This window comes from Musa acuminata, chromosome BXJ1-2, assembly GCF_036884655.1.
Source record: "Musa acuminata AAA Group cultivar baxijiao chromosome BXJ1-2, Cavendish_Baxijiao_AAA, whole genome shotgun sequence".
NCBI classification, from domain to species: Eukaryota; Viridiplantae; Streptophyta; class Magnoliopsida; order Zingiberales; family Musaceae; genus Musa; species Musa acuminata.
Genome location: NC_088328.1, coordinates 30,588,612 through 30,657,656, shown reverse-complemented (window position 1 = coordinate 30,657,656; position 69,045 = coordinate 30,588,612). Strand labels below are relative to the sequence as shown.

At 38.1% G+C, this 69,045-nt stretch overlaps 10 protein-coding genes and 1 non-coding gene across 16 annotated transcripts in view; 8 read left to right on the top strand and 3 right to left on the bottom strand.

Moving 5' to 3' along the window:
• Window positions 1-4,336, top strand: part of LOC135609470 (uncharacterized) — a 5,252-nt gene extending 916 nt beyond the window's left edge. The window contains exons 3-6 of the mRNA XM_065102780.1: window positions 622-909; window positions 1,114-1,438; window positions 1,537-1,618; window positions 2,370-4,336. Coding sequence (XP_064958852.1) covers window positions 622-909; window positions 1,114-1,438; window positions 1,537-1,618; window positions 2,370-2,561 — 887 coding nt within the window. The 3' untranslated portion in view covers window positions 2,562-4,336. The remainder of the gene's footprint in view (window positions 1-621; window positions 910-1,113; window positions 1,439-1,536; window positions 1,619-2,369) is intronic.
• A 156-nt stretch (window positions 4,337-4,492) lies between these two features.
• LOC135609462 (pentatricopeptide repeat-containing protein At2g13600-like) lies at window positions 4,493-7,450 on the bottom strand. The gene has a single exon (XM_065102770.1). It carries the CDS (start codon window positions 7,406-7,408, stop codon window positions 5,036-5,038), a length of 2,373 nt encoding a protein of 790 aa, XP_064958842.1. The 5' UTR covers window positions 7,409-7,450; the 3' UTR covers window positions 4,493-5,035.
• Window positions 7,451-8,565: 1,115 nt separating this feature from the next.
• On the top strand, window positions 8,566-18,443 carry LOC135584351 (casein kinase 1-like protein 3). Of its 5 annotated transcripts, XR_010485791.1 has the most exons (18): window positions 8,566-8,759; window positions 8,884-8,924; window positions 9,345-9,414; window positions 9,497-9,645; window positions 10,773-10,868; window positions 10,964-11,034; window positions 11,414-11,475; window positions 11,554-11,617; window positions 12,087-12,171; window positions 12,257-12,383; window positions 12,743-12,825; window positions 13,241-13,301; window positions 13,897-14,042; window positions 14,209-14,385; window positions 14,480-14,603; window positions 14,954-15,015; window positions 15,093-15,229; window positions 17,662-18,443. XR_010485791.1 is itself a non-coding variant. In XM_065102749.1 (15 exons), exons 1-14 carry the CDS (start codon window positions 8,684-8,686, stop codon window positions 14,380-14,382), a joined length of 1,305 nt encoding a protein of 434 aa, XP_064958821.1. In that variant the 5' UTR covers window positions 8,566-8,683; the 3' UTR covers window positions 14,383-14,385; window positions 14,480-14,739. The 5 variants fall into 5 exon arrangements, 1 of the variants encoding a protein (XP_064958821.1); XR_010485790.1 differs by lacking the exon at window positions 14,954-15,015; XR_010485792.1 differs by lacking the exons at window positions 14,954-15,015; window positions 17,662-18,443 and adding an exon at window positions 16,607-16,799.
• LOC135609438 (serine/threonine-protein kinase RHS3-like) lies at window positions 17,406-20,771 on the bottom strand. The gene is made up of 3 exons (XM_065102730.1): window positions 20,455-20,771; window positions 18,874-19,681; window positions 17,406-18,389 (listed from the first exon to the last, which is right to left on the bottom strand). Exons 1-3 carry the CDS (start codon window positions 20,465-20,467, stop codon window positions 17,534-17,536), a joined length of 1,677 nt encoding a protein of 558 aa, XP_064958802.1. The 5' UTR covers window positions 20,468-20,771; the 3' UTR covers window positions 17,406-17,533.
• A 1,381-nt stretch (window positions 20,772-22,152) lies between these two features.
• Window positions 22,153-27,972, top strand: LOC135609447 (cyclin-A1-4-like). Its single transcript, XM_065102740.1, has 11 exons — window positions 22,153-22,549; window positions 23,457-23,832; window positions 23,985-24,118; window positions 26,287-26,379; window positions 26,456-26,589; window positions 26,670-26,745; window positions 26,821-26,897; window positions 26,983-27,016; window positions 27,095-27,244; window positions 27,402-27,536; window positions 27,622-27,972. The coding sequence occupies exons 1-11, from the start codon at window positions 22,349-22,351 to the stop codon at window positions 27,691-27,693; spliced, it is 1,482 nt and encodes a 493-aa protein (XP_064958812.1). The 5' UTR covers window positions 22,153-22,348; the 3' UTR covers window positions 27,694-27,972.
• A 1,445-nt stretch (window positions 27,973-29,417) lies between these two features.
• On the top strand, window positions 29,418-34,760 carry LOC135609436 (jasmonate-induced oxygenase 4-like). Its single transcript, XM_065102721.1, has 3 exons — window positions 29,418-29,933; window positions 31,512-31,833; window positions 34,223-34,760. The coding sequence occupies exons 1-3, from the start codon at window positions 29,455-29,457 to the stop codon at window positions 34,469-34,471; spliced, it is 1,050 nt and encodes a 349-aa protein (XP_064958793.1). The 5' UTR covers window positions 29,418-29,454; the 3' UTR covers window positions 34,472-34,760.
• Window positions 34,761-39,636: 4,876 nt separating this feature from the next.
• Window positions 39,637-42,265, top strand: LOC135613263 (18.1 kDa class I heat shock protein-like). 2 transcript variants are annotated; one of them, XM_065110369.1, is made up of 2 exons: window positions 39,637-40,147; window positions 42,156-42,265. In XM_065110369.1, the coding sequence occupies exons 1-2, from the start codon at window positions 39,649-39,651 to the stop codon at window positions 42,248-42,250; spliced, it is 594 nt and encodes a 197-aa protein (XP_064966441.1). In that variant the 5' UTR covers window positions 39,637-39,648; the 3' UTR covers window positions 42,251-42,265. The 2 variants fall into 2 exon arrangements, with proteins under 2 accessions (XP_064966441.1, XP_064966445.1); XM_065110373.1 differs by having other exon boundaries at window positions 39,637-40,162; window positions 42,152-42,261.
• A 2,965-nt stretch (window positions 42,266-45,230) lies between these two features.
• LOC103974227 (uncharacterized) lies at window positions 45,231-49,746 on the top strand. Its single transcript, XM_009388998.3, has 2 exons — window positions 45,231-46,451; window positions 49,156-49,746. Exons 1-2 carry the CDS (start codon window positions 46,003-46,005, stop codon window positions 49,379-49,381), a joined length of 675 nt encoding a protein of 224 aa, XP_009387273.1. The 5' UTR covers window positions 45,231-46,002; the 3' UTR covers window positions 49,382-49,746.
• A 908-nt stretch (window positions 49,747-50,654) lies between these two features.
• LOC135609425 (pentatricopeptide repeat-containing protein CRR2, chloroplastic-like) lies at window positions 50,655-54,441 on the top strand. The gene is made up of 2 exons (XM_065102697.1): window positions 50,655-53,075; window positions 54,190-54,441. Exon 1 carries the CDS (start codon window positions 50,752-50,754, stop codon window positions 52,756-52,758), a length of 2,007 nt encoding a protein of 668 aa, XP_064958769.1. The 5' UTR covers window positions 50,655-50,751; the 3' UTR covers window positions 52,759-53,075; window positions 54,190-54,441.
• Window positions 54,442-54,470: 29 nt separating this feature from the next.
• On the bottom strand, window positions 54,471-58,938 carry LOC135609428 (probable mannose-1-phosphate guanylyltransferase 1). The gene is made up of 5 exons (XM_065102705.1): window positions 58,779-58,938; window positions 56,951-57,109; window positions 55,703-55,765; window positions 55,374-55,613; window positions 54,471-55,306 (listed from the first exon to the last, which is right to left on the bottom strand). Exons 2-5 carry the CDS (start codon window positions 57,059-57,061, stop codon window positions 54,635-54,637), a joined length of 1,086 nt encoding a protein of 361 aa, XP_064958777.1. The 5' UTR covers window positions 57,062-57,109; window positions 58,779-58,938; the 3' UTR covers window positions 54,471-54,634.
• A 5,552-nt stretch (window positions 58,939-64,490) lies between these two features.
• Window positions 64,491-64,563, top strand: TRNAA-CGC (transfer RNA alanine (anticodon CGC)). The gene has a single exon. It is a non-coding gene; the product is annotated as a tRNA-Ala (tRNA).
• The last annotated feature ends 4,482 nt before the right edge of the window (window positions 64,564-69,045 follow it).

Below are 69,045 nucleotides of genomic sequence, written 5' to 3'. Positions count from 1 at the left end.
TCCATGTCAATTCTTTGGGTAAAATAAGCATAGGAGTTGTTTTAAGTCGAGCAAAAAATTCTTCTATACCCACACTAGCAGTTCATCAACTATTATGGACCAATTTCTCAAAAATGGTTGGCCGAATTTTTATCAGACAAGAGTTCATCATAATCAAACACTTTCCTATATATTGTTGCATGCCCATCCACTAGAAAATTAAGATTGTACAGAAGGATTCTCTGCACCAGTCATGTTAACTACGGCAACAGGTTAACAGCTTAGCACACTCTGCCAATGTTATGATGCAATCTGATCAATTTATTGGCCTAACAACTTGGACAGAATGGATGCTTAAGCCCAAGCTACTACTAGTCATAGGTCCATCCAGTTTTATATATCAAATCAAGCCATCATTGTACTCTGATTTATGACTAACCAGAGTATCATAGCCCCATAGGACATAGCATGGCAAAGTTTTGCTTTCGGATGTAGAAATTATTTGTTTGTTCTTCAGCTTCACAGCAAAGAAGCAAAGAAGCATTTTCTAAGTCAGTCCTGGACTTAGCTTGTAGAATACTGAAAACTGTCTTTAATTTGAAATAATGTACTTAAGTAGACAAGAAAAAACTTCTTTTGTAGAAAGGAAGAAGACAAACTACTGGCCCCAGAGGCAGTTTTCCAGCCCAATTAGTGATGTCAATGATGTGAGCGACATGGAGTTCGCAATTGCAGTTGCAGCAGCTGCATATGCTATTACTTCAATGGAAGAAGAATCGATAAACCAGAACAAGACAATTGAACAATTGATGCATCCTACAGCCAAGACAAAAAGCAAAAGAGAAGATAGCATAGACAAGACACCTGATTATATCAGACTAATCAGATGGTTTACTGGTAAAGAGGCAAGAGAAGATGAAAGAGAATCAGGTACTTCTCTGTTATATGTCCTGCAGTTAAATATCAAAATAATGCTAAACTATTGTAATCTCATCAACCAAATAGACCTGCATCATTAGGTATGTTTTTGCATCAGTCCTCACATAATTAGTTCATTCAAGGATAAAGGAAAATTTTAAGCATGAGATCCAATGCTCATAAAGATTAAAAAGGTTATTACACATTTAATTTCAGGTAATTCTTCAGTCAAAAAGCCAGTAACACTGCCAGGAAAGTTGCTGGAAGAACCTGGTGCTGATCACACGATATCAGGAAAAGCAAAGGAAACCAATCTAACCATCAAAAGGACACCAACTTTTTCTGATGAGTATCTAAATGAAACAGGAAGTAGTAGCTCAGTACATGGACAAAACCAGAAGGGCCAACAAGCATCATCCGTGATCAAACCGACATCGTTTTCTAGCAAAGAAAATGAAGCCAAGAGAATAACTAACACCACTAATGTGGAAACAGAAGTAGATGTATGGGAGAGAGAAAAGATGGACAAAATAAGAGAAAGGTAATTATAGCTTGCTTAGCCATATGATGTATCAAAATGTTTCAACAGAAACAATGATTTTTGGTAAGTCTATTTCTCCCAACAAAATTATTTTTCAGGTATGAAAAGGAGATATCTAAGACTTTGGAATGGGAGAATGCCAAGAAGCTGAAAGCCAAACGCCAACTGGAGCACAAAGAGGTTTATGATTATTCACTTATAAATTTGATTGTGCACTGACTGCAACTTTGTCATTTTCATCTTCTTACCATTCCAAGCCATAGCCACCTTAAGATTACAAAGATCTTTAGGATTCAATTGTCCTACTTCCATGATGCAGATGCAATCTTGCTAAAGCCTCTAAATTGCAAGAAGCAACAGCAGCACCTGAAACCAAACCGAGCAGCTCTTACAAACCAATCAGAACCATGGATAAAAAGGCCCTAGATTACTTCAGTAGTTCAGACCTTGACCTTAAACTACACCAACTAGACAAAGCTCCAGCTGCATAGATAATATTTCTCTTATGTAAGAGCAAACTACATGGTTAGAAAGCAGCATCATAAGTATGATATTTATTAACTAGATCACACATTCAAACGAGCAAATCTCTCCTGACAACTCCTAAAAATAAATTCCAATTGTATTTATGTTATAAAGGAATAGATAACAACACTAAGAACTACTTTTCCAATAAAGGATATCAATATATTGGAATTACCCTGTCATAGTTGACATCTAGAGGACTACTACAAACAGATTACCTTGGTAATTTAGAAGATCATCCTAGTTTTTGACTTTCCGAGAAAATCCTTCAGACATCTCTACATGATCAACCTTCAGATGCCAGTCAAACATGCCGAACCACAAAATGATTGTTGGTCACTTAAAAGAAATATAAAGGATTTATGATGACTTAACTGAAGATGACTGTTTGATGTGGAAACTGCAGATGGATCTCAAACTGAAACATTCAAGAGCATTACGAGAATATCATAATGAGGTATCAAGGATTAACAAAACTGCCGGTGGAAAAAGAGCCCTTGCAGAAGAAAGGAAAAAAAACAATGAATTGAAGACAAAGGAGAAGGCACATAAGAGACACTATAACAGGGAAAGTTCTTTATGCATGTTCTGCTTCTGAAACATCACCAGAAGAGTAGAAAGAGCACTTGAATATAACACTCCGTCCATATAATATAAAGACAATTTGCTTGTGGGTCTTGTTTCACTCCTTGTATGAAAATTCACTTGTGCAAAGCAATGAATGACTCATCTATCATGGTGTAATTTCTTTTTTCTAAACTAAAAAAGATCAATTAACCAGAGTGAAAAGCTTACAAAATTGCCTCTCAAGATCAGAGGAGGACAGAATGCAAAACTCAGGATAAGATCTTGCAAAATTTGCCACTCAATTGGCAAGACCATCGACTTCTCCATACACATGTTGGAATCTAATAGACTCAACAGATGGAATGTCTTTGAAAATGTTCAAAATTCTCCAAGGAGGGTTGTTATGCATCAGAACATGAACATATTGAGAGCATCGCAATCCAATTGCAAATATTTGAAACCCTCCTTCACAGCAAACTGCATCATGGTGTAAATTTGTATACAGTCTATACTACACCCATAAAGAATCACAATCAACAAATGTAACCAAGAAGAACTTCAAACATCCAAGAAAAATAGAGATTGTCTATGCCAAGGATTCATCAGTATCATTCTGGTATCAGTTTAGGAGACATATTGCGCCTTGCAGAACAAGTATAGAACCTACATATACTGCCTGGTATTGTTAAATATAAAAAACTCAAACAAAGTATAATCTAAATCAAACTTTAGATATATGTTTCGATACCAATAATTGGTCTGATTGGTAGATACCAGTCTAACCAGTTTTTATATCCTTGGTTTATGCAACCTAACAGACTAAACCAGTATTTAACCTCAAATGCATTCAATGATGTTCAGGTTGAATGTAGAACCAATGCACATGGAGAACAGTTCAATGTGGCTGCCACAGTGATTAAATGGCTAGAACCATTAGCTCTAAATATAAGTTAAACATTAACGAAACTTTTACCATTGTATTGATCATGCTTGCACAGCCCAAGACAACTCCCTATACATGCTCTGTCAGTTAAGAAGACAAACGAATGTGACACCTTATGTACCATCTGAGATCCCATTGCACTAATATTTAAACAAATCATTTGACTCTTAGATAGCTTTTTCGTTTCTTTTGAAGGAATTCTATTACTTAAAACCTCAGGAACAGTGTAACTATATGGTTAATTTGATGATTGTTGGCAGAACAGCTTCCTTCTTATATTACTCATGCATGCTAGTCCCTCTCCCCTCCCTCTAGTCTCTTCCTAGTAAACTCTCCTTTCCCTCTTCATGCCATCAAGGCATGATCCATGCAAGACTGCATGAAACTCAATGCATGTCATGCCAGCATAGATATGGCAAAAACCATACCACTGAAGTTTGGATCCTGCAACTTATGAACCAAAGTTCCATAAAAATATTAAAAAAGTTCTCCCATTGTATAACATTATACAATTGCAATCCTGAATTAACATTGAATGCAACGATCTCATTTAAAAAAAGAAAATTTGGTGCACAAATAAGTATATAAAGCACGAATATTTTGCAATCTACACGAAGATCTAAGTACCTAACTTGACTATAAGAGAAAAGAATATATTGTATACTGCCAACTTTGATGCTAACAAGATCTTTTGACCTCATTAAGGTGATCAAAAGGCAAAAGCATGAACTCCAACATAAAAACTCAGGCTTTACCAAATAAAAATTATCAACATTCAAAATATAAGTGTATTTTGGGTATAGATTATTATCATTAAGTAGTTGAAATCACTACAAAGAAAAATTAACAATCTAAATAGAAATGATTTTCATGTGCACCTATTGAGACCATGCTGCAACTTAGTCTGATACACATATTGCATCAGCATTTCAGAAGTCATTTTCAAATTGCACCAGTTGTAATGCTTTATGTACCATTTGTTCCAAAACCATTAACTTGGGAACAGGAGAAAATCCTCATACAACAATAGCTCATAGGCAGTAAATTTTTCCGTTCGTAGTCGTTCACAATTGACATTTAACTTCAGATATCACAAGAAATAAATTGAGATATCTCAATATCGTTCACCTTTGACCAAGTGAACACATGACTTTCAAATAGGATGTTATGGACGATCAGCAAAATTCATTTCAAAATGCATGGACGCTTATTGAAAACCATGCATCGGATGGTTGTGGGCATTGAGAACAAAGGACACTTGAAGAGGCGAAAGGCCATCAAGAGAGAGCATCTGTAGTCCGTGGATCTTTGATTGGTATGGAGGACATAGCTTACGATCATCAGCTTTGATTATGGCACTGGGCATTAATCTCAAAATGCCATCATCTGCTGAGCCATCCCTGCCTCATTCTTCCCTCTGTCTCTGTTTTTGCTTGCTTTATTGCTCGACTGGCTTGGCTCTTAACACATGATTCTCAAATAGAATGTTATGGACAACCAGCAGTTCAAAATGCATGGCATAACACCTAAGGAGATGAACAATTGATAAAGAACCGGACTAATTAATCAGCTCCGTGTTGAAAATTTGTCCTGCCAAAGTGGCTGAAGTAGACAGATGCTAAAAGTTCAATGTTCTCTGTAACAACATCTGGTTCTGCTCTATCTGCAGCAGCCACAACCACCAAATCAGAAGAGCCAGAAGGAAGTTCTTTGGTATGCCAAAGCTCACCAAATTTCTGGTACATACAAGTCAGATAAAAATTAATTTGTGGATTCACATGATAGCCGTTCTTTATTATTTGTGCATGAACTTGCTTTCCACTTTCTTTTAGAAAAAAGTTTCTGCAAGCTGTTAAAATAGTGGTAAAACTTATCAGATCTGGCAGTAGACCTGATTTACCCATTTGAGAGTATATTTGCAATGCTTCTGATGCGAAGCCATGTTTTGTGTATCCAGAAATCATTACATTCCAAGAAACAATGTTGCGCTCAGGCATGATATTGAAAAGCTTGTTTGCTGTATCACACAATCCCAATCTCATATAACCACCTACCAATGCAGTCCAGCTAACAACAGTGTGCCTATATATATCAGCAAATGCAGATGATGCACAATCAATGCTTCCACATTTTGCATACATGTCTATGAGAGCACTTCCAACCACGACATCCGATTCAAAACACAACTTATATGCAAAGGCATGAACCTGTGTTCCACCACGCAGGGTCAATAATCTTGAGCATAAATCAATAATAAGTGACAATGAGACATTATCTGGTTTCATACCTAAAGCTACCATGAGAGAAAATGTAAGCATGGCATCCTTAGCCAGATTATTTAATGCATACCCAGAGATCATGGAATTCCATACAATGGGGTTTGGATCCTTGACCAATTTGAATATTCTGACAGCTGCTTCACAATTTGAATTGGTGCTGTACATGTTAATGAGAGCACTAGCTAAAAAAACAGAAGAGTCAAACCCCAATTTTATTATGTGTGAATGGAGTTGTGAACCAAATCGCCTTCCCAAATGAATAGCACTGAGGAGGAGGCTCCCAAAGGTGTAGCTATCACCATATTTTCCATCCATCTGCATTCTTTTAAAGGATTCAGAAGCCTCTTCACTTAATCCAACTGCAGCACAACCTCCAATTAAAGCATTCCATAGTGGGACAGTCTTGATAGCCATGCTATCAAACAATTCACAAGCACGATCCAAGCATCCATGCTTCACATATTCAGCTATCAAAACACTCCATGAGAAGTCATCGACAGCAGCCAAACTGTGGGTTACGCTTCTCGCATCAGTTAAACACCCACATTTTGCATATAATGAGACCAATGCACTTCCAACAATCCTGTCAGCTCCGAAACCACTTTTAACCATCTTTGCATGAATCTTGGAGCCTTCTTCAAGATCCAGCAACCCCTCACATGCATCTAAAACACTAAGAAAAGACACCCAATCTAGCCTCAACCCATCTTGCTGCATTTTCTGAAAGAAGTAAATTGCATTTTCATTCCTGTCATGTTGAGAGCAACCAGCCATAATCGTTGTCCATGAGACCACATCCTTATGTGGCATGTTCTCAAAGAATTTAACAGCATCACCAATCTTTGAGCACCGAATAAAACCATGAAGCATGGAATTCCAAGTAAATATTTCTTTGACATTCATTTGATCAAAAATCCTTCTAGCATCATCCAATTGTTCACATTTCGAATATAATCCAATGATAGCGCTACCCACCTGCACATGCGAGTCAAGTCCAATCTTTACAGAAAGCCCGTGAAGTACGCTCCCATTCTGCACGAATCTAAGATTGGCACAAGCACTAATCACACTTGAGACACCGAAATGATCCACTATACAACAGGAACGCATCATATGAGCAAAAACCTCTATCGCCTCCTCACACGGTCCCCATTGATCATAGGCCGCTATTAACGTATTCCAAGAAACTGCATCCCGCCTAGGCATTTCATCAAACAGAAGTCTCCCCTCGCTTAAAAATCCAAACTTGCAGTACCCAGCAATCAGTATGTTCCAAGAATGCAACTTTTTGCTCCCCAGCCTTCTGAAAACCCAATGCGCGTCGCCCAGGAAGCCACGCTTGCCATACACGTCGATGACATGGTTGCAGAGGAAGGGATCCTGATCGAAGCACGTGATGATCATGTGAGCGTGGAGCTGCCGCGCGACGCCCAGGGTCTCCGGCGCCGCGCTGTGTTTGATGACGGCAACGAAGCATTCCGGATAGACCGGGCGGCCGAGATGGCGGCGGAGGATGAGGTACCGGATCGCGTCCTTGATGCGACCGGCAGAGGCGAGGGATCGGACTGTCGGGGGCCTCTTAGAGGAGGCATTTTGGGAGGTAGAGGTAGAGAACAATCGGGTGACGGCCGCCCACGGATGAGTGGGAGATCTCATGGGTCTTCGAAAGCTTAATTTGGAGGGGATAGCGGAAGACCATTCAGCAAGAGAGAGAGAGAGAGAGAGAGAGAGAGAGAGAGAGAGAGAGATGTCATTTTCTATAAAGCCCCTAAGATTCTTTAATATTTGAATCGTAAGTTGTAGAGACGGGATGTACTTTTTATATAAACCCCTCTATCTTTAGTATTTTGAAATGTGAGGTAAATGGGATTTTGTTTCCATATAAGCCCATGGATTCCTTAATATTAAAGTGTGAGGTGTGGAGATGGGATGCACTTTTTGTACCAATATTTCAAATGTGAAGTATGGATTTCATGCCTCATAAAATTTTTTAGGCTTACTCTCTTTTCCCAAAAATAAAATAACATAAATGTGATGTTATTCTCATTTAAAACCCATATTCCTTAATATTTAGTGTTTGAGGTATGGAGATGGGATGTAGTCTTCATATGAGCCCCTAAATCCTTAATATTTGAATTCTGAGGTATTCGTGAGGTTTAGGGTTTTTATATTAATTTTTAATAAACACCATTATCAATATTTTATTGCTATTGAGTCTTATTTTTAGTTAAGTTAAAAATATTTTTAGGATAAATTACATCAATTACTCATGTTAAGATAGATCATTTCACTTGGGCTTTTAGGGTTCTGTCAATGATTCAGGGCTAATGAAGATTGGAATTCAAGACTTTTCGCTTTAATATTCCAAGATCTAATTTGAAGATCTAAGCTTAAATTTGAAGATCTAATTTTCATCTAAGCCTAAATTTTTAATATGTATGATCATCAAATTAAAATCTTTAAAATGATGTCATTAATTTTACTTGAATTTGAATGTGATTCACTTTCTCAACGGAACAGATCGATCATATTCATTATTATTATGATTTAATGATGAAGAAAGTGCTCTCAAATTTCACCTTATCGAAACCTCACTATTATTTAATGCATGAATTTTGGATCCATATTTAAATCGGGATATATTCTTTTTTAATATGGATTAATCTCGAACCCGATTAAAGAAAAATGGATCCGGTTAAACAGGTTAACGGATCCTGATAAAGAACCGACCCGGCCGCCATCCCCAACGGCGAGCAGCCGCTCCTCGCTGGCGAGCCAGGCCTATAAATCATCGGAAATGCCCCTCAGCTCGTCTCCGTCGTCTTCTGAGACTTTTCATACGCAGAGATCTCGCCCTCGTGAATCCTTCGCCTCCGATCGATACCCTAGTTCTTGATGCTCCTCTGAGGGAGGAGTGGAAGCGATCGAGGCATGGATCGGATCGTCGGCGGGAAGTACAAGCTAGGGCGCAAGATCGGGAGTGGATCCTTCGGCGAGATCTTTCTCGGTGAATACGTTGATCCTCCGCTCCTGCTTTCCTTGAATTCGGCTTTTCGTTGACTTTTTTTTATTGTTTCTGTCTGTTTTCTTATTCGGTGCTTATCTCTTTGTGCTGATTTCGTCTGTTACAGCGACACACGTCGACACGTTTGAGATCGTCGCGGTTAAGATCGTAAGTTGACCGATCCTTGTTTTGCTGTATTCGATCTTTCTTTTCAGATCCTTGCTTGACGATTTATTTCTAGGGGGAGATTTAGGAGAATTTTCGTTTTCTCTTTTGGCATGGAGTCAACTGGTTGAGCTTTCGACTGATCGATGTATTTATGTAACACCATTTGGTTAGAATCTGCTTGAGTTTATTGACAATCGCCTGAAGTCCTGATTAGAGTTTTGATTGTGCAGCTGCAATTTATGGTTATTAACCAGTAGTTTGTTTCAAACTTGATTCTGTTTTCGAACGGATGTTCAAGGCATTGTCTCCTGGAAATTTCAGTTGGGATTGTCTTCCTCTAATTTACTCTGGTGGATTTGCCTATATATGATTCAGTTTCTTGCTGGCGTGTATGCTTAATTTTGCTAATCATGTGTGCAGGAGAGCACTCGGTCCAAGCATCCACAGTTACTATACGAGGCCAAGTTGTACAACATTCTTCAGGGTGGAAGTGCGTGATATAAGTCATATGTCAAATCACTGCCCCTACTCTGGGATATATGATAACATTAAATTACAAATCATGCTTTCAGGTGGTATCCCTAACATAAAATGGTGTGGCGTCGACGGAGAGGATAATGTGCTTGTTCTTGATTTGCTTGGTCCAAGCCTTGAGGATCTGTTTGTCTATTGCGGTCGCAAGTTCTCGTTAAAGACAGTTCTGTTGCTTGCAGATCAGATGGTAACAGGAAATTATCATATTAGGATAAAACAATTTTCATGAAACAGTTATACCTGCTATTTACACCTGTTTATGATTTTGAAACTCTACTATTGAAAGATATAAAAGGTTTTCATGAAAGGATAATTGCATCAAGAGAAGTACTGAAATGGTCAGATAAAAAGTTCAAATATGTTTGAAACAAATTCTGTTATGCTGATAAAAGCAAAGATCATTGGAAACTGAAATAAGCATTTCTTTTGTATGAGTCTGAGTGTGATGTCTGAAAATTATCATAATCACCTTTTCTTAATGACATAAGGTCACCATCTTTCTTTGCTTTCAGTATATATATATATATATATATATATATATATATATATATACATTCATCTTTGAACTCCAAATTATTTGTGTCTTTCAGCATCAAAAGGACTTCATGTTCTTTTTTTTTAATTGATAGAGTTAAAATGTACAAGAAGGCTGCTTTTGGATGCCATATGAGGCTTACTGGCAACAAAATTGTATTATTCTAGTAGTATCTGAAATAATTTAGTGAGTCTGTATATGCAGGTTTTAAATATTAGTGGATAATTCATGGTTCTTAATCTCATACTTAATGCCATGGGGTAACATTTGGTATACTCTGTGTTTTATCTATCTGGTGTAATACTAGCTTCTTTGCATGGCTCTTTTATACTTTATTCCAGTAACTCTTATTTCTATGGTTCATCAAGCCATGTGTCATGCGCTTTAGTATGTTGTTGATGTGCATGTGCACCTCTGCTTGTATATGTGCTTTGGCATGCTTGCATGTGGGTGGATATGGATTTGTCTATGTTTGTATGTATGTTTATGTGCATGTCCATGTGCATGGTTTGTATTTTATTAAAGAAACATGTCTGCATGTCATGTGTTCTGAAAGCACCCTTGATAATGTCTTAAGACCTTTGGATGCTTGACTTGAATTCACTCTTACTATTTTTGCTATCTTGAGTTTCAGTCAAGTACCTCTTGCACAAGAAGTAGATGGAAGTTGTAATACTTTGTTTCTTGTTATGTATAGTCATGCTATATTATTTTTGTAGTTTTTGAGTTCCAATAAACCAAATTAATAATTAGCCTTGATCTACTTCTGTTTATTACAGCTTTCAAGAATAGAGTATGTGCACTCAAAGGGTTTTCTACACAGAGACATAAAACCTGATAACTTCCTAATGGGTCTCGGTCGAAAAGCCAATCAGGTAGCAATACTAAGTGCCTCTAATCAGTTTCATGGTTGCATATGCATTGTTGGGGTTTCTTTGCTAATGATACGTACTTGAATATGGTTGTCCAGGTATACATCATTGATTTTGGGCTTGCAAAAAGATATAGGGATTCTACCACCAACCGTCATATTCCATACAAGTGAGCAATCTTCTACCTGAATAAGACTGACAGTTTTTTATATCACTCATTCTTACTGTATCTAGAATACCTTGGATAAAGATTAGTATGGGTCTTTCTAGTTGGTGAGTTGTGAAGTATGAACACATTTTCTAATCAACTGGAGCTGCTTTCGAATAGAAAAAGAAACACAAAATTGGGAACTTTTACCTTGGCATCAATTTATTGAACAAGCAGCAGAACACTAAAGAGATAAAACTCATGGAAGTTTGTGTTACCAGATATAAAAGACTCGATATTTCTTCTTCTCTGATAATATTGTTCCCTGCATTTGTTTTATTGACTGATTGCCCTTTTGAATGCTTAGGTGAAAATTAACTTTATCTTTTTCATGAGCCAGAGAAAATAAGAGCTTGACTGGAACTGCTCGTTATGCAAGTTGCAATACTCATCTAGGCATTGGTAAGTGGAGACAAATCAAAGCACTGTTAAATCTTAATTCGGTGCCATGCTCACTTGGATGAGCCATCCATTTTTCAGAGCAAAGTCGTCGGGATGATTTGGAATCTCTAGGTTATGTTTTTCTCTATTTCCTCAGAGGGAGGTATGCTTAAATTGAGACAGTATGTTTATTTTCCAAATTTAACTTCCCTTCCTCTGTTACCCTACTTCAGAATTGTAGCAACTTATCATTTCCTTGTTTTATAAGGTCATTGGGGTTGATATATTCTGATATGTGATGAATGACACCTGAAATATCATGAGTGTTTAAAATTAAAACAGAGTATAGACTATTGTTTTGGGCAGATTGTAATTGTTGAGTCATTCATGTTTCAAAGGAAATTTAAAATGCTTTATGAAATAGTTTTTGTTTGTACAAAAGCAATAATGATGAGTAGTCTATATATACATGAGTTAGTAGGATCTTGCTTTTGAGTACTTCCTCACATTCTTCATTTATTTTTGTCATTTCAAGAGCACAGATCTTTTCTTCCAAGTATTTGCTGTGTCAGTTATTGCATTTTCTGTTCATACATCATTGGTATAATTAACTCTCTTGTGATTCTTTAAAGTCTTCCATGGCAAGGTCTGAAAGCTGCCACAAAGAAACAGAAGTATGATAAGATTTGCGAGAAGAAGCTTTCAACTCCTATTGAAGTACGTGGTCTATATATACATCTGTTTTACATATCATAGTGTTGGAAATCTTATTAATATGGTCAATATGATTCACTTTTAATAGGTTTTATGTAAATCTCATCCTGTGGAATTTGCTTCATACTTCCATTACTGCCACTCTTTGACATTTGAGCAACGGCCTGATTATGGATTTCTAAAGCGCCTCTTCCATGACTTGTTTAATCGTGAAGGTAATCCCTTGAAAAGCATGATTATTTTGCCACTTTTCCTTCATCTTCTGGCTTAGAAGCATACTTTATTCATTATTAGGTTGAGAATATATTCCGATCTTATTTTTTTCAAAATCATTGCACTATTTTTCATGACTGCATATGTAAGTGAAACCAAAGAAAATGCTACTAGAATGTCTTTCAGAACATGAAAGTCAATTTTTGTAAACTGGCGTAGAAGTGATCTTCTATAGGATTCTTTTTTTGCGCTAATGCAATTTTCTTGTGGACTTGTTGACTTGTTATAAGCTGATAATTGCCAACATAATTATCTTTGTCATATGAATTTCACTAAATTTGTTTTTTTCTCATTATGGCAGGTTATGAATCTGATTATATTTTTGACTGGACGATTTTGAAGTATCAGAAAGCCCAAAGGACAAAATCTCAGCTTCGGTTCTCTGTTAGTATTCTTTAACTTATCAAATACACAACAAAGCTCCTTTAGGTGGTAGTTAGATCTTTACCCATTTTTTTTGTATGGTTTGACAACGCATATGATTGCTGGGCACTCACAATATGATATATAGCTAAGGTTTTGCTTTGTCTTATTGGGAGACAAGATGGTCTGATTAAATTATAAAGGTTTTGAGCTAAAGTGATTGAATTTCAACCCAGCTTTTTTGATGTATGACTGAGTGGATGTCTTACTAAGTGATCTTCATTCCTTCTAACTTACGAGCATTGACTTACTAAGTTTCTTCCTTTTTTTTTTTCTCCGGGGGTGTCTGTGCAATTACATTGATGTCCTTGTAGAAATTCAGCTTGTAAAATGGCTCAACATCTTTATTGATGAGATCTTTTATCTGAATTGCCAGCCAGTTGCTGGTGGGATGACTAGCCTCCGACCGACTCCAATGGATGTTGACAAACATCAAGGTGACTCTAATTTCACTAGTGTTGTAGTTTACTCATGGTAATTTCCTTCTTTCAGTTGATGGTCAGTACTGATTGAAAATAAGCAGTTGCATCCTTTTGGTTATTGTTTTTGTTATGGAGTGCAGATATCATGGTATCTGTGTTAATTAATGAAATATACAAACAAAGTGTTTTACTTCAGATTGTTATGAAGAGTTTTGGAATTATTGATTAATCACTGTTCATTACACAGACAAAAGTTGAATTTTTTTATGACAATAAAATGTTTTGGTTATTACTGAGGTTAGCATATTTACTGACATGAAGATTTCATTCTCTTCCTAATTATCTCGACCGAATCATTATTATCCACATTACTGAAATTATGAGCCTTATTATTATCATGTGCTGGCGATTCCAGTTTGCTTTTAAATTGTTTCACCTGACAGTACATAAATTGGAAGTACCTATCTCTTGGAGCAGAAATGAAGCTATAACTCAGCAGTCAGTCAATCATAGACTGTCTTGAATTTTAATTTTAAAATTTATAGGTTCTATGCTAATGTTAATTTGAATGCTCATATAACGTTTTTGTTTTGGTTAAATCAAATTCCAGTTACAAATGCACATAATGTTCCTCGCCCTCATGAAGTTACAGAGCATATTGGACCAAGTAGTTCTGCATGTCCTACGGTTCAAATGCAGTTCAAGCTTGCAGCTGATAATACTTTGAGTTCTGACAATCAGCAAATTGACAAGTTGGTAAGCCGTGACAACTCATTTATCTTCTACTGATGAAGCATTCCTTTTAGACATCTAGATACACTTCTAGAAACAGTAAACTATTCTGATATAAAAGTTTCCTTTATGGAGTATTGATTCTTGTAATACCTTAATTATGAAATGGTTGGTTCTCTAATTGTTTCAGAAGGTGGGAACAAGCTCTGAGAAAGCACAAGCACCAAGTACATCATTTGCTTTTCCTGGTGCACCAAAGAAAAATGTCATTAGTTCCAAACAATCAGGTCCAACTGATACTTCGCACCTTGGTTCATCCAGCAGTTGGATCTCTATGATACACCGCAATACCTCAGCCAAATGACTGGTAATGCTGTACTGTGTATCTTCCCGTGTTCAGTGCCCCATCTTCATGTTGGAGACTTCTGTGGTTGAATGCATGTCATTTATGGGCTCTTCAGGTGTAGGTTCAAATGGAGGTTAGGTCCCACAAAAGAGGAAGCCTATGCTACAAAGGTGGCTTCAAATCTGTTGTTACTCGAGTCGCTTCATGGATATCAGGATACATAGTGTTTTCGTGTTAAGGTGACTTCAGATACAGATGTTGCTAAATGATCCTTAAGAGACATGGTTGATATTGTGTCAAAAAATTAACTCTTGCTGGTCTAGCCTTTTTTTTAATTCCATTTAACCTGGATGATCAGTGAAATTCTCTTCTTCATTTTTCTGTTGATAAATTATATGTTGTTCTTTTTACTAGCTAGAGTAGGATATTTGTAACAATCTGATGTCTGCTTTGTGGATCCATCTAGTCTGAATACTTTGCTGCTTGTATAAATATATTCTTTGGTTCAGACCTATGGGTGGTCATTTGATAGTTTTAGCATTAGGTATTCGAAATCTCTCAGGGATCTAAACTGAGGATCATTATGTAGTTTTCAGGTGCCTGTCTCCTTGCTTTTTATTGTCTTTACCATGTTGCAGTACAGCTATAACTGTAAGTTGGTCATTGGCATGCTTTATGGATTAATTTCACATCTGTTGGCTTATCTATCTAATGATTTTATTTTCCAGAACATGATGCTGTTGTGGTAGAGAGCAACATATATGCTTTTGAAGGTTTCTGACAAAGATTCTGGATCAAGCAACTTGATGAAAAACATGTCTTCAGTATGGAAAACATGAACAAATTTTCAGAGAGCACAAAAAAGGTACTCTTGATACATTCCAGGCTCTGCTGCTTTGTTGAAAATTTAATAATGCTCCTCGAGTTAAGCCGTATATCTAAAATTTATGCTTGTCAGTTTTTCTGCACTTCTGGTAGTAATAAAAACCTACTGTTAAAAATTGAGGTCAGCAGATCAAAGGAACCTTATTCTATAGCAACTATAACATTTAGTACAATTACTCTTCTGGAGCAACAGAAATGGATTGGTAAAATCTGGAGTGCTGGATTATCTTCAGGTGTAATCTAAACAGCGACAGATAAAAACTAGGTCTTCAGTATGACCCAACTGTCTGTTTAATTTGTTATTTGGATTACCAGATTTATTTGTTACCAGATTTATTCGGTATGACCCAACTTGCATTGATGGTGGATGCTGTGCTTCCCACCATATCTGTCATCACTTAACGGATATCCTGTCCAAGATTCTATGCCCAAGGAAAACTGTGTTTTCCTTTATTTCATTTAATTATTTCTAGATTTGATTCATCCATAACTGACTAATGATCATTATTTTCAACAGTATCTTTGTCTATTGTCAAATTGCTTTTGGACTAGATACTTCCATAAATATAAATGCATAGAGAGATAAGATTTGAGCACTACATCACAGATAAACAACTCGGGACTAGATTTAGGGATTGGTGAATCAAATCATTTTACCTGAGTGCCCAAGCCAATTTGGGTGTGAAGCACCAAGTGTTAATGCTTTTATGCCTAAAGATAAAGAAAATTTGTTCATAGCTGTTGAAATATTGTTGGACTTTATTCTTGTCTGAATTCCATAAGCAAAGGTCACTTATGCACTGAAGATCTATATATCCTGTTAGTAATAATTTTGTATTCTTGGGATGATGGTAGGAAATGACGTTTTTTTATCTGCATATTATTAATCTAGTGCTTTTTTCATCTATTTCTGGACGCAAATATTCTGTAGACCCACTATGTCCTGCATACATTCAACATTAATATCTCTCTGTAAATGACTTTAGCTAGCTAAATGATGGTAACCAATTAGGTTAGCCAAGCATCATGTATAAGTCACTTGAGATAGAAAATAGAACTTATATTTAGTCTTGCAGATGACAATATATTATCAGATATTCATCAACCCAGTGATCATGTCTCATCTTTTCAATCTTTATATAGATTAGGATTTGTTTATATATATATATATATATATATATATATATATATATATATATATATATATATATATATAATCTGCATGACTTTATTTATGTGTTCTGGAAAAGCATGTTCTAGAAAAGAAAACATAGTTGGGAAAGAAGTTAGTTTATTAGCACTTCTCCAAAGAATTTCACAATCTCGGGAAACATTATTACCTCATAATTTTGTACAGACACGTGAATCGAGATTTAATAACTCAAGATAGTAACAAGTATTTTGAAGACACGATATGGTAATCATACAGAAAAAGAAGCACCTCTCTGAGCATTCTTTTCAACTGTACATTATTACAATGATTTGTATGCAATCATGACTGGAATGTAGCTAATTATCTCATTGTCAGGTATATAGAAATTTTCCCTCTAGTTATGCATCCATATCATTTTAAACAATTAGATTGTAGATGGTGTACCTGACTCACACGTTACGTTGAGGATTTGGAATCTTATATTATAAATTTTTAGACTTAAATTGTTAGTCTTAAGTTGATAATTTGAAATCTTATCTAATAAATGTTTAAACCTAAATGACTAGTCTGATGATGATGGTGTACCTGATGCGCCTTAAGTAGAATAAAAATAAAAACATTTGTACCAAAGCTCACTTCCGGTTTCGTGAGTACAATAATTTAGTTATCAAAGTTAGGCAATTCTATATTACTAAAAAAAAATTATACAATATGATCAGTCATGCTGTTGCTTTTCTCGGTCCTAATATTCATCTGGGTATAGACCTAGCTTAGAAAGAAATAATTGACTTCTTGGAATACTACGTGCAACATAAGTCTGAGAGAACCTAGTCGTTAGATATCAAAAGAACTTTGTTCCTTAAAATTATGCTTGGAATGTAGTCAACGGCAAAATAAGACTTCGTTCCTTAAAATTATGCATTAACGAGTCAGTTTTTTTTAGTGTCAAAGAATCTTCCTCGTATCAGGCAGTATTGGTATGACAACAAACAACTTCCATATAGTTCCCTAAATAATGAAACATTTATTTCTCTAATTCACAGAAGAAAATATAACTCATGTTTACAGAGATCGCCTTTCCAACATCTCACCAAAGATTCATGACAATTTAACCTGCAAGGCCTTTTTTTCCTAGAAATACTCAAAATCAAAGTAGGAAGAATCACTTGCACTGCCCTTGCTTCCACTACTCCCAGAGAGGCCACCGTCAGTGGCCTTCTTCTCCTTGCTCGCAAACTGACTGTAGTTGATCGGTTCAGGAATGTGGGGTGGCGCCATGCTTCTCACCAACGCCCAGTTCACACCCTCAAAGAAGTGGTGTTGCTTGATTTCTGTAGCACCTCTGTGGTAAGCAATTCTTCTTTGTGGGTCCTTCACAAGCAGGCCTTGGATGAGGTCTCGAGCAACCAGGCTCACGAGTGGGGTTTCCGGAAACCTCAGCGGTTGGCCGACCACATTATGAAGCGTGGCACGGTTGCCTGATCCCTTGAAGGGGGTCGTGCCATGCAAAAGCTCGTACAGAAAGATCCCAAACGTCCACCAGTCCACTGCACTGCCATGTCCCTCGCCTCGAATGATCTCCGGCGCTAGGTACTCGTGTGTCCCGACGAACGACATCGATCGGGCGTTTGTTGGCTCTGCCATGAACTCCAAGGCAGAGCCATTGTTGATGCCGAAATCGGATTTGGATTTGCGGTTCTTCTTGGGGAGGATGCGAGGAAAGAATGTGGATGGCTGGATGCAGCTCTGTATCGGTGGCTCGCCATCAAACATGTCGTTGCCGCTACTGCCGCCGCTGCTCCCACTGCGAACGGATGAGGATTTGACTAGGGTTGGATCAACAGAACACCGCAGCGAGAGATCGAAGTCCGACAGCATGATGTGGCCTTCCTCCCTCACGAGAACATTTTCTGGCTTCAAGTCTCTGTACACGATGCCGAGCATGTGCAGGTACTCGAGCGCAAGCAACACTTCAGAAGCATAGAACCTGCTTCCTCAACAATTACAATAGAATGAATGAATAAAACGTTTTCAAAGATTATGATGATTTTGAAGCAAAAATATTACCATATTTAAGACATGCAACACAGATGAAAAGTAGCATAGTCCAGGAAAATAAACCAAGGGAGAGAAAGACATGTAAGTAGCATAGTATAACATGCTTCTTTATTGATCCTTACTCAAAACCAAGTCAATATGACATGGCACGTCATTGCTAAAAAATTAAGTGTTGTCTGTAGAAATTTAGGATCACAAAATATATGATGTCTGATAGAATAATGTTAGCAGGTTGGAGGATAAAGTATCAATTTCCCATTGTCCTCTTTGGTTACTGAAAGAGACCAATAACTAAAGAGGTATACAAACATTATTATTGAAAGATGTTTGCAGGAAGGTAGAGAAAGTTTGCATGTAATTAACATAGTTTATTTACAAGGTAAAAAAGTAAAGAAGAAGCTGAAGAGACTTACCTAGCAGCTTGCTCGCTGAAGTATTTATTAGGCTGCTTCTGCCGAAGAGAATGGAGGTTGCCACCGCTGCAATACTCCATGACCAAACAGTAGAACTTTTGTGTCTCAAAGTGAGAATACAGAGTCGGCAAGAAGGGGTGGTCAAGCATACTGAGTATTTCCCTTTCAGTTTGTGCCCTGAGTAGCTTATTACGGCTAACAATCGATGCCTTGTCCATCACTTTCATTGCAAAGTAGGCACCAGTTCCTCTAAGCTCAACAAGATAAACACTGCCAATGTCACCATAACCAAGGCGCTTAAGGAGTCTAAAATGGCCTATGCCAACAGGGGATTCTCTTGCATTGGCCAATTGAATGGCCTCCCAACGACAATCGCCTCCTGTGTGCCGCTTAATGGGCGCAGAATTGGCACTCTCTGTGCTGTCACTTCTGTTGCTACTGCTGCTACCTCGAACAGCAGTTGTGCAGGAGTCGCTAAGCTTTGCATCACTGCTCTTTGCAGCCATTGTTGCCGTCGATGTCCCGATTGAGGTCGAGGTAGAGGATGAGGTCGAAGCAGTTTCCGAAATCATTGGCAATCTGGAGCCAGGACCGTGGGTTGGATTGTGTTTCGGGCTTCGACTCGAACTCTTTGAGACATCCTTGGCAACTGGTTCCAGATCTTTGTGACGCGATACTTTTGTTGATACTGAATCCGAACTCATAGGTGGCCTAGGGTTTGGGCCATGTCCGGTCTCTGAGCTTTTTGTTGGGTCCATGGAGGTATTGGCTATGGGATGCACTTGTTTGTCATTAGATGATACTTTTCCTGGTAGAATGGCATTCGTGTCAGCTTGCATAAAATAGAAAGAACCAGAAGAACCAAAGAACTACATGGGAACCGATTTGAGTTAAAACCATGGCATGATATGCTAATCTGCAGATTGATACAAGAAGATGGAACAAGACAAGATTTTACAGCTCAACTTGTGAACAACAAGTTTCAAAGGAAGGCACGGTCTAAGAATGAGACTCCTTGAGACCATGAACCAACAACATGAGTGTTCTGTTAGCTGCAATTATTGTAAGCAGTAGCAGATAACAGGACTAGTCTCAACGGTTTACGAAATGGAACTTCTACTCGATTCAATGAAAAGAATCATGTCAACCCAGTTATTGCTATTCCGAAATTTCACCGAACAGGTAATGGGCACACTAAATTACGGACACAGCAACATGGGAATTAAAATGGCTAATCCTCCTCCACGATTAGATAGGATTACTTGTGTCAGGATTCCTTGAAAGCATTCTCTCTAGAGAATACAAGCAACAAAAGATCAACACTGGCATGACATTGTTAACACAGCACAAAAGACAATTCCAAGAAACGCACACATTTACCGGACCATAACACCACCAAAAGTAACGCAAGAAACAATACAAAAACTCATCTTAAATAGCGCGCGCAATACCAGAAACAACATACGAGGATAAAGATGAGAATCAGGTAATATATCCGGAATGAGAACTTGAAATACACCGAAAAGTTGCGATCAAACAAGATTGCGGAGTGCTAATCATAGAAGGAATCGAGGAACCAACCTACGCGGCTCATGGATTCCTTTGGGACAGAGAAATCGCGGCACCAGATCTCGGCGCGGAGAAGAAGAAGTAAACGGGTAATTGCGTCCGAAATTGGGAGAGCGGGGCCGCCTCCTCCTCGGAGCCCGTCGACCGGATGAGGAAGCTGGGTCGGATTCCTGGGGCCGGGCGAGGAAGCCGCGGAGGGACGCCATACTTAAACGAGGGATCGGTTGTTGCAACGATCGGCTAAAGTTAGGGACTGAGGAAGAGATTAGACGGCAATTGCGAGCCCGAGAGCTCGGAATGGAAGAGCTCGCCAGGAAAACGGAGGTCAACATAACGGAAGCGACCGCCCATGTATATATATATATATATATATATATATATATATATATATATATTTACATCTTCCATTCTTCTATTTAATTATCGTATTAGAGTTTCGTCCTAATTCTTCACGACATACGCATAAAAGAAACGATAGCACGAGATTTTATTTTCTAATTTTTATTTTATTTTATAATATTTGACTTATTTTTTATTATGATCAGAGCTCAAATAATATTATTCCTATTCTAACATTAAGTTTGCTAATATTAAGCAAAGGAATATAGTTATTAGATTGATTTATTTAGAGATTATATATATAGTTACAAGCTTCAATAATAACATATTTTTATTATCAATTTTGAAATAACTTATACACATTCTCTCAAATGTTGAGATCCTCCATGTATATTATAAATGTTATCCACATAAACCATAAATTAGAATCTCAAATAACAACTAACAACTAGTGGAGATCGGCATATAAGCTAAGTTTTAATATTTTGGAGGAATATTTGTATATGTATATATATAATCTTGCCTTTTTTATGTATGCTACATTCTAATTATTTATTTCCTTTTCTTATTTGATCTTGAGTTTTTCTTGCACAACAAATATAGTTTATAGGTCAATCTAGGTTCTCACCCACTAATTGAAATTGGAAATTTTTGATTTGAATGAAATCTTCATTAATCCAAATTTGTACGAGGATGGAAAACATCAATCCAAACCATTTTAAGGTTAATCTAAGGTAGTTCTTATGTTTAATTATGACATTCTATTAAACACAAACCTTCTTTTACAACTAAGTTCATTAAATAATTTACACATTTTCATGAATATAATCAAACAATAAAAAATTAGGGTAAATCTCGTAGCTTTACCTGAACTATTATTATTATTATTATTATTATTATTATTATTATTAAACAACTCGTAGCTTTCCGGGCCGGTCGATTCGAATTTTAAAGCTCCGCGATCCCCTCACCGCCCCCACCCTTCCCTCGTCCGTCCGAACGCCCGCTCGTTACTCCACCCCCATTGCCGGTGGTTGCTATCCTATTCCCACTCTCGGTGATCACAGCCACGTGAAACCCGTCGAGGTAAAAGTACTCCCTGCTCGACTTCTTACCTGCCTCCGGTTTGGAGAGGAGCGGGTCCCACCTGGCGGTCACGAAGGGGTCCAATGATCATAAAGCCCACGCGGAGGAGCGCCACCACGATGCGGGACTGCGTGATGATCCCATGATGGACGGTCCAGATCTTTCGGGATTCAAAACGACTTCTTCCCTCCAAGAACTTAATTTAAATTAATTAATCGAAAAAGGGCGTCGATAAATCCATCTCGTTCTCCACCCTCTTCCTGCTTTTAATCCGCTCCTCTTGTCGGAAGAAGAAGAAGGAAGGAGACCCCCCATCGCCACCCTGACGTTGGGTTTCGCAACTTGATCCCTTCTTGGTCCGGTCGCCTCCTCGCCCTTCTTGCTTGATCTCGTAGCGAGAGAGGCCGAATTGGAGCGAGGCGAGTTGAGGGCTCCCGGTTTGGGATTGTTAGGGTTAGGGTTTATCGAGGGACATTGATAGATGAATCGCCGGCCGTCGATCTCCTCGTCGGCCTCCGCAGCGTCCGCTTCGGCGAAGAGGCCGGCTGCGACGGAGTCTGCCTCCAAGATGCCGGCAGCTTTGGCGGGGCAGGCCAAGAAGAGGGTCGCGCTTGCGAATATTAGCAACCAGAGCAAAGTGGCACGTAACCCTGCTCGGCCGCTCGGAGCTAAGGGGGCCAACGTGGGTATACTTGGCGCTGCATTCTTTGTTACCTTCTTGGATATATGGATGTGCTTTTTTAGTAGAATCCGCGCGCCTTTTCCCGATATAATTGTTGATTGTTATGTAGTATTATGCTCTAGAGAGGTTTGCGGTGTTCTTTGTATGATGAATTGGGATTCTGATCGTTTCAGTAGAATGCTTAGAATAAGGGCGCTTGGAGTGCCAATTTTGTTTTAGGGTTCCTAATATAACTACAGATTTCAGTGATCATTTTTTGTTTCTGGCGTTATTATAGCTGAAAATATTGTCACTTCGTATACATTCTGTCAGTATTTGACATTTCTTGCTTAGTAGCTCAAATGCAATAGTTATTTGATATATCTTCTAATGTTATTTTCATGGAGTTTAGATGGTTTTGACACAAAATGACAGTGAAACATGGTAGTTTGTCCTTTTTTGAGTAATGCGATATTTTTTGTTGGAAAACTCTCATGTTTGATGTTCTTTCATCTTCGGATACTGCATAAGGTGCTTATATTTGAGCCCTGGTTAAATTAGAACATGAGGTCTTGCGATATTTTACTCAAAATTGAATATGTTTTTGTGCTCTCGCATGGATATTGGCTCTTTTTTTTTATAACCATGTAACCTACTGGCCTTCTCATGTTGATTTCTATTTTCAACTATTTTCCTTTGCATCTTGCTTACATATTTTTCTTAATTCCATTGGAGATTAACATTTTTCTTAGTTGTTCTTTTACTTATATGTCGTCACTAAATTCTGCATTTTTCGTTGGTCACCGACTACTTTTTTAATTTTTCTTAAAGTTTGAGCATGATTAAGGGTATTTTTTGTATATCTAATTCTTCCTTTTTGATGCATTACTTGTTAATACCTGATTGATCCTATTTTTGGCCAATCTAGAAGATTAACACAACAAGTTCAGCTTCAACAAAGAAGGGATCTTTGAGTTGTTATCGTGATACAAGATCGGGTGGCAGCTCTGCAGTTACTTCGGCTGCTATTAAACCAGATACAAATAAATCTAGCAACAAGAGTTCACTTTCAATCAACAATGGACCTAAGATTACAGTTCCTGCCTGTCTTGCACCCTGCAGTACACTTAAGTCGCCTGGTCACTCCAGAGATTCTGTTTCTTTGGATGAAACAATGTCAACATGTGATTCGATGAGAAGTCCTGACTTTGAGTATATAGACAAAGGAGATTGTTCAGTTATAAATTCCTTGGAGAGACAAGCAAATAAAAACCTTCACATCTCTGAGCATGCAGCTGAAGCAGGTACTCTTGTTTTGACTTTTTCTGAAATAAATTTTTCAGTAGGGCTGTCATAGTCAATAATCCTTGGTGCTTCTTAATTTTGGCAGCTTAAATTGATATATTGTTTCTTTTTAGTCGCCTAATCACCAGTGATTGTCATATATACTCATCAGGTTCCAAATTGAGCATTGATGTTCCTATGATGATGGAAGTTGATGACATCATTGATGTTGATACAAACCACGATGATCCACAATTTTGCACTACACTTGCTGGTGATATCTACAGACATTTACGCATAGCTGAGGTGAGATTCTCGATTTTGTATACTCTTTTTTGTAGGTTCTCTTTTGTATATTTGTACTGCATATCGTGATGTGAACTGTTCTTGTCTTTGCCATTCTACTTGATCAATGCACATGTTCCCAGGAGTTTGCTTAGTTTGCTTGCTTGCTAGTAGGGTCATAAATTGGTTCTCTTTATCTGGAATCTAGATCTATTAGGACTTGCATTGCTATCTTTATTTCTTTGGTTTGATACTCCATTATAGTTGCCCTTAATTAAGGTTTTATATTTTGCCAGTTTCAACTATGCCAACCAGCCTTACAGCTTGGCAGTACAGTAGCAGAAAAAGAAGAAGATATGCACGTGATTGGGTCTTAAGTCTCTGTTGTAGAATAATGCCTAGGCATTTGATGTGGGTTTGATCTGATGTTCAAGGTGGAGATGGGGAAGAAAAAGAAGTGAGAGACAATAAATAGAAGTATTGAAGAGACTCACTTTTGCTTACTGTCAATATTGTTGAGCAATGATTTGAAAGAATTTGCTACTCAAATTGAAGATTCTTGTTATCTTTGGCAACCAGAGACAACAAGATGGAAGGAAATGAGAAAAGTAGTGATGATACAAAATCATTCATCTATCCCACAATAAAGAAAAATAGAAAGGATTCAATGATATTTATAAATTTTGGTAAAAAGGAATAAAAATATCACATAAAGAAAAGGGGTGATGAGAAGTTCTGGGTTTGGAAAATTTTTTATAAGAGAGGTAGAGGAGAAGTGTGGTGGGACTTTGGTGGAGGAGATCAAAGAAAATATAAAACAATGTCAAATTATAAGCAAGAATATTTTTCATTATTGGTTCGAGTTCAGTAATGGTGCAATATGCACCAATTAATTTGGTCTTCCATGCTACAAGCTCCTACTGACTGTTAATTGTTGAAAACATTGATGCATAGGATGGGGCCATCAGACATACATAGGATTTTTGGTGATCTAGTAGAAGATCTCTAATACTAACCCTGATGTAGAATGAATCTTGGATGGACAAAGAAAATAATTTTATTTATAGAATTTGTGGAATAGAAAAAAAATTTAGATGAGGAACAAGAGAAAAAGAAATATCAGAATCTCAGATTCATTCTGGCTCAAGGAATAAAGGATGAAGCTTCACATTGCTTCGCATGTCTATATGTGGATTATTGAATCACACTATCTAAAAAGAAAATGTGACCCCAAATCACGTACGTAATGTTGGAAAATATATTTTCATACATTCAGCCATGTTTACTTGATACAATTCTTTCTCTCTTTGAATAGACCTCCAATACAAAGAGGAATAAGGAAAAATCATCAAAAGAAATCATTTCTTTTTACTTAAGGTAACCATCTTTATACCATACTAGAAAAAAAAATCGCTGCCAATTTTGTTTTGAGGGTTGTCCTTCCGTTTTTTCTTTCTTGTAAAGTATCTTCAATCGGAGATATATACCAATCGTTTCAATGGTTTCAGAGATATCTCGTAAAGTGATGTAGAATTAAATAAGATGTTACATTGCAAAAATCCCTAAAGAAATAAAATTATTCCAAATACAAAATAAAATAAAAATGATCCTGCATCATATGGTGTGTTGTTTTGGTACTGATTAGCGAACTCGTGCATTTTGCAGGGATATTGAATTCATGTTTAACTTTCTTTATATTGGAGTATAAGTCCTGCATTAGAAATTCTTCTAAGACCATCAATAGTTTCAGTAGATTTTGGTCCCAAAAGACTGAGAATCGCTTGTATCTTCCAATTGATGCAGCGATGCAGGTTTGAATTGTCGATTGAAATAACTTAGTCATTCAATTTTGTAGGCTAGGATGGTTTTAATGAATTATAACTTATCAGTATCACTTAGTTTGTCCATAATTGGAAATTTTGACTTATGCTGAATTGATTTCAAGAAGTTTTAGTTTATAATTCCAGTATCTTGTACTATAATTTAAGTATTCAATGTCAATTTGTGTGATTTATTTCATGCTGTAACATAATACTATTAAAGAAGGTGATTCATTTGCGACTTTGATGTATGAGTAGACATACATCAAAGCACTAAGTTCCTTAGTCTGGATGTATGAGTAGACATAATTTAGAATGAACTGTGTTTTTGTACCTGATATCAGAGTACATCTTCTGCTTACCTGACAGACTAAGAAAAGGCCTTCCACGGATTTCATGGAAAAAATTCAGAAGGACATTAATGCAAGTATGCGTTCAATTCTAATAGATTGGCTTGTAGAGGTATATCCATAACAAGCGACTCCTTGTGGATGCCATTTCATTCTATTCAAATTTACTTATCTTTTCTTGACCACAGGTCGCAGAAGAATATCGTCTTGTACCTGATACACTATACCTAACTGTTAATTACATTGATCGGTATCTTTCTGGCAATGAGATAAACCGCCAAAGATTACAACTTCTTGGTGTTTCTTGTATGCTTATTGCTGCGTAAGAACTGACTACAGATGTTCTAATTGAGTATGTTTGCTTTCATTCATAATAATTTATATATGTTAATATACTTGTAGAAAATATGAGGAGATATGTGCCCCACAAGTGGAAGAATTTTGCTATATTACTGACAACACATACTTCAAGGATGAGGTGGACGTGCTTTCAACTTTAGTTAAGTTATCATATCCAATGCTTGTGTTGTCCATTCATGTCTAAGTGTTACAGGTTTTTCAAATGGAAGCCGATGTTTTGAAGTACCTGAAATATGAAATGACAGCCCCAACTGTTAAGTGTTTTTTGAGGTAAAAACTAGGAACCTTGGTGTCTATGTTGTCAAGTATTATGCGGACATACTACTGACTATATCATCTAATGTGATATGAAAAGGAGATTCATTCGGGCCGCTCAAGGATCTGATGAGGTAACTCCATCTTTTGCCCATCTCTTTCGTAGTTGTTTTCATGGAGAGTTGTGATTCTTATCATTTTCCTTTTTCCAGGTTCCAGCATTGCAACTTGAGTTTCTTGCTGGCTATGTGGCAGAGATTTCACTTCTGGAGTACAGTTTGCTTTGCTACGCTCCATCACTTATAGCGGCTTCTGCTATTTTCTTGGCGAGGTTCATCTTGCAACCAGCAAAAAGGCCTTGGGTACGTTTGTCGATTTTCATTTGTATAATAAATCTTCATTTTAGGAAGTGATCTTTCTGTTGCTAATGCTAATCAGTCTTGGATTCCAATTCCCAACATTCAGTTTGTAGTTTTATAGTTTTAGAATTAATACTTTTCAATTTTAAACTGTATGCAGAATGCTACACTTGATCATTACACGTTATATAAACCATCTGATCTCTCTGACTGCGTGAAGGCATTGCATCGCCTATTCTGCACTAGCTCAGGCAATAACCTACCGGCAATTAGAGAAAAGTACAGCCAGCACAAGGTAAATCTTTTATATGAGCTGCTGAGCTTGCAGTAAGTTCGTAATTCTTTGTTTGACACTGGAGTTGCATTTCTCTCTTTCCCAGTACAAATTTGTCGCCAAGAAGTACTGCCCTGCTTCCATACCTGCAGAGTACTTCCAAGATGCAAGGAATTAGATTTAGTCAAGGAACTAGTTTTACAATCTGCGTTATGAATCAACTTCTCCATTGCATGAGGAGACCGGTTGAACTGATGGAAGGCAGTGAAACGTAAACGGTTCACAAATGCATACATATATGTTAGCTAGCCACTAATCGACAGGCAATCTGATGGAGAGGCTACTAGTTGACAATTTCACTTACTCTGTGTATTCCTGATCTTTTCATGTACATCGCAAATCTTGTGGTCAAGTCATTTGCCCTGTGAAAATATCTATCAATTTGATCGAGGATCTATATGCAGTCTTCGGGAGTAATTTGCCCCAAGCGTGGTTGATCTCTTTCACCGTTTACCTTGCTACTAATCACTGTTTGTGCCTCCTTTGAGCTTTGACTATGTTGCTATGAAGGAAATTTTCTTAAGAATATTTTTAGCATTATATGATTGTTTCTCTATTGATGAGATATGAATGCCTATAAGTTTCTAATATCCTCAACTAGGTGTGAAAAGTAAATTGTGCTTATCAGTTTGGTGATGTTGACTTGTTTGAGAAGCATCGATTAAAGGTTAATGATAGATTATCCCTATAGTTAGATTTTCTTAGCATTTTGGTTTTTACATTTAAAAATTTTCTATTAGAATTCTTATAATTATAAAAATAAAATATTTAAGTTCATTTATTTTAATGTCGTCAATTTCATCGATAGAAACATAAAAATAAAGGATAAAAAATAATTTTAATATTTTAATTGATGATGGTGAATGACTACGTTATTAGGGTTTACGGGTGACTATTTATGGATGAGGAGAACGATAGCGAGAGATGAGGGTCGTTATATATTTTGTTAGCACCGATATAGTTGTCGAATGATATTATTTTATATCTAGGTAAGTGCACAGATGTCGAACGACTCGTTTACTACTTAGTATTTGCATTGACATTGACGTAATTGTCGAGCGACAAAACTATCGCTCGACATTTGCATCAACAACCCTTTCGTCACTCGGTAATTGTGTTGACGCTGTTGCAGATGCCAAATAACCCTTTCATCGTCTGCATTTTTGTTGGCGTCAACACAATTATCGAGTAGCACAAGGGTTACTAATGTAGATGTCGAACAACCCTTATTTCTCGTCGTTGCTCTCTTCATCCATAACAGTCATTTTGTCTTGATGCTATCGTCGTTCGACATCACCAACATTATCCGCTACCATCGACCAGAACGTTAAATTTATTTTTATCTTTTGTTTTCATATTTTTATCGATAAAATCGATAACGTTAGCGTAACCATACAAATCATAATATAAAAATTTTTAGTCTCAAGATACTAAGAAGGTTTAATTATAAAGTATAATATATCATTAGACCCTAGAAATGTTAATCTTGCCACCGTTGTCTTGCCCCAAGAAATGTTAATCATGAAAGGTGCTGTCTTGAAATGATTCCTAAAAGCTTAATGAAACCGTTGTCTTGCAAATTACAGATTTGGTCGTTAAGCGTCAAAGAAATGATTATTCTTGGCTTCCAGGTAATACATCCTGTGATACAGCGATTGTACACACATTGCAAGTGGGACGGATTGTATTGGTCGCATGTCACCCTTCGCCGTGCCGGTGACACGATGACGAGGCTATAACTGGCAGATTCTATTAATTATATTTTCCAAAAGACTTTATAATTGAATTAAATTTGAAATAGATATTTTTTTTATTAAAAAAGGTCTATAAATTACTCACTTCGTCGCTCGAAGGCTGCCGTCACCCTCTCCGTTCGTCCATGGAAGCCGCGGCCGAAACCCAACGCGTCCAAACCCTCGTGGAGGCCGGCGTCGCCCACCTCCCTGCCCGATACGTCCAGCCGCCGGAGCTTCGCCCGCACCTCAGCCGCCGTCGCGATGCCACTGCGGATCGCGGCGGCATTCCCGTCGTCGACCTCGGCCCCTCCGGCGGCGACCCCGTCGCGGCGATCGGCCGCGCCTGCCGGGAGTGGGGCGCTTTCCAGGTGGTGAACCATGGCGTTCGCCCGGGGCTCCTGGAGGAGGTCAGGGCCATGGGGTCTTCCTTCTTCCGCGCCCCCATGGAGGCCAAGCTCCGGTTCGCGTGCGATCCCCGGTCGCCGGCCTCCGAGGGTTATGGGAGCCGCATGCTCGCGAAGGACGATGGGGTGCTCGATTGGAGAGATTACTTCGACCATCACGCGCTGCCGGAGTCTCGCCGCAACCCTAGCCGGTGGCCGGATTTCCCATCCAATTACAGGTTAGGATTGTTGGATTGAAATTATCAACCTTGTGCATCTTTTTTCTTTTCGAATTGATTCAAACAAAGCTCGTAGAAGGTTGCAAATGAGCAAGTAAGCATCTTTTAGTTAAGAAGGCGTCCGAGATGGGTTTTGATCCGACTGGGATTTAGTGATTTCGATAAGGGATGAAAGGTGGCAGGTCTCTGGGGTTTTGAGTTCACCTACCAGCGCTGCATGTTGATTGGTCATACTGAAATTGAATGTTTAATTTTGTCATTTCTATAGGGAAAAACTGTTCAATAAGATATTCATGGTATGCAATCATTTGAACTTTTGAGAGAAATGGTATTTCTAAAACTACTTAATGATCGAGTATACTATGGTAGATTGGATTTGCATGTGTTAAGTATTTAACTCGTTCGGACAAAGAAATCTTTCATTCTGTGCGATCTTTCGTTTACCATCTACTATATTATTTGGAAGGTTTAGCGGAGGCGCCGCTGGCTAAAGTTTAGTTGTTATTTGTTAGTTTCTCAAAAATCAGCTCTTTGACTTGTTTGATATTTTTATTGTTAAAATTCGCTTAGTAATTGAAGGCTCGGAACTAATCAGTGAAAAACTAGAATAATTTAGTTGTTTGCACAGTGATGATATGTCTCTGCATTACTTATAATGTAATTTACTGATATATTTAATAAGTTTCAATGGCCTGCATATTGTTGCTGCTGATATTATCCTGGTAACATTTGAAGATCACAATTTAAAGCAAACTTCATTTTTCGGTGAAAAGTCTTTGAAGAATAAGAACCAGCTAACATCAGAAAGCAATAGAGTAAATAGATGCATTTTTAGTGGAATAGTGAAATCTTGGTTATGCGTAATACCACTGAGACACTCAGGGTGTGTGTAGTTCGTCTTGACTGATGAGGATGAGGAAGCAATTCCTTTAATTTGAATTCTGTTTTCTTTAGGCTGAAGTCAGTTCGAAGAATTTAGTCGAGTTCTAGTTAGTTATAGACCTCAGACTTTGAACTCAGAGTTCAGATGTCAACCAACTGGATATGACACCTAAAGGTCACAATGATCTTGCTTTTGTGATGTTGTTTTTTAACAGAACTGAGAACCTAAAATTTTGTTGGTTTGAGATTCAAATTTTATGATGGGGGGACTCACTTTGTATAGTGAATCTGAATCCAAAAAGGAAATTTTCTGGAACGGACAAAATAACCCATTGAAGCTCTCTATGACTTCTCAATTAGAGGAAACTTTCTTAATCTTAGCTTCAGGACTCTTTTCAAGACTGGCATGGAACTACTAATTAAAATGGTCATCTCCTGTGCATCAAAAATTTGAGCCTCTCATTCTGAATCATTTACATTATACAAAATTTTAGATCTTGATTGGTTTTCTACTGCAGTTCTGAATATCATTACTAAAAAAAAAATGCAATGTGATACGTGTGAGTCATATTGCTAAATGTTTCCTTCAGCTACATAAATTCAGGCATTAATGCCACCGTTCTCTTTTTCATTTCTGTCCAGCATGAACTTGTGATGCCTTCTAATGCATGCAATAGAACTGGCTGATTTGGGCAGGGATGTTGTGATAGAATATAGCAACAACATGAAGAAGCTTGCTCAAACATTGTTATGTATGATCTCCCAAAGTCTTGGGTTACCACCACTGTACATTGAAGAAGCAGTTGGAGAAGTTTATCAGAACATAACTATTAGCTACTACCCCCCTTGTCCTCAGCCAGATCTTGCTCTTGGTTTGCAATCCCATTCTGACATGGGTGCCATAACACTTCTAATACAAGATGATGTGGAAGGTCTTGAGGTACTGAAAGATGGGGAATGGGTGCAAGTACAGCCTTTATCTGATGCAGTTGTTGTCATTTTGGCTGATCAAACTGAGGTATTTGCATTTAAGTTCAATTATGATGCCAAAATGTTATGTATCTTTAACTGTTTTTGTTGTAAGCTCTCCTTCAAATTAATACTGATTTATCTTAAATGATTGTTAGAACATTTAGTTTATTGATATTCTATAATTTGGTCATTTGGTAGAGAATTTTGAATGTTTCTAGATGCATTTATTGATTCTAAATGTAACAATAACTTCGCATGTAACTACGTTTTGCAAAGATTCAAAGGCATGAACAGGTAGTTATACATCTTAGATTTCTAAAGGTTACAGGGACTGATCATATATTTCTAGGTGGTAGACCAGCATCTTAATCGACACTTCTTACAACATTAGATATCCTCTTGCTCTTTGACAAATATTAAGTATTGCTGTTCTTCATTAATTATTTTCTCTTTTTTTTCTTAACATAAAAATTCATTTTCATAAAAACAAGTGTTATAATAACTAGGTAATGCTTACTTTTATAATCTTTGTCTTGATTAATTATACTAATTTTTGCTCCTTGTATGAACTAAGGATGTACATGTTAGTTGTGATTGTTCCGTTTAACACATTCTAAAATCTACATATCACATATGCTAACATTTCCATATATGAACAACTGATTCATCCATTGCACTATCAGTTCATGTAAAGCCACTGCATGAACTTGATCTAATGAGCTGTTGGTTTTAAGTATATTAATAGTTGTAATCTCTGTAATAATGCTACTGTCTGGGGCTGATTAGATCTTTTATAGATACCAAAGCATCATGTATAACATGCAATTATAGACATGTAAGAAGTTCAACATCTAGTTTTATGCAAAAATGTGAACTTTCATCCGGAATTAACTTGTAAAATGATTAGCAAAAAATTAGTTCATTTTCTGGAACGACCACCTTAATTATTGAATTACATCTCCTTAATGAATTTAGAGGTGGCTTGCTACAAATTTATTTTTTTATAAGATTTTCTTGTGGAAAATCTGCTAACATGGACTCAACACCAGATTTATTATCCCACATGAAATTATGCTGACAAGAGAAATTTATTTTTAGTTTTTTGGATTTAGCAATAATATGATGGTCTTTTATAAATCCTGTGTGCAATGATAATTAGCATGAGTTCCATCTTGTGCTGACATCTGAGTTCCAGGGGTATTATTTGAATGATGTTGTCGTTATCTTTTCTTCTGATCCCCGAGCACATTTTCTTAAGCTCAAGAATGATTTCAGTGATGCTGCCACCATAATGCTTTACATTTATGAGGGAGTTGGTGACATTGTCTTCACTCACTTCCTGATTGATTCTCTGGGGAAGACGAGGCTCAATCGTGCTTGCTTGATTCCACATTTTTTGCATAAGTGCCTTCTCAACGACCAGGACAGGTACCATTGTTTCAGGAAGCTTCCAGGGGCATCTTTCGAACCGCTTCCCAAGCCTATTTTCTTGACCTTGGCTAAGCCCTTCATGAATTAGTTCTTTATGCTCAAATATGATTCTAGTGATCTGGTCCTCATGCTGCCACAATAATCCTCAACATGTAGGAGGGAGATGGTAACATTGTTTACACTCGCTTCCTGCTTGATACTTGGGTTCCAAATTTTTGGATTAGTGCCTTCCAAAAAGGTTATAGCATTGATGAACTTGATATAGTTCTTCTTCTCTTTAAGATTTCACTGCCTATCACTAGGGGCTTTAAAAGCGTGTGAGTGAAAATTGAATTCTAGTTGCTGGGTCAATTCTTGATCATCATTAACACTAAGCAATCTTGAGTTGGGAGGGTACTGTTGCAATTTGGAACTTGCCCGATGGCAAAAATTAAGTCACCTTTCCAAAGGTAATATATTAAAGGTAACTTTGATAACTCTGCTATTGGTTTATTATATAAGAGGAAGGCCGCATGATCTTACATCTAGTCTTCCAGTATACATCTTCCATAAAATGCTAATTAAATTGATAGGCTCCTAAGACCCACTGTTAATTAAGAAACCCGGTCTGAGCTTATTTTTTGGTTGAATACAAGCAAATCTGGAGTTGTGTTTCTCACATCCTCTTTGTCAGACAGCCAGTCAAACATGCAATAAGTTGACCAAAAAACTAGTTGATAATTGTTGCAGCTTTTTGTACACAAATGTTAGATGATGTTGGGAACAGTTTATGACCTTTAAATGGCATTTGGAAAGATATTTTGATCACATCAAATTGGTGGCTGTTTGACCGAGAGTCTGACGAAGTGGGTGTCAGAAAGCATTTCTCAGAGATCTTCATTATTTTGAATCTGTACTTTTCCTGTATTTATCTTCTGCACACCATGGGTCACTCGTGAATCATGATGTTTTACAGAAACCTTTTACTTCAGCTTGAATTCTCACCCATTCTGAATTTTCTGCAGGTGATAAGTAACGGTGAATATAAGAGTGCTGTGCATCGAGCTGTTGTCAATGCCCATCATCCCCGGTTATCTGTTGCCACATTTTATGATCCATGTAAGACCAGGAAAATATATCCTGCTATGCAGCTAATCACCAAGCAGTCTCCACTAAAGTACCGAGAGGTTCTTTATGGGGACTATGTCTCGTCATGGTACAGCAAAGGTCCAGAAGGCAAGCGCAATATTGATGCTCTTTTAATTAACCAGTAATGCATCATTCTTATATTGTGATTGGTCTATGAACTCCTAAGCTCGCCCAAGTTGAGATGTGCTCTGTAATGAAAACATGTATGCCAATAAGGATTCTTGGTGGAAGATGTCTATCAAGATTATAGCCTTGAACAAAAAGGTTCGGAACTTTGAAAGCAACAAGAAAAAGGATTGTGAATAGGTATGATTTTGTCTCATTTCACACATATCTGCATCTTTTGGTGTTGGAAATTTATCTGTATAAATCAGCAAGCATTCTATGGAAGTTTTAGATATGGGATTTGACTTATCATCCTCATGGTTTTGACTGATTTGTGCTTTCAGCTCCATGTGATGTTTTTTATGATAAAATGTTCACGTTAGCTTTGAACTGTTTATAATTCTTGGCCTAAAACCTGATAGATTTGTGATAGTAGAGAAGAGATGAAAGTTTTCTCTTGCTTATGATCTCTGTGGTGTCAACATTTGTGTATTTTTGCTTTTGTGCTTTGTCAAGGCAGCCAGTTAGAAAAATGGACTTTACAGTTGCTTATGTCAATTAACAGCTATGCTTTTCTTGGCTATGAATATTTGGCGTGTAATCAAATGAGTGTATTTTTGGCTCAGTTCTTTAGTCTGCATATTATATTGTCAAGCTTTTCTAAAGTATATGTTTTACTGTCATTGGTTAATTAAAATTACCAAGGTTGCATTGATCATGTATATTACCACAGTCAAATCTTTTATTGCAAAGTCATAAAAGATTGTCCAATATCATCGGTTCACTTTTATTAATAAAACTACAAATAATTATATAGTTTAAAAATAAAAAAAAAATTATTTAAAAAATAGAGTGGAGTTTAAAAATAGAAATGGGATGATTGCTAATTATATATTATCTTTTATAGTTAGTTATCTTTGATATCTTGGTCTTTACATTATAAAAAGTTATATTGGTATTTTTATAGTTGCAAACATCTAGGTCCATTTATCTTAACATCTAGGTTTTATTAATGGAAACATAAAAATAAAAAAATAAAAAAAATAATTTAAATATTTCAGTTGATAGTGGCGAACAATGGTGTTGTTGGGGGTTGCAGGTAATTGTTGTGGATGAAGAGAGCGGTGGCGAGAGGTAAGGGTTGTTTGGCAACTACGTCGACGATGGGTATAATGACGTACTCAACATCAAATTTTGGGATCCATATTTTTCTACCACCATCGGATACGTTCGTTGAGAGCTCGACAATCACTCACCTACCAATCTTTCATAACTTCTTTTCTTGGTTGATGATAATAGTAACAAATCGAACTCCTTTGACGAGTCCTCCGTCTCTCTGTTTTCATACCTATATTAGAATTGACACGATAGTAGGGGGAGTAGTAGGACCTTCGATGACCCCATCTTTCGGTTGAACAATCTACCCAATAGGTTAACGACGAGACAGCTACCATTTGTGTCGGCGTCGATGTAGTTATCGAGCAGTATCACTCTATATCTGCATCGACGTAGTTGTTAAGTAGCGTCACCCTACATCTGCTTCAGCGTTTATGCATATACAGAGTAATGCCACTTGGCAACTACATCGATGTCGACGCAGATGGTGATGGCTACCGTGACATCAGCGTTGATACATATGTTTGTTGCTCAGCAACTACATTGACTCCACATAGGAAATATTAGAATTTAATATCGGTTAAACCTTCATTTAATATATTAAATTTTCATTTAATATATGTCAAACCTTCCTTTTCATATATTAAAATTTTAAAGAATTTTTTTGTTAGTCAACTTCAATTTTAGTTTCCTTAAAAGATTCTAAACCTCATTCAATAATTTTTATTATAAAATATTAATTTGAGGGTGGTATCTACATGTTTCAAATATCATCCAATAATTTTTTTATGAATATTAACTGATAAGATTTTAATTATTAATAAAAATAATAATATATATGTTAAAAATCTATTAATTATTATATTATAAGACTTATTTTTGTAAATAAGTGGTGAAGGCACTGTATAATAACATGTCAAAGTTTTTAAGGCTAAAGTATATTTTAACTCTTGTGGTTTTGGTCATCGATTTCTTAAGAAGTCTTTATAGTTTATTCATATATAAAAATAACCCATAAGCCCCTCTCATCAAGTCTGAGTTAATAAACATTAGAGTCTACTTACGTGGCATACCGACTCACAATAAATTATTAATATAATGACACGTGTAATTTAAGTTTTAAAAAACTAATAATATGTGGATTTGAAAACGTGGACCGGTTGCCTAATAGACCCTGTGAAGGCGAGTCAGGAGATGCCAGTCTTCATGACAGAGTGCTCCTATGCTTTCCAATTTCCTTATATTGTCGCTCACATTAAGATCCACGTGCTGTCTCGCTTACCCCATTTGCTTTGCCTCTTGGCACCACGCATCCTTCCTCTCTATGCTTCGCCACCGAGAAGGCGATGCATTGGCTATCGAGCAAGGGGTAGCGAGAGAGACGGAGAATCAGAATCCGAATAGGAGAACTACCAACGACGACAACCGGAACACCAACAAAGGCGGGGAACGACAATTGGGGAGAACAGAGTGGCTGCCATTGCTGCCACTGTTATTGCTACTAAAGTCTATAATGACGACAAGTCACTGTTGTTTGTGTTGAAGCCCAACCAGGGAGGGGTCATGTAGTTCAATCCTATACTAGAAGTAGCCAACAAGGACAAGGATGAGAAAGCTTACGACAATAATGAGGAGATGAAGGATGTGGAATGAGAGGACAAGCTCTATGGGCGCCTTGTGGCCCCTAGCACCCGATTTGCTAACCGCACTGATGGAGGAGTCCTTCGTCGGTCGACACCGAGGTTCAGGGTTCGTGGCGTCCTTGTGAGTGTGATGCTGCAAGCGGCCCTACTCTCGAAAGAGCGGAGACATTGAAGCTACGTGGTATCTCTCAAGGTGAAAGTGTCATTGATAGGATCCTTTACCCCTCTCTATGCCCCGATTGATCTAGTGATAGTGCTGGACATGAGCCAAGGCATGACAGAGGAGAAGCTTCAAATGCTGAAGCACACAATGCAACTAGTGGTTTCCTCTTTGAGCTTGGGGGATTGACTCTCCATTGTGGCCTTTTCGACAATCGCAGATGGTAAGAGACTCCTCCCTCTACAACGAATGTCAAGACAAGGCTAGCACGCTGCACGCCAAATCATAGAAAGGTAGGTGGTGCGGTAACTAAATCTCCCCCCCTATTTATTATTGTTCATGTGTGGCTTAATTATCTCATGTGTGGCTTAATTATCTCTTGTTTATTCGGAAGGGTAGATGGTGCGGTAACTAAATCACAATTTGATTTTGATTATCAAATTCATCTTAATAAAAAATTTTAAATATTTTTTTATTTATTTATTTATTTTTTTACGAATGATAGACTCTGATATAATGTTAAAATTTTATTGTTGTTGAGTTCAAATCAAAGGAGCCAAAGTTAACATGTATAATATCTTATATCAATTTAATCAAAAACTTAAATTATGATATTATGAACCGAACTCAATATATAACATGACTCTATAAATATTGATCAACTTAGGATTTTTTTTAATCCTCTTTTATACAGCCTCCCATTTCTCCGCGTTAAAGAACAGCAAATACCTGAAGTCATGTATCGTATCATTGTAGAACTTGAGAAGGCTCTCTCTCAATCCTAACATGTGATCTCTTGTCATCTGCTATACGTGTGTATCTGCGAATAAATTACTAAACGGCAGTTCAGTTGTGTAAGCATGGAGATATGGCTGAGATCATATTTCCATGTCCACAAGAAAGGATGGAGAGAGAGAGAGAGAGATCAAAGATATTATTTCTGCATTGATACTGATGACTCCAGACTCGGTAGGACACTGGAAGACTAGAAAGTCTAGAAATGTATTGTAGTAGGACTGTTACTGCAGGAAACAGAGGCAGATCTATCATTAATGACGCTAATAGATAGTCTAGAAATGTATTGTATGTTATGAAGCTAATAGATAGCTGCTGGTACGAAGCTGCAAACTACGGAGCACACATGCAGATTCTACGACAACCTCCTCGATGAGGAGTTAAGGAACTTGACACAGTCGTCAATGGCCTCCGACAGGTGATCGGCGACATCGGGCGGAGCAAATCCCCGCGGATTCGTCATGTCCGAAGGAACTCCAGGCGGTATCTGCCTCCTACTCCTGGAGAAGACGACGACGCGCACCGCCCTCGAGGTTTTGGCATGGACAAGGCCGAGGAACCTCGTCGCCGAGAAGCGTGCACTCTTCAGCAGCCGCCATGAGAAGCCTCTGCGGCCACGCTTATCCCTGGTACAGTCGTCGCGGTACATGTTGGACATCCTTGATCCCAGATGCTGAGATGACGGCGAAACCATGGAAGCTTGGCGAGGCATTTATCAAGGCGAGCCAGGGGTGGTGGGGATCGGTGAAGGATCAAAATATGAGCAGGAACAGTACGTTTGTGGAACGCTAAGCGGACGGGTATGTGCTTGGAGTCATGCTGTGGCTGACGGAAGAAGAATCTCATCGTCCTCGGAGCAAGGGAAAGCCATGCAGTTAGGGAGAGAAAGGAAAGGGACGTCAGATAACTACTACGACATGACAGTTCGAGTACGAGCTCTCGCTTCATGTCTTTTGAGGTGGGATTCCCATGGACTTCTTCTCTTTCGTTCTCGCTTTCTTCCTGCTGTGGTGTGCACCGAGTTCAAAGCCCGCGTGGTCGTTCCCCATGGAGCGCTTTGAGTCGTCCGACCATTTTGCCTGCGTCCTTTTTGCTGCCTTGTGTTTCGTTGACTGCTTGACGGCTTTCATGCACGTTAACGTGGAACCTTACAAATTATCATAATATATACTAAATAAATAACTAATAGTATTCATTTTCTTTTTTTATAAACGAAATAACTGTCGAGGGCATATCGGTAACTGGATGCAGCCCAAGTTATAACAAACCCAGCCCATGACGTTACAGCCTCAAGAAGATTCGAGAAGGTTCCGAGGCCACGACAACGTCCCTGGTATAGTTTTCGGGTACGATACCTTTTTCTTTCTTCTGTCCTTTAGCGCGATCCGTCACCCTCCCATACGAGCCTCGAGAAACTTCCAGAAACCCACTCCCACTTCCCTATATATTCCCCCTTTCCCTCTTCACCATTTCCACCGATCCAATGGCGTCGCTCGTTTCCCCCGGTTCCGGATTGAACCCTCCGCGAAGCAACGCCTTCGGCCCCATCTCCGTCGACGTGTGGCATCTCCTCGACGGCGTCCCCTTCGGTTCCTCCTCTCTCCTCCCCGTCCCCCGACCCCCGTCCGCTCTCCTGAGCGAAGCCTCGGCGCTCATCTCCACCCTCGTCGACTGGAAGGAGACACCGGAGGCGCACGTCTTCATAGCCGACCTCCCGGGGCTGAAGAAGGAGGAGGTGAAGGTGGACGTGGAGGGCGGCCGTATCCTACAGATCAGCGGTAAGAAGAGGGACGAGGAGGAGGATAAGACCGGTACCTGGCACCGCGTGGAGCGAACCGGTGGCTGCTTCCTGCGGCGGTTCCTGCTGCCGGAGAACGCCAAGGCGGAGCAGGCGAGGGCAGCCATGGCGGACGGCGTGCTCACCGTCACCGTGCCCAAGGAGGATGTCAACAAGCCCCACGTCAAGTCCATCGACATCTCTGGTTAGAGCGTTCCTGGTGACTATGCACAAACTTGGAGTAGATGATGCTTTGGTGGTGTTAATCATCAGATCTGAGTCTAGCTTCTTTCAGTTTACTAGTTTCTAATAATCGTAAATAAGCTTAGTATGAACGCTTGATTAGGTTCACAATGTTGATGTCGGGTTTGCGTAGCGATGCTTTTATCAGAACCCTGCTTATGCTTGATGTTTTGCATGGTGTTTGCTGTCGTTTTCTAAATCTGTAACTACGGAAAGTTAATGAAAAGAGAGAGATGCCGTTGTTTCATGGCCTCTGTAAACTGTTCCCCATCCCGCTGCACATTCTCGGGTTCAGTATCGAGGTGCCTATGACTGTTCACGGCATCCTCGTTTGTGCAATACTGTGTTTGAGTTTCTCCATTAGCTTCGCTTGGAAAACATATTTCTTCGATGCTCTGCATCTGTTTGTTATTTTTCCTGCCAGTGTAGAGGTTACATGAACCTGAATTCACCGAAGAACGGATGGTGCTGTCCTTGATCTAAATGTCAGGCATTTACGTGAATATCTTTTAAAAGAGACCTTGCAGAATGAATCGTTCTGTTAGATTTTAGCTTGGTTGAAGAACGTCATGACATAAATTGCTGCTTCATAAAAGGAATGCTTACTAAAATAATTATTATCATGTTTATGATTTGTTTGTCGTTTACAATTTGTTCCCATTAATGTGCAAATTTCAACATGATTGTTACATGTGCAAATAATTTCTCGCATTTTGTCCCAATAATTTAGTAACCCTAGTAGGTCATTTCTCTTCTCATACTTTCGAAACAGTATATTTCCAGATTTTATTTTCTTTAGGATTTTTCTTTAAGCTTATTGCTGTATGTTTTCGTGTTTTTTTTTCCTAGTCGCTTAATACCTTGTTTCCTATACTACGTTGAGATTTTAAGATCGATGAATGGAACTACTTAAGGCTCAATCATCACCCTTTTGTGTCCATTCATCTTCCCTTTTGTTCGTAAGGGAAAGAGAAACAACAGTCAATTCTATTTGTTATGTTTTATTTTTTTAAGAGATACCATATTAAAATCTTAAAATTAATTATGAGTTTAAGTTAAATCGATCAACGTTAATATATATCAACCCAAAAATTAAACCTATTAAGTTGTGGATCAAGTTCAATATATATTGGTGTGGAAAAATATCGTTAATGTCTTTGAATAAAGACCGGTGTAAGAAGAAGCCTCCAAATACTTAAGTTAGTACCAAGGCCTACTTTTCTAGTTCTAAGTTATATATATCCTTATCTGAAGTTCAGGATATATTTTTATACCTGACCTTAGGAGATAAAATATTTCATAAAAATTACATAAGGGAGGTAGTTTTTAATCAATTCGAGTTGCCCTCTAGACTCTAAAAAATATTCCTATAAATATTTCGCATGCGAGGTAGTTAATAATCGTCTCGAGCTAAGAACATTCATGGTAGCTCGAGATGATTATGAATTGTTTCCTCTGTGAAATATTCATAGAAATATTCTTTGGAGTCCATAGGAAACTTGGACTAGTTACAAATCGCCTTCCCTGTGAAATCTTTATGGGATATTCTTATCTCCTTAATATCACGTATAAAAATACGTACTCAACTTCGGATAAAGATATAGAGAACTAAGAATTAGAAAAATAGACCTTGGTATAAACTTGAGTATCGGAGCGATCAACTCGGGAGGCTTCTACCTATTTCGATCTTTATGCAGATAACAACTCGAGAGTAAGTATTTTTCACTTTAAATGACTCTGTACATATGGTTCAGGACTACGTTGTGTTAACAAAGATGTGAATGATATTTTTTCTTCAACAATCAGTAAACTCTTTCAATACTTAGCAATATTAGATTATTCTTAGTCATTTTGAGTCTTCATCTGGCTCATAAATATTTGCTTGATAAAAATATTTGTGTTTTTATTGTTTTAGTAATTTCTCTCTGGACATGTATTTTATCATGAAACTAATTGCAAGTATTAGGCAGAATCGACGGACAGCCCCGAAGATGGGACACTGGCAAGATCGGTCTCATGTCTTCCAGCTTTAAGAAAAAGAAGCAACTCACCATCGCACACCTAATTTTACGAAACCTTGTATATGGACTTATTCAATTACATGGAGAGGCCTTGGTGAGCTGCTGTTATAAATCATCTACGAGTCTTTCATTCTGAAATAATATCATCACTGATGCTTCCTCCTGTTTTAATGCCACCGACGCAGTTACATCATCTGAAGAAAAGAAAAGAAAAATAAACCATCCTTTAAAAGAAAAAGGTACCCTGCTCTTGCTCAACAACTCCCAGTTTCACATGTCTCCCAAAGTGAAGATGTTTATGATTGCCACCGGGTCCTATAAGCAGGCTATGTTTCAAGGAACTGGACTAGTGCGGCAGAGAACAAACAACTCGATCATGTGCTTGTTTTGTCACCTAACAAGGTGTTGCCTTTCCTTTACAGATCCAAGCTTTAATTTAATGCTTATCCGTTGATTGCTTTACATTTATTATAGTCGTTCTTAAGGTATGCAATATCGTACCGTACCGATATTTCAAGATTGACTCGATACGATACGATACCATGTATTGAACGGTACATCAAAGTATATCGAGCAATACATCAGGACGTACCGAACGATATACCTAATTTTAAATATTTCTTTTTCTCTACTATAGCACTGCTACAGTGTAATACTGTAGCACTATAACACGCGGTCTACGTACCGGTATATCATCAGACTAGTACGTATCGTCTGTACCGGATGGTATCATTCGAAATTATTTATTCTATTTTGATATATTATTCTACATGATTAATCGTGGACATACCGAACTTTTACATTGATGCAAAATTTTAGATCATACATCAATACAAAAATATAATGATATTTTTGTGATAAATAATATTTGGAATCACACTTGTATTTTTTGTATAGCAACAACAGGGAAAGAATTATTTCTGATACAGTAAATTTTGATCATGATAAAATTAATTAGATTTTGTTCATTTTCTGAGTATTATCACCTATTGAAGAGTAGAAAAAATGATTAGCTAGAGAGAATTTTATTTTGTATGTAGAAAATATTCATATTCTGTATCCTATTTCAGTCTAAGGATAAAAAAATATCAGTTTATGGGCTGAAAGCATATGTGTCTTATTTCTTACTTCAAAAGATTACATTAGGAGTGTAAAAGTGAGACCCCTTTGATGATCAAGTTATTGTGCATAAAAAATATTAGCTTAGGAACTCAAGTTTACTTCAATACATTCAAAATAAAGATATACCTGAAGAAACTGTTTTATATAGTCTTAGTTTTGTGATCGTCAGGTTTAATAAGGTGATACTCTCTCTAGGCATTATATTAATATAAGATATCTCATAATTAATAAACAGATGTCTCAAGCTCCTCCTTATATCCAGAAGCTATGGTATATCGTTGGATGACATCGATATAACATTGATTAGACTTCACGTATTGTCGTATCGAGTTTTAATTAATTGAAAATAAGAATCGTTTCTGGAGTACATGAATGGACTGATGTTTTTGAGAATGAATGAAGTGTGCAGGTACCCATCAGGTTGTGTCTATATCTGAGGTGATACTAAATCTCAGATATGGTCCTTCGTTGTGGTGGAATCAGCGGTGGAAGATGTGGAATATCTAAAGGGGCGTGAACATGTGGAACAACAAATAGCCAGGCTTGGCCGATTTCATCACTGCACAAACTCAAGTGGGTCACAACGGGCAAAGGGTGGGAATATCTTTAAGTTTCTGGGCGCATTAATGCCACGCATCATTGTCTCTTGTGGATCCAAATGACCCATCAAATTCGTGTGGAATTTCAAAGCATCTGTGGCCATGATGGAGGTTAATTCTGCGTTTTATGTATAGGAAAATATTTGATAAGAAATAGTTTTTATAAGATATATTGTTAAAAGAAGTAAATGCATGATTACATTTGATGTTATCGATCATTATAATCTGCACTGCAGGGAAAACAACAAAGAGTGCAATAGTGTGATGGAAGAAACGATTGCTTCCATGGGAAGGTACGCGTGGCTTGAACGCATGATAAGGTATGAAAAAAGATGATTTGATTATTCTTCCTTGGCATTATCGTAATGCTCCTTTTTGTTATGTGAGATGAAATCATAAAAAGCTATAATCTTTTCTAGAATGTCAATGGGTGGTTCGATTCAATTCACTAGTTAGATTTTCTTAATCTTAAAAAGATTCACGTGTTCTTAATTTTTTATTTATTATCAAAGATATTATATTTTTCACAAGAATATCTAGGTCTTTTTATTATAAGGTTGGAAAAAATATTTGTAATATTCATTAATCTTTAATCTCTCGTTTTCGGTCTCTATCATCATTTGTCACTTATCACAATAATTTTTTTATAACATTATCCATATTTTTCATACTTTTAACATAATAATATTTTATTTATTTAAAAAAAAATTAAATGTATGACTCCGATCATTCGATTTATCGATTCAATTTATGATTCAGTGACGTATAATTTGATTGGATAGATATCTCATTTTAATAGTTATGCTTGTAAAAGAACCGTTGTTATTTCCTCATATTTTAGTGGCTGCTGATCCCACTGCGCCAACATTGGATCCCCTTGCAATCATACCTGTTCTTGGTAAATATTATTCTTATTCCTAGTATATCTCAACCAAATAGCTCATAATTTATTCTTCTATATCATTATGTAATTTCAGATGATGAATACATAAAAATACCTCAATGCTAGTATACATATGCTAAAATGATTTAATTAGGGAGCTTACTTGGAGCCAAATTTTGCATCAGAGTGCAGTTTTGCTCTCTGAGTCACTGTTCATAGAGAAGGGATGCGATTAGCTAGGAACACTTGTGATAATTAAACAGAAGTGCATATAACTGTGAGATCTTTCTTTTGACTCCCACACTTCACTTGCTAAGGGTTTATGATTATGGGCAAGCAAACCTTTACTATTTGTTTAAACCTGATCTCTCTCTCTCTCTCTCTCTCTCTCTCTCTCTCTCTCTCTCTCTGCTTTCATTTTTTTAATGACCCCACCACTGTCAACAAGATGCCAAAGCCTGTGCATTTCTTTGGGTCTCTACCTTTTCCCATGCCTCTTGTTTAATTTTTCTGGTTCCTACAATCAGAGAGAGTTCAACCTTCTCTGCTGCACCATCTGCTGTACCCCCTTATCTTTTCCTTCAGTCTACAGAGGCAGAAACCTCTGAAAGATCTTAATGTGGTCACTGTGGATTGGTTTTTGTTTTTAATAATTACTTCGTTTGTGGAGCATTTCTGCACTTTGCTTCTTTGTCATAGGATGGAAGCCAACAGAATTCCATCTCCAGTGCTGCTTTCCTTCACTCCCCATCTCTTGATGCATTGCATGAATCCAACTATGGTGCTGGTTTTTGGCCAATTTTGTGGTACAAAAGCTTGTCTAATGTAATTCTGGGTGCAGTTATGCCTAGTCTCTTGGATCAGACCTTTTCCTGGGACATTTTTTTGGTTGAACTTTAGTGTCATACTGGAGTTGTCTTTGGTAGAAAGATTCAATTTTTGGATGATCTTTAGATTCTGCCTCTGGGATTTTTGTTCCTTGATATTTGACTAAGGGCCTTGTTCTTATTCTTGTTGGACTTCTTGCTTCTTGATGAATGGACTTGATCGACATGTAGAAACACCATCAAGTAGGTTTTGCGTCAAGTGTTTGTCGAAATTACTTGCCTTTGATTCAGCTTACCCAAAGACACCAACACTTTTGGGGCATTTCATGCCATACTGTAAGTTCTGTTCTTAAACTCCTTGATAAATGGCTAAAAAGGGTGAGAAATCCTCTGGGGACATGGAAGAAGGACCACACCACTCTCATTTAAACCAGAGTGATGAAGATAGCCTCAGCTTCTCAGATGCCGAAGAACATTCTTGGCATTCGCCCTATGGCTATAACTTTGCTGGTTCGACTTACAATGACTGCAGTGTCTCTGGTGCATCCGACCGTGAGATCGATGGATTTCCAGAGCCCTGTAGAAAATCCTGTCTCTCAGAGTCCTCACTTGATGATGATCCGGAGACTGGTGCTTCGGAGGTGAAGATCGATATAGATAAGATTGAGCGAGATTGCAGGATTTGTCATCTCAGCTTGGAGAAGGCGGCTCCAGAGTCCGGAGCCCCCATTGTATTAGGTTGTTCTTGCAAGGATGATTTAGCTGCTGCCCACAAGCAGTGTGCTGAGACATGGTTTAAAATCAAAGGAAACAAGTAAGCTTTACCTTGGCATATTCTTTCTGCAATTTTTAGTTGCTTCTTAGGTCATGCAGTTCTTTAGGAAATGGATGGTCTTTGCTTGGTTGAATTATGGTGCCATATTTGTTGAACATCAATTACAATTCTGCATTTGATGTATGTGGAAATTGCACATGTTCTTTATTAATGAAAGGAAAGAGAAAAAATTGGTTTAGATAGAAGAACCAAAACAATATATCAAGTGATAGAATATTTCAGTGGTAAGGTAGGAAGCTCAAAATCATGGTGAAAAGTTCATTTCTGAATTAATAAACTGATAAGGACGAGTGAATATCGGGGAGAAAAAACTCTAGGATTCCTTTTTGATCTGTCTCCATGGTGTTTAGGTATTCCCCTTGTCTTCTTCTCTAAACTTAGATTTAGGAGAAGTGTGGTATTTTCTTATCACAGATGACATGTTGGTCACCACAATCTTCTCAACTTAGATTTAGGAGAAGTGTGGTATATTAAAATTTTCTTATCACAAATGACATGTTGGTCACCACAATCTATCTGTATAAGTAGTTGTTCTATCTCTTGTTAATATCATGTAATTCACATCATTCAAATTGTTCTCTCACCTTGGTTACTGTCACAGTTTGGTTGCACTGTGACTGCTGATGAATTCAAGTTATTGAAATTTTCTTGGAGTGTATGTATTTTTATTAGCATATCTAAAACTTCTTTGGATTTTTCCTCTTATTTTTCTTTCTATTGGGTGTATCCTGTCAAACTTTTTCATGATCTTTTACCTTTACTAGTTGTAGCTACTAAGGTACCATCACCTTATTAGTTCTTTTTAAGGAAAGCTCAAGTAATATTGGCTTATGCTGTTGTTATCATTTTTCTGGTGTGGTGTTATATGAAATCAGAAATGCTTCATTAACACATGACTCTTATCCTCCCATCTTCTATTTCTTTACATATTGGTAGGGTATTAATCTGATCTTGGATATTTTCTAAAAAATCAAATAAGAAAATGAATTAGACTGCTTCCAATTCATAGAGCTGGGCAGTTATACAAAGAACATCTGTGGTACACGTACAAAAATTCTTATTTTATGTGATGCGCTAACATAAACCATATGAAGTTAGTTTGTGTCTTAAATGATACAATAATATCTTGAATTGAAAAAGTATGTATGAATCTTAGTCACTTAGAAAATGATTAAAGTAAATCCAGCAACAAGCGGAAATGCTAAGGTTTAATTTCTTGATCTAGTTATTCAACAAACTTTAGCATAATGTGAGAGGGTAGTTTAAAAAGCTAGGATTAAATAATAAATTTGAAAAACTAGCTATAAGGAGAAAATGCAATAATTTGTTTGTCATATGTTGAATGAAAATTATAGGCAGAGGCATACAATTACTAAGACATATTAACCATTCTCCACCACCGAACAACTTTTAGATCAGATTTAACAAAGAGAGTGACTGTTGAATCAACAATTAGAAAGAGAGTGGCCAACAGTGACATAAAGCATTGGAGTTGTGGTAATATATGACTAGTGTGAGGGCACTGGATAAGGTAGCAAAGGAGATTAAGTTGAGCCAGGATGTAAAGGGAAAGGAGAACAAAGAATGAAGGATGATAAAACCTTATTTTCTTGTTCCTATCTAGCAAGTACCTAAACCACAAGTGCTGGTTGGCATGCTCCGATTTCAAGTTTCTGGAAGAGGCCTTAGGGTATTTTTCAGGATAAAACATCCTTTTATCACCATCACATTCCATGGATGATCCAGACTTTTAGTTGATCCATTGTGCCTGCTGCATTTGTATACACCCAAAACTGCATAATATTTGGTCAGTTGACAACATTTGGGCAAATTATGCAGGGGGACTGCAAATCCAAAATGCAGTGCAGCATATCAGCTTGCACGTGTATATGTGGCAGCACATAACAATCATATATATGGTCATGTCAATTACTTTTGAGGACAGTAGTGTTCTCACTGATACTTACAAAAATAATTTTTTTCTCTAATTAGATTGGAGAAATTTTATGTATGTATGTTTTTATCTTAGTATCAAAATACTAAACTAATACGGTTATAGAACATAAATTAACAGTAGTAGAAAGTTAGAAATCAATTATCATGAGTATTAGGCACTTCCATAAGAAAGAATTGATCTGCATCTGCAAGGATGATGGCCTTTTCTCCATCTTAAATTCTGACATTCCAGTTCGATCTTGTGATTTTAACTGATCTGACAGTGCCTCTATGAATTAGGGTTTAAACATCTAACCCATTTGGTCTACTAGGGATGCAGGCAATATTATCAGTGATACCATGTTAAGGATATATTTCTCACTTGACTGGTTTAAATTCCTGCACCTTTTGTAACTTAGAATTTGTCAATTTAAGTATGAGTGTGCAAACAAAAAATTTGTCAATGCCTTGTCACCTTAGAATATGTTGTCAGAGTCTAAGCAGAAGCATAAAGTTTGTGAATGGAACATATTGTCAGACTTTACTTCGCCTTAGGTCCTAAGCTAGTGCCAGAGCCCCCCTTCATCACTTTATCATATTTGTATGACATTGTGATTCAGCATTTCTATCACATGGACAATCTTCGATCAGATCCTCTCAGCTTATTAGCCACTCATATGGTGTGTCTCATTTATTTCGTCTTTGATTTTGACTCCTAAAACTTTTTTGTATGTATTTCTTATTCTAGGATCTGTGAGATTTGTTGTTCAACTGCATCCAACGTGGTTGGTGTGAGCGAGAACGAACCCTCAGAGCAACGGAATGAGGCTAATACTTCTGCAGCACCGCCTCCTGCTCCACCATCTGAAGCTCGGAGCTTTTGGCAGGGGCACCGATTTCTTAAGTTCCTGCTTGCATGTCTGGTGCTTGCCTTTGTTGTCTCCTGGCTCTTCCACTTCAACGTTCCTGGCTGAACATGAAATGTTTTACAGACAAAAGATTGTCTCTCTTGCCGCTCACACTGCATTAGCAACACCACAAAACCTCTGAAAGAAGCTCTGCGAAAGGAACTACATCGCATCTCAACAGAAGCTAATATTGTTCAGAGTCTCAAGTTTTGCTCTGCATAAAGAAAGTGATAGAGCAAAAAGTCACATCAAGTATGAGTCTGATATGAATGTAAAACACACTAAATTGCACCATCTTGTTAGACAAATCAACCTTTTGTGAGCCTGTTATCTGTGTAACCTTGTGTAAATTTCTTTGTTTACAGTTCTACTGATATTATAGACTCTGTTTCTCCCCTTGAGAAGAAATGTTCTTGCTTCGGCTTGTATGATCTCTTGGAAGCCATGTTTATTATTTGATATCGAGTGTTTCAGTTGTATGATGTATCATATAAACAACCATGCACTGCAGAAAACCACATTATTAGGTCAGAGACCTTTGGATGGATGAAGCATGACAAGCTATGCAGTGGGATTTGCTATTTAGACAAATAATTATATTATATAATCGCTGTTTGTTTCACTAATGGGCTGATTCAAAAATAGGATTTGGTATTTAGTGGGGTAATGGCTGAGATGTATTTTTATTTTTTGAAGGAGAAATATTAGTGTTATGGATCAAACCATAACATATGAACAATATAATTGCAACAGAAGTAGAGAAGATGGTAATTATTGTTCAATAAAAATGTGTACACTGAGATATAGGAGGAGGGGAATGAAATGTGTACAAAATTTAATATATGAACAATCTTATTTAGGGAATGATTAAGACAAGAATGTGAATGGGACCAAATACCTCATTAACATTATTGGATATCCAATTTGAACTTAGCCCACAATAGTGGGTATGATTCCTTGGTTTTGTGTTCATAAATGGATCATGTTTGGATCCGGAATCTAGCGGACTGACATCCGCAATGTTCCATTACCAACCAAGCAGTGTTTCCATAAAGAATTGGTGAGACATCTTTGCATCTCAATTAGCATGTTGGTATATATTAATTTTTGGTAAATGATATTTAATTAGATCAATTCATTTCAAAAATAGTTTAGAATGTGGTCATTTATTCATCCAATATTTAAATTTTTTTCTATATAGAGTGTGTTTGTCGTTATATTTTGGACTGCTTTCTTATTTTTTTTTAACTTTATGCAACCACGTGCCATCATTCTATTGGTTAGCGGATTCCCTGTCCTCGGTGGGGCCAAAGGGAAGCGGCCGCCTTCAGCAAGCGCAGCGTACGCTCGTAGTGGATGTGGCTCGTAATCGGAGCCGCGCGTCCCCGTTCCTGTGCTCCCGCGTAGACCGGGATTCCCCCACCTTGCACCGCTGCATGCGCAGCTCGCCTGCTCCGATGTTGGCTTCCCACCCTCTCCTCCAACAGCTCTCTCTCCCTCCCCGCCGTCGCCCTTTCCAATTCTCCTCCTCCTCCTACTCCCCCCCGCTGCTCTCTCTCAGAGCTCTCTCCTGCTTCAAACCCCTCGCGAGCGCCGGCGCCGGCGCCGGCAGCGACTACAACCGGCTAATCCAGTCGCTGTGCGCGCAGGGGCACCTCGCCAAGGCCGTGCAGCTCCTCCCGCACGAGCGCAATCCCTCCACGCGCACCTGCGAGGCCCTCATCCTCGCCTGCGGCCGCCACAACGCCCCCTCCCACGCCGCCGCCGTCCACCGCCACCTAATCGACCATGGCCTCGACCAGGACCCCTTCCTCGCCACCAAGCTCATCGATATGTACTCCCATCTCGACCGCCTCAACAACGCCCGCTACGTGTTCGACCGAACGCGGGAGAAGACCATCTTCGTGTGGAACGCCTTCCTGAAGGCCCTCGCGCTAGCCGACCAGGCCGAGGAGGCCATCTCCCTCTTCCGCGAGATGGGCGTGCCCATGGACAGCTTCACCTACTCCTACGTGCTCAAGGCTTGCATCGCCTCCTCCTCTCACCCATCTGCGGCTCCCCACAGAGTCAAACAAATCCACGCCCACGTCTGTCGCCATGGGTTCGCGTCCCGGGTCTATGTGGTCACCACTCTTATCGATTGCTACGCGAAGCTCGGTTCTGTCACGTACTCCGAACGAGTCTTCAACGGGATGATCGAGCGGAATGTGGTGTCGTGGAGTGCCATGATTTCTTGCTATGCAAAGAATGAGAGGCCCTTCGATGCGCTGGAACTCTTCAAAGAGATGATGGTGACGGAACCTGAGACTGTTCCTAATGCTGTCACGATGGTGAATGCTCTTCAAGCTTGTGCTGGTTTGGCTGCATTGGGACAAGGAAAGGTTTTTCATGCTTACATTCTTAGGAATGCGCTTGACTCTGTTTTGTCTGTCGTAAATGCTTTAATTGCCATGTACTCAAAATGCGGAAGTTTTGAGATGGCTCGCCGAACTTTTGACAGGATGAGTGATCGCAGGGATGTTGTGACATGGAACTCTATAATATCAGCTTATGGTATTCATGGATTTGGTGAGAAAGCAATCCAAGTTTTTCATGATATGATCAGTGCTGGAGTATCACCAAGCCCCATTACATTTGTGAGTGTCCTGGGGGCTTGCAGTCATGCTGGACTCATCGATGAGGGGAAGAGCTTCTTCGAGTCAATGTCCCGGGAACATGGCATCTTGCCTCGCTCTGAACACTATGCTTGCATGGTTGATCTACTTGGTCGTGCAGGACAACTAGATGAAGCAGTAAAGATAATAGAAGGAATGCGAATTGAGCCAGGTCCCACAGTCTGGGGTTCTCTACTGGGAGCGTGTCGGGTCCACTGCAATGTGGAGCTTGCAGAGAGAGCATGTGTCCGTCTTTTCGAACTTGAACCAGTAAATGCAGGGAATTATGTGCTCCTAGCAGATATATATGCAGAAGCCAAGATGTGGGAAGAGGTGACCAGAGTAAAGAAGCTTTTAGAAGCCAAGGAACTGCAGAAGGTGCCTGGTTGCAGCTGGATTGAGGTGAAGAAGAAGATGTACTCATTTGTATCTGTCGATGAAATGAACCCACAGATTGAGCAGCTACATGCTTTGCTTGTTCAGCTGGTGAATGAGATGAAGAACAATGGGTATGTTCCAAACACCAAAATTGTCCTCTATGATCTTGAACTGGCAGAAAAAGAGAGGATCTTACTGGGACACAGTGAAAAATTGGCTGTTGCATTTGGGCTCATAAACAGTGGCAATGGTGAGGTAATTAGGATCACAAAGAACCTTAGATTGTGTGAGGACTGTCATAGTGTCACAAAGTTTATCTCAAAGTTTTCAAAGAGAGAGATTCTCGTTAGAGATGTGAATCGGTTCCATCATTTCAAGGATGGTGTCTGCTCATGTTCAGATTATTGGTAATATGAGTCGGTGAATATCTAAGTAGAAAATTCACAGTACAACATCCACTGGTGACTTGAGCCTATACTGGGCTGAATGCTGGAATCTGGGTTTTGGTTTATGATCATTGTGTATCGATCACTAATCTAGTTAGGAGGCATCATAAGCATGTATTTCAAGAAAAAGGTAAAAAAAATTGTGGGGTCTGGAATCAGAAGTTAACATAATCCTTTGTACCTTGTGACATAATAGTTCAGAAAGAGTGAACAGTCTCTATCCCTCAAGCAAGCGGAGAAAGAAAAAAGTGAAAAAACAAAACCAGATGAGGAAGATTTGCAGTGAGTATATATCTTCATAAATTTATTTTTTTCATTGCAAAGAGTGCAATAAATCTGCTTAAATTTAGTAATTGCATATTGGTGACTTCTGATGTAGCATGCATGATGTCCAATTGAGGTCAATAATCAGTTGAAAATAACAACAGAGCTACATGGTTTGTGTCCTCTCTTTGTTCAATCAAGAAACTATTATCTCCACCACTGTCTCCTCTGCTTGCCTATGGTTAAACTGACCATTTAACAAAAACTCAACAAAGTCTCCAAGCCATGCCTCTTCCAAAACCCCCATTTTTCATTCATTGTCTTGGCCAAGCTCATCAGTTTCATTTCAACCTTCTCCTCTTCCACCATCCAATTCGATGTCCTGCTCCCATCAATTAACTTGTGCCATAGTCGTGAACATTAACCTTGGAGTGATCAGTAGATTTGAAGCCCACTCTTTAGCAAGACAATGTTAAACAATCATTAGAACCAACTCCACCTCTCAAGTGCTGTGTTAAAGAATAATCCACTGAACCAAAAACTGAGCAATATATTGTTGAGAAAAGTCAGTGTTTTGTTTCATTTTATATAAGTTATATTTGTCTTTGATGCAGTAATTCTTTCCTTTCTAGTTTGATATGTATTTCTTTCCTTGAGGAAAAGCAGCAAATTAGTTTTGAGTTCTTGGATTAGTAATGTTTACGAAAATATTTTTATTATCATTTTTGTAGGCAAAAAATGTCTCTTTACAATATCATAAACTTAATATTTAGTTTTGGTTTGTATAAGTTTGATTTATTTCTTTATCTCATAAGACTTAATAATATATTTTAGCCAAGAAGAATGTCAAAGGAATGTGACAAATCTACAAAGGTGAACACATCAATATATGGTGACAATTAAGTGTTTTTTTTTCTTTCCCTTTTTCATATGAAATCATCTAATATAATAAGATTGTTTCTCTACGATTTGGATGATCACGATCAACTCATGAAAACCATCCTTCAGCATGTACGTATGAGACTGCGTATATTAGAGAATTCTTGCATTAGTTAGAGCCATCGGTTTCTATACCAAGTTATGAGTTTTAGGTCCCCATGAATTCTGAAATATTTGCCCTTGTTTCTCACAGGCATGGAGGTCCAAAGAATGACTGAGAAGCTATCAAAGGTGATGAAGATGGAATCAAAGCTTCACTTTGCTTCTCTAGTACTTTGTGGAATGGAACTTGCTTTTGCTGTGCATCAGATGACAAGCGCAGTGCCCAGTTTGATGTCCCAGATGTAGTAGGTTTATGAAGTAGATAAGCTGTCATCTTCCTTAGATTACTAAGACTTGTATCAGCCGTTTAAACCTCAATAAAATGTTTGCAATGATTTCTTGATATGCAGATGAATTATCTGTCAGGAAAAAGAACACACATGTAAACAGCTTCTTGATGTAAAGGAGTAAAACATACATCCGTTGCGATGACTTCTACCACGAGAGTCCATCTGCCAACTTAGTTCCGCACGCACAGCACAAAAGTCGAACACACAAACACCATTGGTTACACTTGTAGAGACAGATTCTACTGCTCACATCACGATCTCAGGCTTCAGGATGCTGGATTTGATCTCCTTGTGCGGGAGGACGACGCCTCCGTTGCTGTAGATCTCGTCGCCGACGTGCACGTCCTCGCCGAGGATGGTCATGTTCTCGATCCGCGCCCACTGACCCACGGTGGAATGCGTGCCGATGATGCTGCCGGAGACGCACGCGTGCTTCTTGATGCGGGTGCCCCGCATCACCGTGCACCTCGACAGCCTCACCCCGGCCTCCACCACGCAGCCCGGTCCGACCGACACGTCCGGCCCGATCAAGCACCCCTCTCCGACGACGGCCGTCTCGTGCACCAACACGTTCCCGACGACGTGCGAGCCGGCGGCCAGCTTGCTGGGGGACTTCTTCCGCAGGGCATCCAGGTAGAGCCGTAAGCCCGTGATGTAGTCCTTGGGCTGCCCGATGTCCATCCAGAACCCGGGGAGCACCATGGCGAAGAGCTTTTGGTCTGCAGCGATCTGAGGGAAGACCTGCTTCTCGATGGAGGTGGGCCTGAGTTGGATGCGGTCCAGGACCGAGGGGTTCAACAAGTAGATGCCCGCATTGATCTTGTTGCCGACGAAGGCCTTAGGCTTCTCCACGAACCTTTCAACCTTTCCAGTTTCTTCGTCCATGACCACGACGCCGTACTTGGACGGCTCATTCACCTGCCGAGAACAAGAAGAGCTCAGATGATCGACGAGAGGAGCCGCAGAAGCTCGGATCATTCGATACCTGGGTCACCAGAATCGTGGCTTCTCCACCATGTGCATTGTGGAACTGGATCAGCTCGGCAAACGGGTACTCGCTGATGACGTCGCTGTTGAGGACGAAGAAGGGCTCGCCGGAGCCATCTACCAGCTTGTCTCTCGCCAAAGCCAGCGGCCCAGCCGTTCCCAGTGGCTCAGTCTCTTGGGAGCAGGTGATTTTGATACCGAGCTTGTTCTCGAATTCCTTCAAGAAGTTGAGCATCACCTGCAATGGAACTGATGATGTTGGCACAGGTCGAAGAACAAGGCAGGAAGACTGCACACTGTAGAGGCTAGCAAAGATGGAAGTTTTACCTCAGGCTGATAGTTGATGGCAAGAACAACTTCTGTCACTCCAACCTCTTTCAAAGCTTCAATCTGAAGACAGGTGAAACGATTCTTATCAATGCACAACTTGGAGAGGTCAGTGTTACTTGCACACAATCAAGAACTAGTATGAGTACATTGATTTATCATCTTCAATGCCCTCAAATTGTCTTATCCTCAAGAATTGATCGAATACATAATTTTCTTACGAAAGAAGCAATTCTAGCAGAATAAAGTTTATATGTTGAATCAGTAATGGCAAGTCATGACGTTGGTGTGAACTAAAATGGAATTGAAGTGATGCAAAGAGACCATTGGAATCATTCGGTCTCCATATTTTGAGTGTTGTCAATTTTTAGCTCTGAAGGAATCAAATTGTTTGTCAATTTGTAGCTGAAGAGAAGTTTAGTGCTCCTACACAATTGGCACATATACTAAGAGTAGAAGTTTCCAGATGTAATTAATTGGATTACGCAGGACCCCTGATGTGTGCGGATGCCATGCGGTCACATAGCTTACAAGAAAAAGATGAACTAGACATGATGATGTTTGAAAGTGATACAAAGAAGGATATGGCAGTCGAGATGCGTCTAGTTAGAATGCGTTGCTGCTGATCAAGAAGAATTAACCTTTCTATAAGCAAAATTACAGATCTGACTAATTGAATCGAACACGGTCTTTCCTCAATTTTAGCCAATTAGCAGTAAAGAAAGGACAATTACCATCTTTCCTCAATTTTAGCCGGCTTATAGCTGAAGAAAAGTAGGTGCTTCTCTACAATTGACATCCTCATTAAGTGTAATAGTTGACAGCTGTGATTGATTGAACCTAACAAATCATAACTATTCAAAAGATAAACATGTTGATGTTACCTAAAAAGAATTGAAAGTGATATAAAAGAAGGTTATGCCGACTAATAAGATGCTTCTTGTTGTAAAGGCTGTGTGTCTTTTATCCCCTACGATGTTCCTAAATTATAATCAATTTACAGCTGATGAACAAGGTTAGGTTAATCTTTCTACAAAGTCATCATCTTTTTATTTACAGCTGTAATTTATTGAATCGAGCAAGATCTTTGAACATGTCATCTTCTCCCTTCTGCAGAACAAACAGAATCAGAACATGCAACACTTAAATCAGTGCTCAGATCATCAACCATCTTGCATGCAGAACCAAATTCATCATCATGGAACTCATTTGTTGAGATGTAGAGAACTCCAACTCTGATTATTATACCTGATGCAGAATCATGGGCTTGTTTGCGAACTCAACCAGTGGCTTGGGGACACTGAGCGTCAAGGGACGCAACCGAGTGCCAAATCCTCCAACAAGAATCAGCGCCTTCATGCCTGTTGCTCCTCTCTTCCTCCTCGGTGTGGTGGCTGCTGTGTTACCCTGCTCATCAAATTATAGAAATCAGGTATGTAAAGCAAGAAAGATGAGACGGTCCATCCAAGTAGTTTGCCGCATGCTGCTATAAAAGTTCCTTTCCGTAGCAACTCTACTTTGATACCTATAAATGCAGATACAACTGTAAAACTGTGTCCTCAGGGATTCCTGGATTCTAAACATAGGGCATGCGTAAAGGAGTCGTGCTAAGAAAGCAATAACACTAGAGGAATTGAAAGCTGAAAGCTGCAATGAAGCAGTTGGAGAAGCATTACAAAAGGCAAAGCAGGTGTCATCGGAAGCGCAAATTTCGCAACAGTTTTGGAGCGAATTGTCGTGACGCTTCAGCTGTAATGCAGGAAGTCGATTCCAGCTCGCGCACAGGCAGGATTCATCCATGCAAGAAGCCAAAGAACCTTGACTTTTGCAGCAACTGAAGTAGATTTCCGGTGAAGTACCTTTCTTTTGCTTTTTCAGCATAGTTAACCATGATCTATATACCAAATGGCAACTTAACTGTAATGGTTCAGTTTCCTCTTTGCTTAGTAGCTTGACTTATCCTCCTAATTAGTTAATTATGCGCATTTAGAAATACTTTCACCTTAACTTCAAGTTGAGATTTCTGAATCTATAAAAGAATCCTTGTTCTTCATGAGTTCAGTTTCTGTGTAGCTATTGATTCAATGCATGTTCTAAAAGACCATAGCATCCTCTTATGGCTACAAATGAGAAAATTAAGCTCATGAACATGTAACCTCGAGGGAAGAAACCAAAGTTTCAAGCAAGTTATGATCCCCTAATACTATAAAAGAATCCTTTTTCTTCATGAATTATGTTTCTTTGTTGTTATTGATTCAACATATATGAATGCAAAAGACCATAAGATCCTCTTATGGCCACAAATGAGAAAATTACGCTTATGAACTTGTCACACAGAGGGAAGAAACCGAAACTTCAAGCAAGTTAAGATCCTCTGTACTATAAAAGAATTCTTTCTAGTTCTTCATGAATTGAGTTCCTTTGTTGCTATGATTCAACATATGAATTCAAAAGACCATAAAATCCACTTAAAAGCTACCAGTGAGAAAATTGAGCTTATGAACTTGTCATTTCGAGGGAAGAAACCTAAACCTCAAAGAAAGTTGAGATCCCTAAAACAATAAAACAAACCTACTTCTTCATGAATTGAGTTTCTTTTTTGTTGCAAATGACTAACATACGAATACAAAACAGACCATAAATCCCCTTAGAAGTAGCAATGAGACAGTCAAGCTAACATCCATCCCAACGAGCATAAAAATTCTTCATGATCTGAGTTTCTGTGTTGATATCGACTCAAACTTACGAATGCAAAAGACCATAAAATCCTCTTAAAAGCTACCGATGAGCAAATCAAGCTTATGAACTCGTAAAAATGAGGGGTGAGACTAAAGACTGAAAGCAGCTCCCACCTCCGGTCCGTAAGTAGATCACAGTCATAGAAGGTGAAGACAACAAAGAGTAATGCACGACAAACAAAAACAAACCAAAAAAGCAAGGGATACAAAGAGCTTCACAAGTAGACTTAGTACAGAAGATCTGACAAGAGAGACTGCAGAGTAAGTATCCTTCAAAGAAGGAAATGGCGAGCTGGCAGACAAAGCTTGCATGCAGCGTCAAGATTACGGGATCTTACCGGGTCGTATGGTTGGATTACGGTCGGAGGACGGAAACAAATGTCGGCGAAACCCAATCCTTTCTCCCTGCGAGCTCAGAGAGAGGGAGAGATGGGAGAGAGAAAGGAGGAGAGCAGGAGATTTAATGGCGTCTTCCATGGGTGGCCAACGGCACCGGCACGCACAGATGCGTGTCTCCCCTGTATTGGCCCCGCTAGATTTGATGTAAATAATTGCTTCGGTCGGTTCCTAGAAGAGATCCAATCTATCTATCTACTGTCAGCAATATTAGAATTTGAATTTAAATATAATTATCTTGATATAAATAAGATTATACTATATCAATTTAGACTTCTTCATAAAGCACGTAGAATATTTCAGTTGCATCGATCCAAAATTGATATTCTTGATAGAAACTCAATTTTACGAGTGCATGATTGATAAAAGAACATGATATAGACAAATACGAGATATCAAACTCTACGTTCTCTAATCCTCAATCAATCTATAATTTGAAGATTAATTATATATTTAAATATATAATTTGAACATACGATGGAGAGAGATCAATGTAAATACATGTTACCTCAATAAATGAAATCATCTTATTCACAATAAAACTCTTCAATAATAACACATTTTGTCTTTGGATATATGTATAACTTTAAAAAAGAAAAATACTAAGATCCTTCTCATATATTATTAGTATTAATATATGGTATGTCAAAATTATTTGATGAGTTGTGTCGGCATCGCATTAATTGGTCTCTTCATTAGATGACTAATAGTACAAAAATGTGATTACAGTAGATAGATCTACCCAAGGATGGTAGTGGCAATGATTGCATTTATTTTCTTGTTTTCTTCCATCAAACTAGAGAAAATTCTATGGTCGCCACCGGCAAAGCTAGTGGATGTGGCCTACTTGATATTGGTGACATTATCCTCTGTTGTCGGATGAAGAAGATGTCATAAAATTTAAAGATTTTTTATTTTACTTGAAACTTTTTTCATATATATATATATATATATATATATATATTTTGTGATATTGGATCGATCATGGAAGGACAATAATTGATACTATATCGGATGAATTGGTTCCATTGAAATATATAAATATTTATATATAATTAGTCGAGTTAGAATAAATCAAGATAATAATATTTTTATTTTCGAAGCAAAGTTGAATTATAATAGCGGATATTTGAGAAATATCACATCAAAAAGAATTCCTATCATCTTTCATGTCGCTCTCTCTTTTATCATCATAGTGACCTAATACAATGACCATCATTTCACAATCATTTAAATAAAAAAAGAATGAAAAAAAAAAGTAAAGGGGAGAGAAGAAAAAAAAAAAAAAAAAAAAAAACTTACCCATCGATGTGAATTAAAGTATGATCGACATAGTGATCGATTCGGTTCTGAAAACTATGACTCATCAATCAACGATATGAATTCGATTATTGTTCAAAATGTAAACATTTAATCATAATCCTTGGTAGGATTATTGGAGATTTTTTTTTATTTTTTTGATAGAATTGGCATGGATTTTTAGTTGAAGTGCAAGTATTAAACTAGAATTTGCCTGAAACATTGATCAATGATTCAATGGCGAACTTCTAATGGGATTCATAAATCTGTTGGCTTCCACAAGAATCTCTGCATCCTGTAGCTGACATTTTCTATGGTGCATGATATGAACTCCTTCCCCCACCCCTCCTTGCTTTTAGCCTTGGAAGTTCCTGTGAAGGTTACAGGGCATATGGCTGATCGGAGACTGCGTCTGTATGCGCGATATAACTGATACCTTTATTTATTTCCTCTTTACGCTGCTGTCAGTACTCGAAAGAGAAGTGTGAGATTTGGACATGAGGGGAGACATGCAAGGAGGTCCCCTCCCCTCCCCTCCCTCTCCCAATAATTCACACTTCGTTGGGATTCATCTACAGCTTCACTTGCAGACTGTCACCAGCAGAAGCCATGAAAATAGCAAGGTCTGTTGCTGGGCATCTTCACCAGATGGCAATAAGGATTCTGCTGTTGATCACAGCAGCCTGACAAGGCTATCATGTGGAAGGGTGGACCTGTGTGACACACACCAAGTGCCATCTTCTTCTTCTTCTTCTTCTTCTTCTTCTTCTTCTTCTTCTTCTTCTTCTTCTTCTTCTTCTTCTTCTTCTTCTTCAATTTAGATTGTCATTCAAAGGAGATGTTAGAGATTCAATATGTAATTTCTTGGACTGTAAAGATAGACAAAATAATATGATAATCAAAAGGAATGATAAAAATATATCCGATGAGATTTTCGTATTGAAACTCTTTTATCACATAAAGAAATGATAAAAGATAGATCTCTTTTATCATATAAAGAAACCATCGCTATAGTATTGAAACTATTGCGATCCAAATATTAAAAAAATATTTTAAACTCGGATGATTATAGAAAATATTTTACTTCAATGAGATAGTTGAGCTGATCAAGCTGTAACAGTCATTATATTTGGTACCTCTGAATTCTGTGTGTTGAAATTATATTGGATATCAATTTATTTTCCCATATGTTACAACACCAATGATAGAGGACAAAAACACTCCATCCCTCAATTCTGTATGTGATATGACACTAATGGTAGAAAAAGCTCCACCAGTTATGAACAAGCAAAACTGAATAAGATGGCAGACTCCATATCCTAAGATCTATATTATCTGTAGTAATCTGCACAGCAACAAAAGTTGAGCCTGACAGCAACTTTGATGCTCTGTAAATTAGCTCGTTCAGACTTCTTTCACAACACTTCAGCAGCTAAAGGACTCATTCTAGTAGCAATCATCAGACATCAAATCTGCAGCTGCCACCAGACAAAAGGATAATAGACTCATCCAGATTATGTAAGCAAGAAGACATGGTAAAAACTCATCAGGCATTCATGCAGTCTAGCAGATACAGGCTGATTGATGCAGACTTCCTTTCTTCATGTATGCATTCTGGCTTTCAGACATCCACTGCATTGCCAACCGAGAACAGCAGAGAACTTTACGGTGTCCTGCCTTCAGATTGCACCACCATACTCTTTGTCCTTTTGTCTTTGATGCACTCCTGAGCTTCTCCAATGCTGACCTGCTTGTAAGATTAGGAACACAATGGACTTACATCATATCAATCTAATTAATTCCCCAGGAATGTTCATTCTACATGCCTCATCTTCTCATGTTCTTCTTGGTGTGATGATAAGGTAACTCCTTTACAATTTAGTTGAACATTTAAATGAATTAAATGACCAGATCAATTACACTATCCATCTTTGAATTTGATTGGCCATTCTGTTTTAAGTCAGACAGGAATATTTATTCTTTAAAATAGAAACACTCACAGTGGTATTTCAAAGCTTCTTTCAATGTATTATATCAATGTACCTTAAAGGTTTAAGTTTATATACCTTCAAAAGTATTTATATATATTCACACATATCGATTCATTAGCCACTAAGTATCAGTTTTACGACGGATTACAAGAGCTTTAGATAACCAAAAATTGCTGTGAGATAAAGTTGGAACAAAAAAATTCTGAAAAATTCTCTGTTTTTTTTCAAACAAAGAAAGAAACATAACAAGATTCATTTTACACAATTAGCCAGCTTAGTTATCTTTAAACTATTAACACATTTCTAATTTTTTGGCCATTCAATTTTTTTTTTCCTGCAAATAAGCCCTATACTTGATCAAATTTGCTACATGCAGACACAAATGTTCACATGGGAGATGGGCTTCTGTTGGGCCCAAAAAAGGCTTTTCCTTGTGGGCCCTTATTCATCTATTGCACAAGAAATAATTTGACCATGGTAACTAAGCCAAACTAGCATTAGTAAGAAAGTTATCATAATATGACCTGATACGATAAATGATTCATTAACTTGATAGTCATGAGCCAACCAAAAATATTAACGATCGATCACTCGAGTCATCGCTCGTTATGTCCACACTATAATATCATTTTCACGACGGGAAGAAGATACTTGAGGCTACACTTGATATGTCCAAATCATTGGTCTAAGATACTTAAGTTCAAATGAACTCAGTTTCTTTCCATGTATCTGATGTGAGAGCAGTAGCATCAATTGTGTCAGTAATCCCAGTAATACTGTGCCTCATATCAAGATTTGGCCTCAAGGTTGACTCAAATGTCATGTACAGCAATTTGTGAGGCCTCAAGCTTAATGCAGTACAAAGATGCAGATCTGAATTCAACCTCTAAGAAAGATTGATTCTTCAACTTGTGAGGCCATCTGCATTAGAATTTAGCTCATGTTCTTACAAGCTTAATTGAACAAATCAGATCTATCAGTTTGGAGTCTGGTTGAGGATCATAAGGAAAGAATCTTTTGACATCATAGGTCTATTGTGAACATTGATGCTTTCTGATTGTTAATAGTGATAAGGACTTCATTGATTAGTCAATATTTTTGAACACCCAAAAGAGAAAAAATACACTTGAAAGTGATTACTATTGTCCCAATCATAGTGATGACAAAAGCAATTTGATCAGCAGCTTGATGGGAGGGGTTCCTAAACAAAATATTCATGTATGGAAATCTAGTTTGTGATTGTGCATCAAGTGTCTTGTAAAGATCTAAATTCCATGATATGTTAGCATCAAGGTCTGCCGTACTGAACTGTACCGCCCGATACGGGCGGTACGTATCGGTCCGACAGGTTGTCGGTACGCGGACCGCCTCTTACCGGTCCGAGTACACTGTAGCACTGTAGCAGTGCTACAGTACTCAGCACACCTGGGTGTACCGCTCAGTATACCGTACCGTACCGATACCGAGCCCAGGTCGAAATACCGGTACGGTACGGTATTGCGAACCTTGGTTAGCATATTAGTTAAATAATGGAACACATCTTTTTATTAACCCTAAAATCTAGACCTTAAACTTGTATATACAAACAAAGAAAAAAAATAAGAAAGAGGAACACATGAACTATGCCACCATTGCACACAGAATGAAGATAAGAAAATGAAACACAAAGTAGTAAATTTTAAGAGGGATAAATGATTCACAGAAATAAAATATACAATCACACATAATGAGATTTCCTATAGATAGTAGTCCCAAAGATCATCTAGCACTTTTATTGAGTATAATGCAGGTTTAGTAAAGAGGTTGCACCATCCTTTGGACATCTGACCTCACAAGACCATAAGCCAAAAACATGGTCATTGTGGAAAATAGGTTGTTTTTGGCAATCTTCCACTCTATTTCATGACCACTTATCCTACTTGGGTTGCATGACTTAAAAACTGAAAAAACTAAATGAAATATGCTGCAAAACCAAGCAAAATGAGGCTGCCAAGCTACTGCAGGTGAAGCTGCAACAGCACTCCATGACAAAGAAAGCAAAGGAGATGATGATGATTAATGCATGTAATAGACAGGTTTCATGCTACTTATTACAAATCAAGATGTAAAAGGAGTTCTGAGATTAGGTTGGCCGGTGGTAGCTGACAATGCAGATTAAGCTGGGGCCTTTTAGGAGTTAACAAGATATGTTCTTCACTAACAAAGCCAAAAACAATCAGACTATTGATAATATAATTTTCTTGTTACATGATGAAGGCTCCACATTTGTCACATACTTGAAGAAATATTGGTTAAGATAGAAATCTCTCTGATTTGAAGCTGTATGTATATATATATATTTTTATTTCAAACAATTGTTATCATGGGGGTGTAGCTCATATGGTAGAGCGTTCGCTTCGCATGCGAGAGGCACGGGGTTCAATTCCCCGCACCTCCATTGACTTTTGTAAGTTTCTACGTTCCTTTAAACTATATATATATATATGTAGTTTTTCTTTTTTATTTCTTTTGAGAAACTTGCAAATAGTTAAATAGACAAAACTATTCCAGTTTATTGATTCAAAGGAAACTTAAGATTGTAACATGTATCTTGCTTGAGTAGACTCAAAAGAACTAATTCTAAGATTGTTCCTCAACCACTGATCATGATCTACAATGTCCCCCAAAATGATTCATATATGACAATTTATTTGAAATTCTATGCTTCTTTTCTAGATCATATCTACAATAATAAGGTTTAACCATTAACTTCTGAGGATGATAAAGGAAAAGAAATAATGCCATAACTAAGTCGAAAATACTCCGCATGCAAAGAGTGATTTCCCTTCATGACAGCTACACTTCCAAAACCTTCATCCCACATGAACAAAACTGTTATATCATATGATTGAGACTAAAATATTCCAAAAATGATCACTTATTTATTGCAAGAAGAAGAAAAGGCCAAAGACCAGTACAGATAAAATGGAAACGAAAAGGAAATGAAGACTGCAGACATGTTTGCTAATCACCTACCTGCATCATCTCCAAATGCACTACATGCTCTGCACAGTTCTTGGTTCCAATCCAACCAGATCACCAAAAATATATCCTAGTCTTTTTGTAGTACAAGCACAATGTCACTCACAGCTCTTCAGAAGAAAGAGAGTTGCACAAATTGATACTGATCACCTGCTTCATGAAGAATATCCACACACACAGAGAAATACTGTTACTGAGGTAAATGGAAAAAGAAAGATAAGTTGAATTCATTCCAAATCATTACACATGAACAACAGGAGTCTCTGAACATCAAACAATCAAACTAGATTTCCATTTAGTCTCTTAACACTTGTACCCTCTTCCATTGTCAATCAGGAAGACATGGCTTATTGCTCTTTTGTTGATGTCATTTGATTAACAAGAACAGAGAAAAAGAATTCCCAAATGAGGGCTAAATCCTAACTTCATGTGTAATCAACCAATTTGCAAGTCAAAAAGAAGAATTCATGGTAATGCAAAGTGTTCATTCTTTGGCAACCTTGGGAAGCCTTCTTTCTACATGTCAATGCCTTGTAATGATCAGGTAAAATAACTGCAGGTAGTATATTAAATGGGCAGAACATTCCACTCTACCTGAAGCTGTCAAACTGCAGGAAAATGAGGCATCAAATATAGAAACTTTGAGTTGATTCAATGGTGACCAGTTAAAACTACACTGTGGATGAAGTGTGAGAAGACCATTAAGAATGGTTGCTTTCAGGAGCAGACCCCACAAATTGGAAGCTGTCCCATTTCTCATCTCATCAGAGACGTAATGGTTACAATGGTTTTTTTTACCTCTTTTATCCACTTCTCCTGTGGAATTCAACCTTAAACTACAGTAATGGATAAAGAATAATGTGAGCTCACAAAGGACATGAAAATTACCTTGAAGAGAGTTATGCTTCTCATGCATCTTTCTTTGTCTCATACAGATACTTCTCTCCGACTTCCTTCCTCTTTCTGAGCTTGTCAGTGGAATCACCTATAACTCGCTAAGATCTTCCGCTTCATCAAGGAACAGGCACCATGGATCGAGCAAGATTCAGGATGTGGACAGGCACAGAACAGAGCAACAGGCCTCGCCTCATCGTTCAGAGCCCGGACGGCCTTGTCGTCGGGTCTTCCATCAAGGAGCCATGGAAGGAAGAAGCTTATTCATGGCCTCCGAGATCTTACTCATGTAACTTCTGCAGGCGAGAATTCCGATCAGCCCAAGCCCTCGGTGGGCACATGAACGTGCACCGGCGGGATCGAGCCAGACTCAAGCAGTTGTACACCGGGCTTGGTGGAGAAGCCATGGAAGAAGACGAACATCACCCGAATCCTTCTACTGTGACGAGTGCCGGTTGTCATCAACCTCAGGTTAACCCTAGGTCTGCTACTCTTCTACCATCAACTCTCTCTCATAGGGTTTCTGCTCCATCTACCCACGAGCACTGGACTGAGACCAACTTCTTCTCACCTTCCTTCTCTTCATCCATCGCTGGAGATAACCTGAAGGAATCTCTTTTCTGCAAAACCAGATCCCTGCTTATTGTCTTGGATGAGAAGACCAACTGTAACAAGAGAAGGAGAACTGATCCAACGCCTGCTTTCTCTGTGAGATCCTGTTCTTGTGACCAGCAACAAGAAGTACAACCTGAGGTACTCAACCATAGCCTTGATGAAGAGTTGGATCTTGAGCTAAGGCTTGGAGGTGCCCCCAAGTAGAGTTTCTGTTCCCTTGTGCTTGATCCAATATGAACCTTCTCTATGAAGGTGGATTGCCTCTTTCATCAGAGAACAAACAAGAATAAAAAGTTCAACTTTTAGAACCAATGTTTGCTTGCATTAACATAGCGATGATCTACAAGTCTTTCAATGTTGAAGACATGCATGTTTGTTGCAGCCATCACAAAAGGAGTTCAAACAATCATATGGTAACCAATATGACACTCTCTTCTTGGAAGAATCATGTTCTTGTAAGAGCTAATATAGATGTAAGCAAGATCATCAATAGAATTACCTCACCATTTTTCTGTTTAGATGAGTCATATGTTTAGATATAACATGATCATCTTAGATATGTTCAGCCATAGCACAAAATTATGTGTATGAATTGATGCATCTACTTATGCATCACAGAAGGAAGTTGAATGGTTTAGGGGTTATTTACCTCCTTTATATGTCTTTTTACTCTTGACACATGGGAAGAGATAAAAAAAAACACAACATTACAATATAAGTCCCCTCGTCAAAATTGTTTAAGCCTTGTGTTTATCTTTACAATAGTATGAGGCTGCATGAAGAGAAGAATCATAAGATATGAGATTTAGAGTGCATGAGAAGTAGTGAGCTTGCCTGCAACTTCAATATATTAAGTCTCCAAATCCAAGAAGCACCATGGAATAACACATCAACATAGTATTAGCCATTGCCTGTTTAGAATACCTAAGGAAACACATTGCTGCTGCACCATCATAAAAACCTTAGCTGTTCAATCCTCTTCACAGTCACAAGTTCACCTTTGCATACACAAGTCCAATTGCATCAAAACATGCAGGGAATGTAGCAAATATTCAGTAATAAATGTAGCTATGGAAGGAGGACTGTATCAACTTTATCTTAAAGATGGAAACTTTGGGTCCTTGGGAAGAGAGATGTAAAGGTGGAGGTTGCCCTGCTGGTGTAAGAGGTGTGTGGAACTTTAGCTCATCATTATACAGCATCCATGTACAAGAGGCATTAATGGGACTGGCTTTGCCTTTGTGTTTTCCATGGTATGCTGGATCTGAGGCAAGCTTGGTCAGACATGAACAGCTAGTTGAGTAGGGAAGGACAGAAAAAGAGAGGTTGTTTGGTCTAGTGAGCAAAGTGTTGGAACAGTGCTAAAGTCTCACATGGTAGGCACATGCAGGTTGGCCAGGCATATCATGCAGCAATGCTCAGCCTTATGATGTGAAGAACTTGCTGTGAAGGAAGCACTCAAAGAAGCTTGGGAGTAAAGCTACTCTATGGTGCAGTGAGAGATTCATTAAATGCTAATCAAAGAGATTGTGATGAAAGGCACATCATAATGCTCCAAATGAAATTTAGTTTACAACTACAAAAAAAAGAGAAAATAAAAAAGAAGAAGCTATATATAATTCAAAGGAATGAAGACTGGTGGGGATGTTGAAAAGAAGGCTTTTCTTTTTGTCAATAAACTTTTAATTAAGAGTAAAGGACAATACAACTGTGGCATGTTATACGTCACAAAGTCATGCTTGATAAAAGACAAAGAGAATATGGAATCAAGTGTACTAATCGAACCATTATTAATTCATTAAATCCTATACTTACAGAGGATGTTGTAGATTCTGTCCCTCCCCTCCTCCTGGAATATGTTGTAAACTGTGACTCCAGGCCACATTCAGACATGCTTTCAATCTAAATTATTAACAAGTTGATTTTTCTTTAAATTCATGACATTTAGGACAGTTTCATCCTCCATGCTTATTTAGAAAAGAGAACATTGAAGAAGATTAGTCCAATATGATTTCTTCTACAAGGAAAACCACCTCATAATCCATGATCATGTTGCTAATTAATGGATACTAGTTGTAGTCTGACAACAGGTGCAAGCACAACCCAGAATTCCATGAATGTTCAAACATTGGAATGCATGATTCTTCATCTTCTCCAACATATTCAAGCCTGGCAAGTCAAACAGACTTGCAACATTTCTTTCATTGAATTTACCTTTTTCAGATGTTTAAATGCATTCAAAATATCATAAATACTTCTTTTATTTTCAGGAAAAAAATTAATGAATCCAAGACATGCCTTTCATATAATTTTTTGAAAAGAATATTTATGATGATTTCAAGTAATTCAAAAGATAAATCTACAATATCCACTTTCACAAGGGTACTTA

What these genes read in the sequence shown, in the direction of transcription:
- LOC135609462 (XM_065102770.1), bottom strand. Translation starts at nt 7,408, where the DNA reads ATGAGATCTCCCACTCATCCGTGGGCGGCCGTCACCCGATTGTTCTCT.
- LOC135584351 (XM_065102749.1), top strand. Translation starts at nt 8,684, where the DNA reads ATGGATCGGATCGTCGGCGGGAAGTACAAGCTAGGGCGCAAGATCGGG. An exon ending in CAACATTCTTCAGGGTGGAA is followed by an intron (nt 9,415 to 9,496) that starts GTGCGTGATATA and finishes TCATGCTTTCAG; the next exon opens with GTGGTATCCCTAACATAAAA. An exon ending in AATCTCAGCTTCGGTTCTCT is followed by an intron (nt 12,826 to 13,240) that starts GTTAGTATTCTT and finishes CTGAATTGCCAG; the next exon opens with CCAGTTGCTGGTGGGATGAC.
- LOC135609438 (XM_065102730.1), bottom strand. An exon ending in TTCAGCGAGCAAGCTGCTAG is followed by an intron (nt 18,390 to 18,873) that starts GTAAGTCTCTTC and finishes TTGAGGAAGCAG; the next exon opens with GTTCTATGCTTCTGAAGTGT.
- LOC135609447 (XM_065102740.1), top strand. Translation starts at nt 22,349, where the DNA reads ATGAATCGCCGGCCGTCGATCTCCTCGTCGGCCTCCGCAGCGTCCGCT. An exon ending in ACTGTTAAGTGTTTTTTGAG is followed by an intron (nt 26,898 to 26,982) that starts GTAAAAACTAGG and finishes TGATATGAAAAG; the next exon opens with GAGATTCATTCGGGCCGCTC. An exon ending in CCGCTCAAGGATCTGATGAG is followed by an intron (nt 27,017 to 27,094) that starts GTAACTCCATCT and finishes TCCTTTTTCCAG; the next exon opens with GTTCCAGCATTGCAACTTGA.
- LOC135609436 (XM_065102721.1), top strand. Translation starts at nt 29,455, where the DNA reads ATGGAAGCCGCGGCCGAAACCCAACGCGTCCAAACCCTCGTGGAGGCC. An exon ending in GATTTCCCATCCAATTACAG is followed by an intron (nt 29,934 to 31,511) that starts GTTAGGATTGTT and finishes TGATTTGGGCAG; the next exon opens with GGATGTTGTGATAGAATATA. An exon ending in TTTTGGCTGATCAAACTGAG is followed by an intron (nt 31,834 to 34,222) that starts GTATTTGCATTT and finishes AATTTTCTGCAG; the next exon opens with GTGATAAGTAACGGTGAATA.
- LOC135613263 (XM_065110369.1), top strand. Translation starts at nt 39,649, where the DNA reads ATGGCGTCGCTCGTTTCCCCCGGTTCCGGATTGAACCCTCCGCGAAGC. An exon ending in CAAGTCCATCGACATCTCTG is followed by an intron (nt 40,148 to 42,155) that starts GTTAGAGCGTTC and finishes AGTATTAGGCAG; the next exon opens with AATCGACGGACAGCCCCGAA.
- LOC103974227 (XM_009388998.3), top strand. Translation starts at nt 46,003, where the DNA reads ATGGCTAAAAAGGGTGAGAAATCCTCTGGGGACATGGAAGAAGGACCA. An exon ending in TTTAAAATCAAAGGAAACAA is followed by an intron (nt 46,452 to 49,155) that starts GTAAGCTTTACC and finishes TTCTTATTCTAG; the next exon opens with GATCTGTGAGATTTGTTGTT.
- LOC135609425 (XM_065102697.1), top strand. Translation starts at nt 50,752, where the DNA reads ATGCGCAGCTCGCCTGCTCCGATGTTGGCTTCCCACCCTCTCCTCCAA.
- LOC135609428 (XM_065102705.1), bottom strand. Translation starts at nt 57,061, where the DNA reads ATGAAGGCGCTGATTCTTGTTGGAGGATTTGGCACTCGGTTGCGTCCC. An exon ending in AGCCCATGATTCTGCATCAG is followed by an intron (nt 55,766 to 56,950) that starts GTATAATAATCA and finishes ACCTGTCTTCAG; the next exon opens with ATTGAAGCTTTGAAAGAGGT. An exon ending in CCACGATTCTGGTGACCCAG is followed by an intron (nt 55,307 to 55,373) that starts GTATCGAATGAT and finishes TGTTCTCGGCAG; the next exon opens with GTGAATGAGCCGTCCAAGTA.